Source organism: Malus domestica, chromosome 12 (genome assembly GCF_042453785.1).
Source record: "Malus domestica chromosome 12, GDT2T_hap1".
Classification (NCBI taxonomy): Eukaryota; Viridiplantae; Streptophyta; class Magnoliopsida; order Rosales; family Rosaceae; genus Malus; species Malus domestica.
The window spans coordinates 15,959,862-16,031,950 of NC_091672.1; the positions used below are offsets into that span (position 1 = coordinate 15,959,862).

General features: G+C 38.5%; 1 protein-coding gene and 2 long non-coding RNA genes across 4 annotated transcripts; 2 read left to right on the forward strand and 1 right to left on the reverse strand.

The window, feature by feature from the left end:
- Window positions 1-555: 555 nt before the first annotated feature.
- Window positions 556-3,499, reverse strand: LOC139190248 (uncharacterized). The gene is made up of 2 exons (XR_011574340.1): window positions 2,699-3,499; window positions 556-1,882 (listed from the first exon to the last, which is right to left on the reverse strand). It is a non-coding gene; the product is annotated as an uncharacterized lncRNA (long non-coding RNA).
- A 26,290-nt stretch (window positions 3,500-29,789) lies between these two features.
- LOC103449979 (expansin-A9-like) lies at window positions 29,790-31,937 on the forward strand. Its single transcript, XM_008389299.4, has 2 exons — window positions 29,790-30,259; window positions 31,232-31,937. The coding sequence occupies exons 1-2, from the start codon at window positions 30,016-30,018 to the stop codon at window positions 31,858-31,860; spliced, it is 873 nt and encodes a 290-aa protein (XP_008387521.1). The 5' UTR covers window positions 29,790-30,015; the 3' UTR covers window positions 31,861-31,937.
- A 512-nt stretch (window positions 31,938-32,449) lies between these two features.
- Window positions 32,450-52,657, forward strand: LOC108174845 (uncharacterized). Of its 2 annotated transcripts, XR_011574140.1 has the most exons (3): window positions 32,450-32,873; window positions 37,557-37,997; window positions 52,191-52,657. It is a non-coding gene; the product is annotated as an uncharacterized lncRNA (long non-coding RNA). The 2 variants fall into 2 exon arrangements; XR_011574141.1 differs by lacking the exon at window positions 37,557-37,997.
- The last annotated feature ends 19,432 nt before the right edge of the window (window positions 52,658-72,089 follow it).

Here is a 72,089-nt window from a genome sequence, read left to right on the forward strand (position 1 = left end):
ACAGAAACTTTAAAACAAAACAGATTGTAAAACGTTTTTGGATGAAAAGGATGGATAAAAGGCTAGTTAGGAGGTTCTTCTCCACACATGACACACTTGCAAAGAAAATGATTTTCAGTTGTTCTTTCAATAAATTATGAAACTCAACACCCCAAGTTAATTAGATACGCTTAAATTAACCTTCAAGTTCTCCTTAAGTTAATGAATTGGATGGAAAAGCGCATACAACAATTCAAAGCATTCCTCAAAGGTTCCTTACGTGATGAGCACAATAAAGATACAATCAAGAATCATGAAGCACAATGAGAACTATAAGTGTTGACGAGGCATTCGTTACTATGATTAGCATGAAACTAGTGCCAAGAATTCATTCAACGCGATCGTTTTCAAGCGACCTTCACTACTTGTGATTATAAGATTGTAACTATTAGGTGAAACTCCCTCATAATCTAGCATCATATTCATGCATGAAAACTAAGCGTGCACTCTCAATCAACATACACAAATAAGTTATCAATCAAGTAGATGAACGAATTGAATCCGCAACTTATGAAATAACAACTGAATGTAATCAAATCATATTGCAAGCATGTACATGGTTTCGAATCACCCCCCAACTAAGGGGGTTTAGTTCCTCATTCTTGCAATACAAAGATACATAAAATTAGACATTAAAATCAAAGGAAAGAAAACACCTAAAATGCTCCAACTTGGAAAGCAAGTGCATCAATGGATCTCCCTTCCTCCTTGTTGCGGCATGAAGCTTGTGGACAGATTTTTGGGTGGATTTATGGTGTAGAATGGATGGGGAATGATATGGAGGGGTTTAGGGTGAGTGTGGAAGAGTGTTTGATGGTTGTAAGGTGGTGGAGAACTAGGCAAAGAGGGTGGAAGAAGGTGGAGTGGCTGTTATGTTTTCTAGGCACTAGAATGGTGTTTTTGGGGTGTTTTGCTTCCTAGGGTATGGACGAATTTCTGTGATAAAATGATGAATATGGGGGATTGTTCTTTGGCCAAGGGGTGTAAACATGTATTTATAGGCCCCAAAAACCTTAGAAAATCAGGTTAGGCTAGGGATGAAATGCATGGCAAGTTGGTGTGTGTGGTGTGCAATGGTCCAAGGGTGAAAATGAAGTGATGATGCAAAGTGTGAAGGGTAAAATGGAGTGGTGTTGCAGCTAGGGAGCATGAATGATTGTGTACATTGCATAGAGATGGAAAGGGAGGTGAAATGTGTCAACAAATGGGTCAAAGGTGCAACAACATGTGTGACACATGCCCTTGGATTCCAAATGTGAATGATGGAGCATCAATTGGTGCATGTAATGGATGTAAAGGTTGCCTAAAATCTAATGGGTGAAGGGAACAAGAGGTATCAAGCAATTGAGTGAAATAATTAAATGAATTAAAGCATGAAATCAGAAATTATGTAGGGGACAAGAGTGATCAAGCATGGCATGGGAATCCAAAGGGAATTCTATGTGTTTTGCATGGCAAGGAGTGTGCAACTTGGAGTGACAAATTTTTGGGCTGAATTCTTTATCTTTTGGACACTAATTCTTCACATTCTTGGCCTCTTTAGTTCTCAAATTCGTCCATCCACTTTGGCCCATGCATTTGCTATCCATTCCAAGCCCGAAACATGCTCCAAAGGCCTCCAAAATGCATCTTCTTGCATACTTTGTACTTAGAGTCTTTCACTTTGCATGTGGGCTTCTTTGCATGTGTATGATTTGTCATTGTTTATCCTTGCAATTACACACACACACTTGCACACACATATGCCCAAAACGTCCATCCTCATGCATGCAATCCATTTGAGCCCAATATTGATCCAACATGCACCAAAATGCACTTTTCTTGCCAAGGTTGTTATTAAGACCTACAAACAAATGAAAATGGCTTTAAACACTAAAATAACTAAAGAAACACAACGTAAACGCACAAGAACAAGCCAATTAAGTCGCATAAATATGCTCCTATCATAAAGCATCTGCATACACTCAATTCCCACATAGAAGTTCATATTTTCAAAATCCACAACAACAATAAATCTGCCAACTATTTAAAATTAACTAACAACTTCCAACGTCACTTGACAAAAATCACAGCCAAGGTAAATAATTCTTAAAATTAACGGGTTTAGGGTTTTTCTCCGATTTTTATCTCAACGTCTCCAATCCACACTACACCTTAGCTGCTCTAGCCTGCGACTTCCTCTGCGTTTTCACTATGAACAAAGGTCTCTCACATACAAATCAAAATCCGAATTAAAAGGCTTGACTCTCAATCTTTTCAAAAAATTGGAAACTTGGAATTTGGAATATCCACTTAGATATTCTAGAAGCCCATCAAGAGAGGAGTAATTTTCCCTCTTGAGTCGAGACCCAAATTCGGAGAGATTGGCCGGAATAGGCAAAAAATAGCCGGGAACCATCGAATTTCAAGGCTCCAATCTCTGCGTACGCTTTATTTCAACGTGTAGGTATGATGTCAAATCTAAGAGGGCTCCGATATGAATCAGAGAGCCTCTGATGTTGCGTTATTTCATTGTATAGCCTAAACCCCAATCCCTCTATCTAAAACACACCAAAAAGAAGTGATGTCTGCCAGGAAAATAAAAGGATAACCAGGAAATAAAAAAATTAAAATTAAAATTAAAAACCAAGGATTAGAAAAAAGATAGGGAGTTACAAACCGTTTCCGATAAGAACAACTCCTACAAATTTGGTTCCCTTATAGGTTAATTATTGTATAGCCTAATCCAACACATCCTCTTCTCCTTCTCAAAATTCAAAAATCAAAACCCATAAATAGATGCACCCTAGTCAATTGATCATTAATCAAAGATATAAAATGGCTACACGAGTCTGTTCTCGACTCAAACAGTGCCGAAAAGTTGACATCATAGCTATCATCGTCTGTATCCCTATCTGGGTGCTGGGAATCCTGTTTTTCCACGACCAATATAAGTTGACTCCCGTAGAGCCCTATTTACGGCTCGACTCTTCCACCGTGTGCAAACTCAAGTCGAGTGGCTCCGAGTTAACCGCCACGTGGGACATGACGGTCGTCGCGGTGAACCCTAATCGCGTGCTTGCCATCTCCTTCGACAGCCTGCAAGTCACCATCTCGTACAAAACGGACACCGGCGACAAAGGCAGAGACGTCTTGCTCACAACGAAGCCGGTGCCTCCTCCTCCTTCGCCTTTAAATACAGAAACCTCGACCGCTCACAGCTTCAAGATGGAAACGGTGTCCGCTTATGTAGGCGATAACGTGGCCAATCAAATCTCCGAAGGGAGAGCTCGTGGATCGGTGAAATTCGTGTTCGGCATGCTAGGTTATTATAGGTACGTCAACACTACGCGGTGGTATTTGACTAGGCGTAGCTTAGAGTTTGGGGTGTTCTGTAGCTGGGTCGAGTTCGGGTTTTCACCGGGTAATTGGACCGGGACATTGACAACGATGGATCAGTCGGGGGCATGCGTGGATGATCCGATATCAGTCCATTTCAAGTAGAGATGTGGTTATAACTTATGTTGGTTGCCGTACGTTTAGTTAATTAGGGTGATTTTTCTTTCTTTGTTTCCCTTGTTTATTTATTTTTAAAAAATATGCAGTTAATCCTTGCTTGATTCGTAATGAAAATCATGGCGAAATTGTTCGTGTTTATCTACCTATGCCACATTTTTTTCTTTAATGTACCTCTATATTAAGCCGTTACCAATGGTTTCGCCGTTCATTACCGATCGTTTCGTCATCCTTTACCGATTGTTTTCGTTTCACCGTGACCGATCATTTTTGTTTTGCCATTAACGATCGTTTTCGTTTCGCCCACCAAGAGTGTATGCAACACTTATTTTTTGTTATGCTCCTTGAAACTCGATTTAATCTCATTTTCCCGTTTACACCTTGTAACTCATCCTTTGGAGAATATAAAACTTCCTCGACAAGTTCAAGGTTGGTTATATACATCCAATCCTCACATGCATTTTCTCTAACCAAGAGAAAGAAAAGTGAGAGAATGAGAGCACTCTTCTTTATAGTGAAGAGTACTCATCCTTAGAGTGAAGAGATTGAGTTTTAGTTTTCAATGAGAGAAGACTAAACACCACCACCACCACCAAAACTCGCCAACAGCCCTCTTGAGCAAGAGTGCTCTAGCTTATCACTCTTACTCATCATCGATCCATACCTTAATTTTAAGATGGATTACAACGGTTTGATCCTCATGAAGATGTGTGCGTGGGCAATCTACTCATCCAATTGTTAGATGCGGCCAAAAAATATTCAAAGGGTGTTTGAGACACCCTAACCCGATTCGCCGTCAAACTAGATGTGCCAGCCATCACAAAAGTAGTGATGAAGCCATAGGTAAAGATTAAAAACTGTGTGACAATTAGAACCAACGAGCTCAATTTATTAAAATAACTAAAATTATCTTGCAAGGAAAGTCAAACTACAAATAACCTCCCCCAGGAGACTCTGTAAGGTTTTTCTCTTTTATTACTTGTCATATTAGTTGCGCATATAGCAGCAGTAAATCGAACAGTATTCGCAATAGTGATGTTTAACTATAACCGTAAGTTTGGTTATTTATTAGTACAATTAGATAAACATTTATCTGGTGAAGTGTAAGTGGATAATAAACATTTTTCAAGTAAAAAAAATTCAATTGACTAACCCCCATTTTTGAAAACTCATAGTTTAAAACTACATAATTGTTTCAACCATAATATAGAAAATACAGTCGGTCATAAATAAAAAATCATGCCCGATAATAGTGGCAAATCCAGGATTGAACCTTGGGAGCCTCAGTGTTAAATACAAGTGTTCTCTATAAGAACAGAGCGTGAGCACACAAAAAAAAAAAAAAAATTAGTTTATTCGTTGAGGCATTTCGTCAAACACTTGATTGACTTGTTGTCGTCAGCTAAACTATGTTGTGCACATGTCAACATATATTGGCATATGCCAAAGTAATCTAATAAGTGATATAAAGAGAATTTATCAAGTGCTACTGAAGCAACCTATCAAAATATGCCTAACATGCATTACATTAAACATTTAGTAAGAAAAAAAGAGATATGTACCAAACATTTGGTCCCTATTTCCATCCACCCTTGTCTGAGGAACTGCAATACATTACTAGCATCTACTAGTGCAAATACATGCACATGTCTGTACAAGGTGTCTACTTGTGTATCTAGCATTTACTAGATATATTAAAAATTTAATTATCCTGCGTCGTAGATAGATCTATACTCAATAAATGACAACCATGTGGTGAAAATAAATCACAATATAAATATAAATCAATTAAGTGTCATGTACTCATCACGATTTCAAATCCAGTATGGTTCAAGACCTTACCAAAAACATGTAAGTTTAACAAAATATGTTCATCAAAACATTTGGAAAGGGATCCAGTCACAGAAACTTGGATCGTTCTTCCACAACATGTGGCTTCCTTTTGTTATGATTAGTTGAGCTTGCACCTTTAATAACACCTTTAGTCAATTTACTAAACAAATAAGGTTTTTTCTAAGTGTAAACTCGTTTATTTCCTCCGATTTGTGAGAATGTAGTACATCACATGATTCGGGACATGGAAAAACATTAGGGTAGGTCTTGAGTCCCCACACACCGACGTACGGATGTCATGCACAGTCACACGCCACCTTGTTGCCAGTGAACGCATCGCCAATGTCGTCGCTGTCGCTTGGGAATGTGCCATTAGGTTTCAATGTGATACATTTTTATTTTTCTATTTTCCTTGTTATGCGGGAAGGATGATCAGCACATGAACATCTTAATATGGCTTCCCCTTACTATTTCTTTTGCATGACCAACACACCTCTTTAAATTGTCAGAGAAAAGGGAACATTTGGCTTTTGGTTTTCATCAACTGTCATGGCACTGGTAGAAAAAATTATTTGCGCAATAGAATTTTATGCGACGAAGCAAAATTTGTCGCTATAAATAGTCAAGCGCGAAGAATGCGAGACACCATCGCGCAATATTATCAAACATTGTGCGACGACAATTTTCATCTCAAAAAAGATCTTTGCACGACGAAAAAACATCGTCGCGCAAACTGCGGGAAAAAACGCAGGGAAGTCTTTTTTTCTTCTTCTTCTTTTTTCTTTTTGCGGAAAAAACAATGCAGCAACGAAACATTTCCCGCTGAAGTGTGGCACAACAAAGTGTTCGTCGCGCAAGTTTTTTACTTTAGACGGTCAGTTATCTGAGTCAAAGGATTCAATGCCATTGAATCAAAGAAATCAATGCGGCATTTATTGAGGGATTTTGCACGGCGAATTGTTCGCTGGGCAAAGTGGCCAAGCTTTCTATAAATAACCAGTTTCACTGTCAATATTTCTCAAACCTTTTCCCGGATTACAATTGTAGTTGTTATTTAAATTTAAGCACGATGGAGGACTCATGTGATTGTTCGTCAATAATAATGGAGGGCGAAAGTTTCGGAAAAGGTAATACCCAGTAAATTATGTGTTTTGTATATAGTTTATATTTTGCATTATTATTTTTTATATTTTTTTAGTAGGCAAGAAAAAAAAAGAGCTGCCCTTGTGGTCTGATACAGTTTTGGTGGGAGCCGCTGGCCCTCCTCCTACATGGGGTACTCAGTATTCCCGATTCCATCTAAACCCTATTCCCTTCTTCCAGTTATTGGTTATCCACATGCGTCCCCTTAGTTCTCGACGTCCACTGCCACACTCCACCCTCTCTTCCTATCGTTTCAACCCCACCAACAGCCCCTTACCCTTCCTATGGAACCGCCCACCTTCAATGCTCCTAAATACATGGTGGTACAATATTACCTTTCATTCGGTCACCCAAATGACTCCCTTTGAAGCTGTCTATTGTTACCCTCCACTGCGAGTCACGTCTTATTTACATGGTTCACCAGTTCACCTTGTGAATGTTGTGCCGAAAATTGGTATGTTTTAAATTTATACTCGCAAGCGCACGAATCTATTGAAATATAAAGGAGTTTAAGTACGTGGTCGAATCCACAAAAGATTTATTAAAATGATGGAAAACCTAATCAAACCCGAATTAACTTAATACTAACTTAGTTGTAGAAAAGTAGTTGTGTTGAGCAAGCTAATCATGTGAACATGAAATTAGTGAAGAAAATAAATGAGAAAATTAACCAAGGTATCGGCCACTCCCATTAATCCATAAATTCCTAATTATTTATCTAACAATTCCTAGCTCACAAAGTAGCATTAATCATATTAAATTCTTCTTCGCTTAAAGATATAAATTCGAAGCATCACATGTAAACTAATCATTGAACTGCATAAGATCAAAGCATGCTAAGCATCCTATGTGAAGAATAATATTTGAATGATACATGATCCAAGTTTGATAAGAATTACAAAACCAAGCATGGTTCAACGAAGTTTGGCTTCAAAACTATCAAGAATGCATGACATTAAAAATGAAAAGAACAAAAACTTCCTTTAACCATTTGAAGCAAGAATCATAGGCATTAATAAGATCATCAAGGGAATTGAAGAGATAACGGAAAAACTTGTTTCATAATGGTTGTTTCCTCCTTAACTAAGGTTAAGGATAAGGAGTTTAGCCACTTATAGTAACAAAATACATAAACTAGAGTGTTTGTAAGACATGGAAAAAGAGATAAAACAAAGGACAAACTGAAATAGAATGGCTCTCCTCTCCCCCGTTTTCTGCAGCTCCTCTCCGTTATAAGAGAGCTGGAGCCTGGAAGTCCAAGTATTGCAATTATTTGGCAGCTACAACTTGCTTGTAGCGGGTGAATTTTTTCCTCCGTTTCTTTTACTTCCATCACTTCTTGTCTTCACGCATGATGAATTCCACCTCCTTTAACCATTTAGTGAACAACCACTGCAGGTTTATTACTCCCTCTCGTTGCTCCCAACTCTTCTTTCATCCATAGAGGCTAGAAGTCCAACTTATGCATTTATTGGGCAGCTGCTACAGTTTCCTTAGAACAAGCTTCAGTATTTTGAGCACACAGAACGCTACAGTGAATAGATTATCCCCACATTTGGATATGTTACATTAGACACAATTTGGAGAAACTTTCATGACAAAGTCGTTTTCATTTGAGCATTTTAAGTTGACATTTTGAGCCCCTGCGAATCTGAGCATCTGTCGGCGTGGGATGCACTGGGAATGCTACAGAGCTTAGATTGGCGCCAATTTTGAATATGTTGGAGTAGACATAATCTGAACCAACTTCCATGGATAAGTCATCTATATCCGAGCGATCTACATTGATGGTTTGAGGCCTGGGAGTTGACTGATGAACAGGAGCTGCTAATTCCAGCTTGCTGCCACAACTTGCATGCAGCCATGCATGTATCAATTACCTAAAATGAAAAGCACCTTCTATGAATTTGATATCGGAGCTTACAAGTGTGAATGAGAAGAAAGAGAAGTTTATTTATACTTGACATAAAATAAGACAAACTATCTTAAATTAACTGAACAGAGGACTAAAAATTCTAAACTTAGCTGAAGATGTGACATAAAATGTGCTCATCAGGGGACACCACCCTTCGTGACCGTGATGCCTTGCTCCGTCACCTTCGTGAGAACCTGCAGATGGCTCAAGACAGAATGCGCCACTATGCTAGAAATTTTTTTTGAGCGAGAATTCACGGTTGGCGATTGGGTCTTCCTCCTCTTACAACTATCGCCAATCCTCTAGCAGTCACACCAACTGCCCCAAACTGGCACCCACGTATTATGGTCCTTACAAGTTTATGCTTCTCTGTTATATTTGTCAATATTCCAACATTTCTGGATAAAGAGAGCATAACATGATCCATCAGGTTGAAGAGTTATATATATATATATATACACACACACACACACACAGAGCTTAAGAGGAGGGATCCCCATTTTTTGAAAAAAATGGGGATTAGGTGTGGGGCCCACTTCACATCTAATTTCAACGATCCGAACCATTTATTTTGTTAGTCTCGATTCATAGATCATCATTGCAAAAATTCAATTCAATCCGAAACCATTTGCCTATTTAATTATCAATATCAAATTTCATATTTTCTTATATAACAAAGTATTCGTTCATTTCCTTGAACCCAATTAGATGTCTTAAACATTTCCAATTTAGCTAATATTTTGCAAGGATGATTTATGAATCGAGACTAACAAAATAGACGGTTCGGATCATTGAAATTAAATGTGAAGTGGGCCCCACACCTAATCCCCATTTTTTTCAAAAAATAGGGATCCCTCCCCTTAAGCTCTTTGTGTGTATATATATATATATATGTATGTATGTATGTATGTATGTGTGTGTATATATATATATATATATATATATGTATGTATGTATGTATGTATATCAAATATTCTTCTAAGCAGCCTGTAATAATTAATTAAAATGAGAATCATAGAGCCAATGCTCTGAAAATCGAAAAAGATTTTTGTATCTAACAAAACTTAGAAGTAAATCTTGGATCTAGATCAGAAATAATATTCACTGGAACTCCATGATACTTCACAATCTTCGGGATGAACAACTTAGCCAATTTATTCAGAGGATACTTTTCCCTCACTGGGATGAAGTGTGCTGACTTGGTAAGCCGATCTACAATCACCCAAACGCCATCAAACCCATTCTGAGTACGTGGAAGCGTATTCACAAAATCCATAGTTATATTTTCCCATTTCCACTGAGGAACAAGAAGTGGTTGTATTCGTCCAAAAGGCTTCTTTCTTTCTACTTTGACTTGCTGGCAAACAATACACCTACTTACATATTCTGCAATTTCCCTCTTCATACTCGGCCAATAATAAAATGGTCGAATGGTATGGTACATTTTAGTCTCTTCTGGATGCATCGCATAAGCCGAACAATGTGCTTCATCCAAAATTTCCTTCTTTAATTCCTCATTATTCGGCACATACATTTTGTTCTCCTGCATAAGCCTGCCATCTAATTCTTGAATCCTGAGGTCTTTCTTTTTCCCTTCAATTCTCAGTTGGATCATTTCCTGGATCTCTTCATCAACCATCTGAGCTTCAAGTACACGATCGACTAAAACTGGCTTGACTTGGAAACTAGCAAGAAAAGCTTCTCTTCGTTCTTCTAACTCCAACTTTACTCCAGTAGCTCTCAAATCTGTAAGAAGAGGAACACGAGAAGCATACAAAGCATTAAGTCGACCTTGAGGTTTCCTACTCAGTGCATCAGCTACCACATTTGCACGACCCGGATGATACTCAATAGTGCAGTCATAATCACTAAATAACTCCATCCACCTTCGCTGACGAAGATTAAGATCATGCTGAGTAAAGAGATACTGAAAACTCTTATGATCTGTGAAGATCTTACACTTCGCACCATAGAGATAATGCCTCCAAATCTTCAAAGCAAAGACAATGGCTGCCAACTCAAGATCACGAGTAGGATAATTCCTTTCATGAATTTTCAATTGTCGAGAAGCATAGGCAATCACTTTATTATGCTGCATCAAAACACATCCCAAACCATTCAAGGATACATCACTGTAGACCCCATAATTACCGTTATCATCTGGGAGTGCTAAAACAGGGGTGTGAGTGAGATAATACTTCAGTTGCTGAAACTTTGCTCACAATTCTCGTCCCACTCGAACTTAACATCCTTCCTGGTTAACTTCGTTAGTGGCAAAGCAATCATAGAAAAATCTTGAACAAATCGTCGATAGTAACTTGCTAGACCAAGAAAACTCCGCACCTCAGTGACGATTCGTGGCTGTTCCCAATTCTCCATTGCTGCAATCTTTTGAGGATCTACTTGAATTCTTTGAGCGAATATAACATGTCCCAGAAATGTCACTTGATTTGTCCATGATGTGAAAATTAACTAGCACTCAAATTAAACCCTCTTTTTATCAATTGTAGCAAGTATGTAAGTAAGGATCGTTCTAGGCCGGGGATTAGGAGGGATTGCCAAATCACTTGAAAACTGACTCAAAAACTTAAAAACAAAGTTTAAAACACTAAACTAGACTCAAAGAACACAAATCTAAACTTTAAAACACGAAAACAAACCAAAAGACTCAAAACAGCAAACAAACACTCAAAACTGCCTTAAAACCACTTTCTGGGCAGTTTTGAGCACTAGGGAAGAATTTGGACGAAAATTGATTTTAACTTGACTCAAGACACCTAAAAACACAAACTAAATGGATTTCTAACTAATTTGACACTTGAAACTAAAGGGGGATTGATTTTGGACGAATTTTGAAAACAAAACAAAACTTTGTAAATTGAAAAGACTCTAAAACGAATTTGGTTTAAATGGATGGATGGAAGGCTAGCTAAGGGGTTCATCTCCACACATGTCACACTTGCATATAAAACGATTTCCAATTGCTTTTCAATAAACCATGAATTCCCAACGCCCCAAGTTAATTAGGTCCGCTTAAATTAACCTTCAGATTTTCCTAATGTTATTGAATTGGATGATTGCATACGACAACCCAAAGCATTCCCCACAAGTCCCCTACATGATTGCATAATAGAGATACAAGCAAGAATCATTAAGTTCTATGAAAATCATAAGCATTGACGAAGCACTTGTTACTATGATTGCATGAAACTTATGCCAAGAATTTACTTAAAGCGATTGAGATCATCAACCTTTACTACTTGTGAATATAAGTTCATAACAATTAGGTGAAACTCCCTTATATCCTAGCATCAAATTCATGCATGCAAATTAAGTGTCGACCCTCAACCAACATACACAAATCAGTTTTAATTCTTGTAGATAAGTAAATTGAATTCACAACTTATGAAACGCAATTAGAAGTAATCAAATCATATCGCAAGCATAAACATGTATTTCGAATCCCCCCCTAGCCAAGGGGGGGTTTAGTTCCTCATGCGTACAAAACAAAGATAAATAAGTTTAAACATTAAAATCCAAAGAAAGAAAACACCTAGAATGCTCCAACTTGACAGCAAGTGCATCCAAGAATCCTCCTTCCTCCTTGCTGCGCAGAGAACTTGTGGACAGGTTTTTGGGGTTATTTGTGATGTAGAATGGATGGGGGATGTGTGGTGGTGTCTAGGGTTGATGGGTGGTGCGGCTAGGATGGTTTTTGGGCAGAAATTATGGAATATGGTGGTGCAAGGGTGCGGCAAAAGGTGAGTGTATGTTTCTGGCGTGAATGATGAATTGTGAGGGATGGTGTGTATGAATGGGTGCGACAAATCCTTTATATAGGCTCTAAAAACCCTAGGGGAATCAGATATGGACTTCTAGAATCCAAATCCACAAGGAAAAAGGCCTAGAAATCAGAAATTCAATGGGAAAAAGGATAAAAGGTGCGGCACTAAAGGATAGGGTAAGATAAGGCTTCTAGAAAGCCTTGCAAGGCAAGGAAATAGGGCATCTAGAAGGGATATGTGCGGCACCCTCTTAGGAATGTGGATAGGGCTTCTAGAAAGCCTCTAATGCAAGGATAAGGTGTCCTAAAGTGTTTGGGATTCCTCATTCTTCTTGGAAACCTTTTCCTTCTTCAACTTGGAATACTTCTTTCTTCTTGAAACTTGATGCCATTTGGATTTAACTTTCCTACTTCAAGTAGGAAACCTTGTTTGAGTAGGAAACTTCATTCGTCTAGGAATCCATCTTCAATTAGGAATCCATCATTGATTAGGAATCCTTCTTCAACTAGAACTCCTACTTTGACTTGGATTACATCTTCAATTAAGCACTTTCCTACTTCAACTAGGAAACCTTGCTCAAGTAGGAAACATCATCTTCAAATCTTTAATTTCGTCCATTCTCTTGGCTCCAAGCATATGTTGTCCATTCCAAGCTCTAAATTGCTCCAAAAGGCTCCAAAATACATCATTTTGCATACTTTGCCCTTAGAACCTGAAAACACATAAAACTAGCTTAAAAGACTACTTTACTAAGGAAAAACACTATAAATGCACAAGAACAAGCTAAACTAAGGCGCATAAATATGCTCCTATCAGTCCAAAATTGACATTTGTCAAACTTTGCATACTACCAATGTTCCCTTAAACATTGCAACACCAACCCAAAATGACTAGCATACTTTACTTTCAACTTAAGAGTATACCAGACCTCAACTTTTTCCTTGAAACATATAAGCACCTCTAAGCTGATCAAACAGTCATCAATGCGCGGTAATGGATAACGGTTCTTACTTGTTACCGGATTCAATTACCTAATATCCATACATATTCTTAAGGTCCTGTCTTTCTTCCTTATAAACAAAGTTGGGGTTTTCCAAGGTAACTTACTGGGTTGATTGAAACCTTTATCAACTAATTCCTGTGACTGAATTTTCAATTCTTTTAACTCTGTAGGAACCAATCTATAACATAAAATCTGTACTTGGAGACAATTCAATAATGAACACCACATCTCTGTCTGGTGGCAATCCATGTAAATCATTCTGGAAACACATTAGGAAAATGTCTACCACTCGTACGTCATCCACAAATCTAGGAGTACGATCCTGCAACACCATATGAGCTAGGTATCCTTGGCAACCTTTTGATAACAATCTCTTTGCTCTCACAACAAAAATAACGGCATGCATCACTCCACTTTGCTTACTCACAAAAGTAACCTCTGATAATCCAAGACAATGGAAAGTAACTGATTTCCTGTAGCAATCCATATTGGCACGATTATAATGCAACCAATATGTGCCTAAAATCACATCAAAATCCACATTGTCTAACAGGATAAGATTCGCTGGCATAACTACTTCTTCCACCATCACTGGACACCTTGAATAATCATAACCGACATAGAATGACTTACCTGTTTACTTGCTTAACGAATCCAACAAATAAGTTATGGATATTACGGTCTGCAGCCCGCAATAACAATAACTCACTGTTGTCTCGATAAGTAAGCAACAATTCTTAAGGGTGCAATATTATCATCTTGCTCTTCATTAGAAATACATATACACTCCTTGATCGTGCTTATTCACTACTTTCTTTGGCAACATCGTCAATAACATAAAATTTCTACATCACAATAAATTAAAACTCTAGCAAAGTAACCAAGAATGTTTCACGTGCCCATGATCAAGTCCGAAAGATTTTGAGTATCTTGTAGCTCTATGTCCCATTTGTCCACATGTAAAGCATCATCTGCTTTCCCGCCTACACTCTCCAAAGTGTATGCTATTGTACTTACGGCACAAAGGTACATTTCCTCTACCAGAGTCACCTCGCCTCTGTAATCTAGGATCTCCAGTAAATCTACCACCTCGCATCTGACTAATGGTACAAAAATCTCTGCTGACAAAACTAGAATTAACTCCACTTCTTTTGAAGTTCTAAGTCTTGCGAGGTTCTTGAGACACATGACCTTTACCTTGGTCATTTTTCCTTTGATTCTCATTCTTTTCCTTGTCTCAAATTGTAAACTCTTGTTTCTTACCGTCCATATATGCTGGAGGAATAAACCTTTTCTTAAACAACTTTTTAAACAATTCTCATTCAGCTGTTTCCTCCGGTGACATCGTATAAGACTCATATCTCCACCAGGATGCAATTTCAATACTCAGAAACCAGATAGTCATCTCGACCTACCTTTCAAAAGAAAGATTCCCTTAACTTGCAGAATTTGAAACGCCCTTTCCAATGATTAAGCCATCGATCTACTCCCTCCGGTCTTTCATATCCATAAAGTGATTCAGATTCAACTTATAACCATTCTCAAAATGAGTCCTTTGGGAAGGACGGATAACAGACTGAATCACATTAGTAATAGTTTCCCATAACTAAGTTAAATCGGGGAAACTTAGCTCATCTGAACAAAGTGGCTATCTACAAGGCGGTAAAGTTCTGACAGAAGACACTAGGGAATTCTCAAGATGTCCAGGACTACAACTTAGGCTCTGATACCAACTGACACATCCCGTCCCGAAGAAGGGCATACTGGCCGTCACGTGAGAGTGATGTAACCATTTACACAGTTCGGAAGCTTTAAAGATACAATTACTAAGATATAACACCCGAGGGTGAATCCTACTTTTGTGAATTCTGTCAGAACACCGATGGATTCCTCGTGGCCACCAAAGCTCTGCTATCTTGAACCTAGAGGGGCGCAAAACAAAGTTGAGTGGGTCAGTAAAACAAAGTTTTTTCGAAAACATTTCATTTAACAACATTTCTAACCCTTCACTGTAAAACCTATATACTTTCCCAGAAAATAGTATATATATAACCATATATAATCTCAAAACTCAAATCACAAGTCTTTAACACTTTTCAAGAAAATATGCCATGCTATGCATCAAAACATAATAAAGATGCATCAATAACTAGGGGTGGGTTCGGTTTAAATCGGTTCGGTTTTTTGCCAAAACCGAAACCAAACCGAAATTTCGGTTCGGTTCGGTTCGGTTCAATTTTTTTTCGGTTCGGTTTTTTCCAGTTCGGTTTCGGTTCGGTTTCGGTTTTTTGTTTTTATTTTTTTTCAAAAAATGAAAAACATTGAAATTTTAAATTTTAACATATCCAACACAATCATAACATAAACATTCTAACTAGAATCAAAGACAATGAAAATAAACATTTAAAGTTGAACTAAAATCATCAATCAAGTCTTTCAAAGTCCAAACTAACAACCTCACAACACAAAAATCACACAAAAATCGTACAAATGACTTAGAAAAGTTAAATTGTATGATGTTGTTCAAAGATCAGTGTTGTTTGCTTGTAACTGCATGTTGACAACTTGATTAGTAAAGGTAATGCGTGGGTGGATTTATTGAGTGTGTGTTGGATTCTTTTCCATCACAAATTACCCAAGTAATCTACCCGAAATAAATGTTTATGGATTATGTTACATGTTATATGAGAGTAGATTTGGAAAAGAAAGCTGGCGCAGAAGTAGACAGTGCTATGGAGATGGATGTAGGTACTTCGGGAAGAGGTTTGGTTCCGGAACCTTATATGGGGGAGAAATAATAGGTTAGGGTTTAGAGTTTTTATAAGCCTTTTTTTAATATTTTGAGCTTAAAGTTTGGCAACACATTGGGTTAGCACATTTTAACTTACAAATTGGGTTTAGAAAATAATACCCAAAACAAATAATTAAATAAAAAAATTAATTTAATTAATTCGGTTCGGTTCGGTTTGGTTCGGTTTCTAGATCACTAAAACCGAACCGAACCAAAAGAATTCGGTTCGGTTCGGTTTTTTTCAATTCGGTTCGGTTTTTTCGTTCGGTTCGGTTTTTTCGGTTTCGGTTCGGTTTGGTTTTCGGTTTTTTTCGGTTTTCGGTTTTTTGAACCCACCCCTATCAATAACAGGTGAAATAAGGAATCAATCGGAGACCCTGCAGTTGGTCCTGTACGGTTAATTTTATAGCTCAATATCCAGTCCAACCGGAGTCACCACTATGACCTGTATGGCACTACTCTGCACATAAATCGGAACTACCTAAAGTAGTCTGTACGACAAGAATGGTGTAAGAATACGCTCTAGTGCTTCTCTCATCAACAACTGTATAATAATCTAAAGTCACCTACAGGTCAGAACCACCTCTAGTGGTCTGTACGACATGTCGGAATCACCAATGTGATCTGTACGACATGCACCTACTTGGATCCAAGGTGAGCGTGTGGTGCAGGGTGAATAATATAAGCACTAACACCATGGGTGCAGGTTATGAGCTCTCAACATAATTCACATCATCATTAAATCACATGAACAACATAAAACTCACCTGATACTCACCTGTGCGTCCACAGCATCATTTAACATATATGCATCAATTACTAACTCACATATTTCATATCTATGTATGCATGGCATTTTAAAACATACTTTCATTTAAATTCAATTTCTGGGAAAAATCAATAGTATATAGGTATATATAGAAAATAACTGCCCACTCACATGGAGTTCGCCCTACAACTCCCTAGCACAACACATCGAGGCGTCATGACGATCGACGACTAGAACAAACATCAAATCAAACCTCAGAAGTCATATCGCTAGAATATATAACTTATATAAAACACGTCACTATGCAGTTTGATCCGAAAGATCTACAACTCAGATTTCCAATCCATAACTTCCAGAGCTCCACAATATATCCCTAGAACAACATCCTAAAATTTCCTTACCATCCAACGGTCGGATCTCCGTCAATTGTCAAAACCAAGTGACGGTTAACATTCTATTTTATGAACTTACAACTCCAATTCCGGAAGATCCGTAAATCGGATTCCCAATCCGTAAGTTCCTATAATCCTCAAATATTACGTATTACAACGTATCAAAGTTTGGTGACGATCCAACGGTCGGATCGTCAATTCACATTTTCACCTAACCACGAATCGTAACGAACTTAGGTTCAATTATTCAATTTACGTCAATCAATTATCAAACTGAACCTAGAACATTAAACAAATGCTAAGAATGACATTGGCGGGCCACTGACCACATGCCGCCGCGGGTGGCGGTTGGCCGCCCCGGCTCGCCAGAAAATCCAATCATCTCCAAAAATTACCAAAATTTACAAAAATGAAGATCTCAATGAGTAGAGTAAACTTTATACCTGAGGTCAAGGCCAATTTGGCTTGGAAACACTTCAATTTTGCCAAAACCGTGAAGAACCTTAGAAATGGATGTGTTTCAATTCGACCTCCAAACGTGTTCCGACGCCTCCACCACTGATTGGGCTTTGTTCGTGGGTTCTAGGGGAGTCTAGTGGTGGTAGCAATTTGCTGGATTACCTTCACGATTGTCGGATTTTGCCATAGCACCCTCGGAACCCATATTTTCATTCTACTCGAATTCAAGCTCAAATCCCATAAAATTAGGTTGGGAATGGAAGAGGAAAGTACTAGGGGATGATTGGGAATGGTTTCTTAGTCCAATTTCGAAAGAAATCCGGTGGAAAACCACCGGAAAATATGAAGGAAAGGGAATGGGTGCACACGGGTCGCGGGTTGGGAGAACCCATTTTCTTCCTTCTCTTCTCTGCTTCTTGCCCTCTCTCCTTTCCTCCTTTCTTTATTCCGATTGGCCGGTCTCCTCTCTCTCTTCTCCCCATTCGCTGGACTCCCTCTTAGACCCTCCTGTTCCTTTCCTTTCTCTTTTACCGATTGGGCATTCCTGCCCAGTCTCTTTTCTCTGTTACTTCTTCCTCTCACGCACACACACACACACATAAAACCTTCTTTCTTCTCATCCCAGCCATCCATTTATTTCTTCATTAAATTTGGCCCGTCCACTTTCATAAATGAAATTCCAGATTTTACTAAAATTATAATTCCTAAAATGCCCAAATTTCAAATGTTAAAATCTTTATCGTTGTAACTCCAAATCACGAACCGTCTGCGCCCACGCGTCCGTAGCGACTAGTACTACGAGGATATGTCAAGAAAACAATTCTTAGATGGCACGACACAACGATTAACCTCGAATAATGCGCGTGCCTAGAAGGGCATTTTTGTAAAATCCTTTATTAAAACTTTAAAAACTCTTAAAATCAGGGACGGGCTGTCACAAGTAGGCCATAAGTGACAAAAGTTTCCACACATTAAAATTACCAAAGCGCATTAACAATTTCATAATAATTAATTTACAAGTGTGAAAAACGTGAAAAAATAAGCAAACACTCGTAATTGCATACTATACGCTTATATAATGGGTACATCCAGTGGCGGATCTAGAATTTGAACCTTGGGGTTTCAAATGCTAAATACAAGTTTTTTTAGATAGGAACAAAGAACGAAGTGCATAAAAAAATCAATTTATTCAATTGGTGGGTTTATTGTGCACATGTCCACAAATATCGACATATGCTGAAGCAATCTTAAGAGTAATGTAGAGAGAATTTGTCAAGTGTTGTTAATGCAACATGTCAAAATATGCCTAGTATGCATTACATCAAATATTTACTAGGCACAAGAAGGACCCATACCAAACATTCGGAAGGTCCTTGAAAGACCTTCACATGTATATTTTTCATATTCGGGTAGTCTTGGGACCACATTGGTCCCTATTTCCATGTGCCTCTGGGTACATCGTCTTTTGGATTTTTTAAACCCTACAAATGCTCGTGAAAAGTGTTTTTAGGGGGGATTCAAAATTACAAATGTGCGTGGTTGCATCATCTACGCTTAGATTATAGTTATACCGTCGTTTAGATTTTTAAAACCCTCCAAACCTTGATGAATGGTGTTTTTTTTTATTTGAGTATAAAATTCATAATAATTAATGCAAAAGTGTGAAAAATGTAAAAAACATAAAAATAAAAATAATACAATCACTCGTAATGACAAAGCTTTGCAATTTTCATGAAGGGGTCAATTCCAAGATTTGACACCATAATCCATAAACCCTAGATACCGTCGATTGGCTTTTACGCTGTATTCTTCTTACTGGATTGCATTTTCATATTTTATTTTTTGAAAACATGATATTTTAGCAAATGCAGAAAAATAAATAGTTCGGATCGTTGATATCACGTTTCCATGTTTACAGTTAACTGCAATATTAGTTGAATTTTTTTTGGTTTAGAGACTTTATAAACTCTAAGCAATATTTTCACTAATCGTAAAAGCCTAAACGTGATACCAACAAACCGAACCATTTATCTTTCTGCACCTGCTAAAAGATCATATTTTCAAACAAAAAAAAAAGCAAAATTCGATGAGACGAATGGAGTGTATTGTAAAAAAAACGACAATCAACAGTTATATTTAAAGGAAATGAACACAAATATGCCATTTTTTTGTTCTTGTGACCAAAATAGAACAAACCGTGTAACATCCCACATCACCTAGGGGAGTGGATCTTTTAAGCCTTATATGTATATTCCAACCTCTTCCTAGCATGAGGCCTTTTAGGAGCTCACTGGCTTCGGGTTCCGTAGGAACTCCGAAGTTAAGCGAGTTTGGGCGAGAGCATTCCCATAATGGGTGACCCACTAGGAATTTCTCGTGTGAGTTCTCAAAAACAAAACCATGAGGGCGTGGTCGAGGCCCAAAGCGGACAATATCGTGCTACGGCGAAGTCGAGCTTGGGATGTGGTGGGGGCCTGGGCCGGGATGTGACAATTTGGTATTAGAGCCAATCCCTGGCCAGAAGTGTGCCGACAAGAACATCGGGCCCTTAAGGGGGGTCGATTGTAACATCCCACATCGTCTAGGGGAGTGGATTCTCTAAGCCTTATACATATATTCTCACCTCTTCCTAGCATGAGGCCTTTATAGAGCTTAATGCATTCCAGATTTTTTAACAAGAGAATTTCTGCAGGGGAAGAATGTCAGGTAAAAACAGCAATAGCGAGAGAAGGCTTCTAGCCACTTTTCCACCTCCACCACCAGTAAAACAGGAATCTATTCTTGATTCCTCATCATCGGCCCTAGCCATTACCAACATATTTGTTTCCTTAGGATCTCCTTTAAGATCAACCGTTGGGGAATTCCGACCAAATTACCAAATGGCATTAGCCAGCCCATATGATCCATATTCATCAATGCCCTCACCTTCAACCCCAAAAACACCTAGCTTTGCTAAGACATCTCCATATGTTAAGAAACATCATATGGAACAACTTTTCTGCATCCCTCACCACATTAATAAAAGGCAATTGCCAAACAAAATAGCCAAAACCATACTACCCCCCAATTTCCATTATGTCCTAACTGAATCTTTCAAATCCTTACAATATTACCAAGCCATTCTTAGTGAGATCGAAGGTGTTTCCATTAAACCTATCTATAACACCACTCACCAAAACAAACTTCTTTACCATTCACTCCACATTGGCAAATTTCTTACCAAACAAGAATGGGGAATCCCCTTTTATCATACCAAACAACTTCACACCAAACATGGTTAATTCCCAACAACAAATACAGTTATTTTGACTACATTCAAGCATGGACCAATATATTTTTACACCAAACATTCGACTTTAGTCATTCTTGGTTCATCACATTTGATAAAAGTTTTAGGTTAAACTTCCCAGCTTGGTTTCCAAATTGGTGGTTAGCTCACGGCCCAATAACCAGTTTACTACCAGAAGATCTCATGCAATTCCTTTCATCTGGTTTCCAGAAGCATTTTGACAAAAGCCGTTTCGATGACAGAATCACTCTTCTTTCCTTGTTCATGGAAAAATACAAAGTCCCTTGGATTTATAAGTGGAATTATGAGTATGAAACAGGTGAAATTTACAGAGCCAGGTGGGTCAAATGGTGGGACAAATTCGACTATGGAAAAATTGTCAGTTTAGTCTCATCGGAATTTCCAACTACACTTGTTCTAACGATATCTCCACCAACAACATCAACACAGGCATTGCCAGAAATCCCAGAAAATACCCAGTCACTATCAGACATTAGTCTTTTATCATCCCTCAAAGGAAAATCCAAATCATCAAAAACTTCAAGTTCGAAGAAGAAAAGGAAATCCTCACAATTATTAAAAATGGCAGCTAAGCTTATAGCAAAAGCAGCATTGCTAAACAGTGAAGATGAAGATTCAAGTTCAAACTCATCAGATGCATCATCACAACATCCGACCAATCCAGCTAGCCAGAAGACCTCATGGGCGGATTATCAGGATTCCCAAGACCCATTTGATTTGTAATCAACATGTGAATAAATAGTTTTTACCATGTAATAATTGACAGAAAAAGACATCAAAAGCAGTAACAGTCAGCATCGAAAGCAGTAGCCATCAGCAACAATAATTCCAGACAGTTTACTATTCATGAATAGTAAAATCACATTTTTTCACTATTTATCAACAGTAGCCATCATTTCAGAAAAGAGGACGCGTGATTCCACAGTAATCTGACAACATCACTAGTCTCCACAACCTCGAGCACGATGGTTGGCTTGTTATGACGACCCTTGAATTGGCTAGCCCAAGTAGTAGGAAAATTCTTCCACTCCTAATGCATACAATCAAGACTTTCTATCAAGCTAGGGAAGCCTCTTTTGTCTGCCTTGCGTAGAAGCCTCTTCAAATCTTCATGATTTTGTGTGCGAAGGTGTTGGAAATGTGCCCTAAAACCAACCATATGATGATACTTTATGGACATTTCACATGTTAAACTAATCTAGTTTAATATCAAGGGAAAAGATTATTGTTTTAAGCCGTCTCATATAAATGTTATATGCTTAAACGATAAGTCCATGAAATATGTAATTAGGAGAATGTAATTTAAAGAAGTTAGATTCATGAGACAATTCTCTTTCGTATACATATCCTAAACGTTCCTGATCATAGGATTGCCAATTGGGCATTGACAGTCCGTCAAGATCAGTACGTGATATGTCTTCTCTCAGAGAGAGTGACTAGTCTCGAGTCATTGGTGTGATTGACACCAAGACAAGCATGTAGGTGCTCAATAGAGAATGAGTCCACTGAACATGATCAACGAGGAGTTCTCATACTCATGTCACATGAGAACTCATGGTTGGGATAATGCAAAGTAGTCATTTAACCTGAGGCATCATAGTTGTCTTGTGGTTAGGTCCTTGATCTTTGACTATGTCAAAGTCACTCTGTCAGAGGGTGTCCACGACATAGTTGGGGTTAAGCCACTTAGCCATGGAGGCAAGTGAATGCGCAACAAGGGATCTCTAACCTTCAAACCGTTTGAGGGTGAATACTCTATGATATGATTAAGAATCTATGGCCAGAGTATGAATAAGATTTAGGAAGTCGTTCCAAATCACATTCAAGGTAATCATATAAGTAAATGAATCACATTGGATAGTAGACATGATTAAACTATCAAACCAAACAATGTGGTCAAGAGTATTGTATTAGAGAAAGACCGTATTGCATTGTAATTCTAAACTGAATAGGTTCTCCACCTCTTCTGATTAGCTTGGGTAACCATGACATACTGCTAGGTGTCACTCATGGTTTGTTGAAGCCCTAAACGTGTATAATCACTAAAGGGAGAATTGAAAGTAAGTTTCAATTCACAATCGATCGTTAAGAGTAACAATCGCCCACTGCCTCGCTAAAAGGAACCTAATGGATCGTACACCGTGTAAGGTAGAGATTGAAGAAACAATGGAAATGAGTAAGAATAATTAAATGGTTTAATTATTTATGGCTAGGATTAATTAATATGTTAATTAATCAAACGAATAAGTACGTTATAGACCTAGGGTTAGTTTTGGGCCGCAAGGCCCAATGGGATTTGAATGTCAAGCCCATTAACTCAAGTTGTATGACAACTTGAATAAACAAAAGGCGTGAAAGCCCAATAAACCCTTAAGGTTGGCCAAATAGAGGACGGTAGTGAACTTGCTTTAATTGTAAGTTTGCCACTCCATTGTGAGGTGGTATAAAGGCAACTTTATAGCCATTTCATCCTTAGGGTTTTTTTTAGGGAAAGGATGAGAACACAATGCTCTCTTTTTCTCTCTAAGAGGCCGGCCCCCTTGGAGGAGATTAGCTAGCAATGTTTCATCCTCCAAGGTCACTCATCTCTTCTTCAAGTCCCTAGAGGTTCTCAATTTTTGGAACTTGGAGAATCCTTTCTAGCATCCTCCTCCAAGAAATCGATGGAACTAAGAAGCAAGGAATGAAGGCCCTCTCCTTGGGTGATTAGCCTTTGCTTATGCAAAGAGGAATCAACAAAGGTATAAAATATCTCAACTCACTATGTTCTTGAGTTGAGTCTTGGTTCACCTTTCTACTAGGCTTTGAATTTCATGGGTAATGTTTTGTTTTGAGTGCATACAAGCATGATTCCGCCTTTAAATGTTAATTGCATGCCATAGATGTTGCTCAAATGAACATGTTTTCCACAAAATTTCTTTCAGAAGGTAATTGGCTCCATATATGGCTTCAATTACCTTACAGAAGCACTTGAGGTTCTCAATAACAGTACTCTCCGCATGTCAACAATATTTGTCAGTTGAGTCTGTAGAGCACCCATTTGCTAGCATCTGAAATGTAGATGTGAGCTTCTGATGAGGTAATACACTTTGCCGGCCTACGACATCTATGTTCCTTGCAAATTCAGCTTTTTCGTTGTTCATTTCTGCATCTGCAGTTGCAAGGCTTGCTTAGTATTGTGCCATCTACATTGCCAAGCTACGCATTCTTCTATCACCCATTAATGAGATGTTGATGATTTTGAGGAAACAAAAACACTTTGAAAGGTTGAAGATTGGTGAATATGTTGTGTGATGGTTAGATATTCAACCTATACTTATATAGAGGATGATTGAAGGTTTGCGTGTTTCATGTGTGTAGGTTTGTGTTTCATGCGTTTCATGTGTTTTGTATGTATTTGGTATGTGTTTCATGTGTGTCATGTGTTTTACATGTTTGGTGTGTCATACATCTCTATCATGTGTTTTGTATGTGCTTTATATGTGTTCTGTGTGTCTTGTGTATTTCACGTATTTTGTGTTTATACATCTCTATTATGATTTTCATATTCTTCCATAGTGTTTCATGAGTTTCATGTATTGATTTAGTGATTTTTCAATATTTATCGGAATTTAAATATTTTTAGGTTAAATTGTTCATAAAATTAATTTAGAATAGTTCTACATAATTTTTTAAAAGTTAATTTTTAAAAAATTAGCCTAAATTCATTATTTAATAATCTGGGGCTAAAATTTTAGGCCAGGAGAGTTGGAGCAGTTAGGTTAAAACTTCAATCTTCTGGGTTAAAAATTTTAGGTTTTAGGCCAAGGGTTGGAGATGGCCTAACTTGGCTGTGAAGTTGTTGTTAAAAACAAAAAAAATATATGTTTATGTAATTACTAAATTGCTCATATTTATTTTATTTTATTTTGGTACAATTTTGATGAGGGGGTTAAAATAGTAATTACATAAAGTTTTAGTTGACAACCATGGTTCTATTAATAGGTAGTTTTTTATTTTTTTATTTTTTATTTTTTTATTTTTTATTTTTTATTTTTTATTAGTACAACAATATTTTTTACACTAAAAGGAGATGGAGTTCGGCTAAGCCATACAATGAGTAATTGAATTTGGTAACGAATTCACCATTTACGAGATTCGAACCTAAAATCTTTCACTTATAAGTGAATAGAATTATCATGAGACCGTAATACTGAGTGACATTAATAGGTAGTTTAGATTTACAAAAGGCGGCCAAATGAACTTATCGTCATTTTCAGTAAGATGCATGTTAAATTATTAATTGAAACCAATGGAATTAAAATTATTGCGAGGAACAACTTGTTGCACTTTTTCCTTATTCGAAGAACCATCAATGTTAAATATTCGATCAACAACTGTTTCACCAAGATTTCGAATATTTTGTAAATAAATTATTTTAGTTTAAGGAAGATGATAAATTCAGGACCGGTTTTGAGTTTTTTGGTGCTCAGAGCAAATGCTCAAAATGTACATGTTTTAATATATGAAAATATATTTAAGGAGGGCTGGAAGTGGAACCTAGTCGAAGTTAGGGGAGGGGCCTCAACCCTCATGCCCATATTATATTAATGGGTAAACTGTCGGTTTACCCCCTGAACTTTCACCTCACTTTCGATTTCCCCCCTGAACTTTTCTATTGGAAAATTAAGGACTCAAACTAATTTTTTTAGCCAATTTGCCCCCTACCGTTAGTTTTTCATATATTCCATCCATATTTCCGTTAAGTGAGACCATGTGCATAACATGTGAGGATAGTTAAGTCATTTCAATTTAAAAATGATTAAAAACTGAAAATAAATAATAATAATAATTTTCCCTCTATTTTTTCCCGCTAATTCCTATCCTCAATTTTAATTTTCCCTCTCATTCCTATGCATGAGAAATAACATATGGTGTTATTGTCTTCATACGTAGCTAAGTTAATCTTTTTTTTGAAGCATGTACTACCATTTTTATTTTCTCTAACAAATTAATAATTTGACAAATGCTCATGGTGTTATTGTCTCCAAAGCAGTGCATTAATATAAGAAACATGTCCATAAAAAAGACTAGGGTTTCTTATATTAATGCACTGCTTTGGAGACAATAGCACCATTAACATTTGTCAAATTATTAATTTGTTAGAGAAAATAAAAATGGTAGACAATAACACCATATGTCATTTCTCATGCATAGGAATGAGAGGGAAAAATAAAATCGAGGATAGGAATTAGCGGGAAAAAATAGAGGGAAAGTTTTGCTTTTTTTTTATTATTTTCAGTTTTTTAATCATTTTTAAGAGTGAAATAACTTAACTACCCTCACATGTTGTGCACATGGTCTCACTTAACGGAAATATGGATGGAATATATGAAAAACTAACGGTAGGGGACAAATTGGCTAAAAAAATTAGTTTGAGTCCTTAATTTTCCAATGGAAAAGTTCAGGGGGGAAATCGAAAGTGAGGTGAAAGTTCAGGGGGTAAACCGACAGTTTACTCTATATTAATTGAAGAAAAACATATGGAGGGAGCATAAAACCTAAGCCCCGACTCATTATTTTTAGAAAAAAAATTATTTTATTATTAATTTTTTTAACAAATGATATTATCTACATTAGGGGTGGGGGGTGAGTCAAACCTCACAATGGGACATCCATAATAATGTGGTTTAAATTCACTTTTAGCGAGAATCGAACCTAAGATCACTCACTTATAAATGAAGAGGATTACCACTAAACCGTAGCACTAAGTAGCTAGAATTTTTTTATTAAGAGATCCTTTTAAACTTCCGCAATTTCTTTATCCTGAGCATTTTTTTTTCTTTTCATATTACTAGAGAGTTGTTTTTTTTTAAAAAAAAAAAATTACCTACATGTTGTATAATAAAAAATTTCAATTTGTTGTAGATCTAATTTACTAAACAATTACAATGGCACAGAGAGAGTAGAGAGAAATGTGTAATTGTGAGGGGTGTGTTATTCCAACCTATTGTGCATTTATTTATAGTAGTAGGAAGATAAATTATTTACTCCAATAGGATTACAACTCTAATAGTCTAAGAGATATGACATAATTTATGTTGGATATTCTATATATGATATGATTTTGTTGACCCTAAAAACTACCAAGCCTACCTGGCGCGCAGGCCAGAGTAACTAATGAGCTAACTACGTCCTTCGGTTGATGCGGGGCGTGCCAACTCATCGACCGAAGAGTAAAAATATGTTGATGTTGTGTTGAGCGAACGGCTGACTTCTTGATCTTGCGACTGCGACCGACGAAGGAACACTCTCGGCCTTTGGGCTCTAGAGCCTGAAGACAAGACTGCTGGTTCTGCAAAGTTCACAAATCGTCAGCGCCGGATTTGGTCACAGTGATTATATTCGTAAGAGTATAAGCACGCCAAATCGACACTAGAGTATAGGGGCACAGATACTCAAAACAGATATATGTCTTGACAGTAAATGTGGTTCGGCTATCAGAATGTCAAACTTTAAAGCTTACCTGTGAGTATCCAATCATAAAACAACTTGGTGTTCAATGTGCCGAGCCCTAGTAAACTGTAACACCTCACCTTGCCGAAAAGGCTAATGAGATGACCTCTGCCAATAAAGACCCGAAAATCTTTCTCAACCGAGACTTGGATAGATAACCAGTCGACCTCGACGCAGTACTGTTTATCTAAACTGAAGGTATCCCATGGTTGGCCGGTTCTATGGCGATAATGCTGTTTATCCAAACTGAAGGTATCACTGGTTGCCTTCACAGTGCTGTTTATCCAAACTGAAGATGTGTTGGCGAAAAAGAAAATAAAAATCTCAAGGTTGTTGAGAGGTTTAGCGTGGAGCGAGAATTTGCGCAGGGCAGTTTGTGTGTTGAATTGGAGGGGCTTGAATGATGTCCTCATCCCTCTATTTATAGTAGCCAACCTGCTTCTGATTGAATCACAGCCATTCTCGAATTATAACTCATTTCCCCGATCCAACCTTATCTCGGCCAGTCCTACTCCTACTAGGACTTCGAACTCAACCCCTTATTAGGCCACATTCAATCCCAAACTTCAACATTCTTATCCTGTTGAAACTCCTTCTCGTAATGGGACTCACCCACATCCCATGGATTCCTAATGGGACACGGCAAGCTTTAACTATGCGGCCCATGAGCTGGATGACCCCCAACAACTCCTAAGCACGGCCTCTGGGCCGAGAATAATTCTAAACTCGGCCCAAACTAGTATGATATGTCATAAACAGGAAATAAACACGTTAATCAACATTTAATAATAATTTAATCATTAACAACTACATTATTTGATTTGAAAATTTGATCTCCGTACCATTACCCTCTTTGAAATTACTGGAGTCAGCCCATTAATTTTTTTTTATAATTTTATAAGGGTTTTTTGTTTTTTGGTAACATAATGGAGTGAATCACATTAAAAACTAGCTTAAAGGGTTATTACAGATAATTCGAATTGTAAGGACTCCCACCATAGTACACAGGACAACGCCCTACAGTGAAAACAGATATGCAGCAGCCCTATGTTAACGGTTAACTATGTTGTTGGGTGGCAAGTGTATATTTTGAATGCATAAAATTATTATTTTTCAATAACAATAGAGAAGAATTAGACGAGATTAGTTATTTGTCAACAACTTAAATCATTGTAGTCAGGGGAAGATTGAAATGTCTCTCTGAGTCTTCCTGGCACCCGAAAGAAGTGGATAACCGTGGTTTGCCACCAGTTGTCTTTTTTTTTTTAAATAAAAAAAAACAACTTAATCATTGTCATAGACAAGTATAATATTTTTAAACTAATATAACAAATTAAATAATATGTTACATTAGGTCGGATCCGCCTATAAAACGTATTCTATTTATTAGATTGGAAGTCTCAAATCCATATTTTATTAATTACCTTGACTTAAGATACCGTAAGGTACGTGTCTCAGAATTGCAACTTTCTTGATATTCCTTGGACTCACCCTAATTGATAACAAACCTCCCTAATGATCTATTAGTTCACATGCTCCTTCGACATATGTTCTCACTTATCCTTGTGGTCAATTACTCGTTCTTAGGTTGCCAGGAATACAGAATCATGTGTTACCAGACGTTAATTGATTTTTTGGCGTACAAGAGTCTTTTCGTGGTTAAGAAATTATATTATATTTCTAATGAGTTTGAAATGCAGAGTTGTATGTGTTATTTCTAATTAGGATGCCAGGAATACAGAATCATGTGTTACCAGACGTTAATTGATTTTTTGGCGTACAAGAGTCTTTTCGTGGTTAAGAAATTATATTATATTTCTAATGAGTTTGAAATGCAGAGTTGTATGTGTTATTTCTAATTAGGATGCCAGGAATACAGAATCATGTGTTACCAGACGTTAATTGATTTTTTGGCGTACAAGAGTCTTTCCGTGGTTAAGAAATTATATTATATTTCTAATGAGTTTGAAATGCAGAGTTGTATGTGTTATTGCTTTTGGGATATGTGGCTTCTTTTTCTTGCTCTAGATATTTCCCACATGGTTTTCTCCGAGTAAGGTTTGTTCTGATGATCACGTTTGGTATGTCTGCTCTATATAAGTTTTTTTTTATCGTTTTTGATCCAATTTGAATTGATCTATAAAAGGATTGTCTTGAAGACCACTTGCCTACGAATTATCTTGGAAGAGTTTAGTGCCAAATTTGCTTGCTAGAATTAACTATACCAATTTAAGCACAAAATGGTATTGGTTACAAACTGTTATCGGTCATTTAAATCAAGTGTGCTTTGCCATTTTAGTTTACCTATTCAGTTTGTTGACCCTTATTTGCTATAGAAAGGAAGGCACATTTAATGGGACCTAAACAGATGAAGATTTTGGTCCTAGTCTACTTCCTCCTATATAGCTATGGCATGCACGAATCAATTAACATCCTAAATACGATCACCCAACTAATTTAACCGAAATAAACGCTACAAAAAGAAATGGTCAAACTACAAAAATAACCTGCATCTTGTAATATACATACTCAACTGACGCCGAAAATTAATATCTAAAAAATAAAACGAAGGAGAGAAAGATAGCAATGGCCATGCCAATGTCCTCACCGAGTGCCAACGCCATGACAATGAAGGCATTGCCTTTGCGAGCCCTCCTGGGGCCAATCCTGCTATGTCTTCTTCTTCTCCCTGACCATGTTCATGTCTCTGCTGCCGACCGTGTGCTTCTTAAAGCCGAGCAGGATCACGATAGGGTTGGGCCAAAGTTCAAGCCTGGCCCTTGGAAGCATGCTCATGCCACATGCTACGAAGGAGGCTCTGGAACCTTTGGTATGAACCCTATCAACAAGGACGGAGCCATGAAGGGACCATAATGGTCCCGGGCCTACCTAACATTTTTTACACACAGAAAAAATTAGAGTTATTTTTCTGATTTCTAAAGACTTTTCAAGGTTTTAGAGTCTCAACTAGAATCTTTTCTTTATTTTCTTAACTAAGTTTTATTCGAGGCTGGTGGCTCTTATGCAGTTAACCAGCATCACTGTGAGTTTTGAGGGACTCAGGGGATTAGAAGAGGGATAGAGAGAGGAAGTAGGCGAGAGAGCTGGTTTTATTTTTTTTTATTTTTGCTTTATTTTTTTATTTTATTCTTTGAAGTCTTTTAATACTATTACTTTTGCTTTTTCTTTTTTCTCAAAGGGATTTTTTTTGAATTTGAGTCATGATACTGGGCATGAGGTTGAGTTGAGAAAGAGGATGACAAGAACGACATCATACTACTTAACAACTCACCCATTCCCATGTATTATGAACCATCCTCTTACCCAGCCAATTTCTTACAAGGGAATCTATTGCTCACATGATGTAGCAAATTTATATGGAAATTGCTTGCCAAAGATTTTTCTCTATTAGCCGTTAGGAATGTTTGATAATGTTTTTGGAATGCTTAGCAATATTTTTGGAAGTGAGGATCCTCGCCAGATCCTCAAATCAAATCTGTTCGTCGTATATTATGTGGTCATAAATTATTGCAATTTTTTTAATTTAAAATTATATAAATAGTATATGACGAAAACTGTCTGCACGATGTACGATGAACAGATATGATTGGAGGATCTTGCAATCCTCACAAAGAGTATCCAGTGAGGGTCCTCTCTCTATTTTTGGACACCTAAAAGCTCTTTTTATAAGAGCAAAACGTGATTTTCAATTAAACACTTGCATTTTTAATAGAAATTTTGGCATGCTTCTAATAAAAAAACTAGCACTAATTAATTCATGAATTTTTTTTGAACCTACTAGGTGGAGCTTGTGGTTACCATGATGTTGTTAAAGAAGGTTATGGCCTCAAAACTGTAGCACTAAGCGATGCACTGTTCAACAAAGGGCAGTCGTGTGGTGCATGCTTCGAAATCAGATGTGTAGACTCACCCCAATGGTGCAAGCCCGGGCAGCCAGTTGTGTCAGTCACAGCAACAAACCACTGCCCTCCAAACTACAACCTCCCAAGTGACAATGGAGGATGGTGCAATTCGCCACGCGAGCATTTCGATATAGCCAAGCCCATCTTCCTCCAGATTGCTGAGTACAAGGCTGGCATTGTCCCAGTTGAATATCGAAGAGTGCCATGCAAAAAACAAGGAGGCATTCGGTTCACAATAACTGGGAATCCTTATTTCAATGAAGTGATGGTTTGGAATGTCGGAGGCTCTGGGGATGTAACAAGTGTCGAAGTGAAGGGTGACGGCAAGCTTCCATGGACGCCGTTGAAGCGAATGTGGGGTCAGAGGTGGACCACCGATGCTAAGCTTGTTGGGGAGTCATTGACATTTAGGGTTGGTGAGAGTGATGGAAGAACCATTACTTCAGTGAATATTGCCCCTAAGAATTGGCAGTTTGGTCAGACCTACGAGGGCAAGAACTTCGATTAGAGTAGAAACATGTTGGAAGCTTCATTTTGATGCTTTCGACTAGGAAATTAATGAACAAGCTCTAATGTTTCTTTCAATTCTTTACCTTTTGTTGATTGAATTAGTTTTGCTTGTTATGTTATATGTATAAGTTGCAATGAAATGGTTAAGCAAAGGGGTTGCCATGTTAGGTGGATAGAACATGGATATAGTTCTAGATGTACCATTAATTAGGTTAAATTTTAATTTGACGAAAAGTAATTTAGTTGTGAAATCCTGTCTTTAGATTTCACTATTTAATTTTACATATTTTGTATTTATGCTAATTTATTTTATTTTTGTTAATTTTAGATTCGTTACTTAGTTACAAAGTTGGAATTTTTGTAACGAGTCATTAAAAATCTATAGACTTTTTGGGTTAGTCTTAGAATTTTTGGGTAGATTCTAGGAATGCGTAAGCAAAAACTATTTGCAAAACAGAGTAGTAACGAAGGAGAAATATGCAAGTAAAGGCAAGGGCGAAATGGTCTTTTGGACCCTATGCTTCTGGAAGGCTCCAGGAAAACGGGAGAAAGGATCCCGTTGAGGAACCCACATGGACTGGAGGGGATTGGTTCGCCCTTCCCCCCTAATAACCCTTCTCCCTTTGACCTGTTTCCGGACCCATTTATGGGCAACGATTCCAACGCTGATTTTGGCGTTCTTTGATCGATTCACTCGACGCCACCACCTGGAAACGACTCACCGCCATCCCACGACCATTTTCCACCTAAGGTTTCCGTTTTTTGGCCGCCGTTCCCGACAGGACGAGTTCGTCGGTCTCCTGAATTCCTCGCTGGCAATCTTGCGATTCAGTTGACTCTGATGTCAACCACCACATCCAGTTCAAAGCCCACGACCCTAGGAGGTGATTTGTGGGCCCCAATGGTCTGATGGTGCAGTGGCGGTAGCAAAGTGGCGTCGAATCACTTTGGCCACCCACCACTTTCTTGACAATTTACGCCATCTTCTATCCCTATTAGACTTCGTCACAGGTATGAAAATCATTCCTTATACTGAGTTTTATTTGCTTGTAAAATTTGGTAGAAATCTTAATTGGTCGGAAACAAAGTTTATGAACTGCCAACCTAAGTGGGGACTTTGGCAGAATGGAATTTTGGACAGCGAGATGTCTTCAATGTCTTGGTTTGGTTCCAAGGTCCGTTTGTTGAAATATACGATGGTTCGATAATTTGATTTATAGAAAGTCGAACCGCTGTTTGACTTTCAAAATTGATGTCGATCTGGCCGTTGGATCGCTATGATACTTTACTATGTTGTTGTGGTTATTATTTGAGGACTTTAGAAATTTACATATTGGAAATCTGATGTAGATATCTTCTGGATTGAAGAATCTTAGATTATTGACATTTATATTTGACATTAATCCAACCGTTAGAGAGTTACAAAATTATAATATGTCGTTGGGTGTAATATTTGAGAATATTAGAAATTTATGGATTGGGAATCCAAAGTACGAGTCTTCCCGGATTGAATTTCTAAATTTGTAGGACCGATTCTTGATAACCACTTAAAATTGTGATTAACTAAAGATCTGACATTCAAATCGTCACAAATTTTTAATATGTTGTCCTAGAAATACATAGAGACTTTTACAAAGTTACGAATCAAAGATCCGGTGGGTGAATCTACCGGATTGGATTACTAGGGTTGTTGATCGTTCCGTTGATCACGTTGACCAATGGTTGATTTTTGGTCCACATTTCCTGAATTGTTCTTTAATACAAAAATTAGTATTATTAAAGGCTAGGTAGAGCCTAGTGGGCCCATCTTGTCCATCGAGTTATACCAGTTAATGTATATCTTAGGTTGTGTGCCACTTATTGAACTACTAGAAGATATAAATGATATGTGTGATTGGTAGTACGAAAATATGAGCTAGAACCATGTTAGAATTATTTCGTAGAACTTGTATGTATGTGTGAGTAGATATTTGTTTGTGTTGTGGAATTGATAGTGTGTATGCTAATAATTATAATTCATGTCGACTTGATATGTGATGTGTGATGATATGACTGCACCATGTAGCAATGATACATGGATGGTCCTACCTGGTTAATTCGCATTGGGGGACGATACGCATTCTAGAGGTGACTCTGCCTGATTAATCCGCATTGGGAATTCACTCCTACCTTGTTACACTATTCCCATGGGTTGTTTCACCTAGTTCATCTGTATTGGGGAACCAACTATTGAAGGCATGTCCATGGTCCCACCTGGTTAATGTTGGGGGACCATGCGCACCCTAAGGGTGGTTCTGCCTGGTTAATCCACATAGGAGGATCACGTGCACCCTAATGGTGACTCTGCCTGGTTAATCCACGTTGGGGGTCACTGCCTAATTGGTTTACTTCTATAGGAGGTTCCGCATAGTTATCTGCATTGGGGAACCATACGCATTCGAGGGGCGACTTCGCCTAGTTAATTTGCATTAGGGAACCATATGCATTTGAGGGGGTGACTCTGTCTGGTTAATCAGCATTGGAGGGTTACTGCCTTCTTGGTCACGTTATATCTCTAGGTGGTGATGCCTGGTTATTCTACATTAGGGAACCATACACATTCTTGAGTGGTGTTTCGTTGAGTGATTCGGAATCCCTCTTTCCATTCAGCTCCATTGATTTGTTCTATAACTAGATCTTTAGAAATCTTTTACAGTTCCTCTGTATCACTTTAGCTTTAATTTTCAGCATGTTTATGAACAAAAGAATTGAGAATCTGAATCAATAGGAAGATGGCCGTCTGGGTGATTACTTCGAGATTTTCAATTAGTTTATTTATAATTTTATAAAACATGGTTTTATAATGATGTTGATTGGTTGGTTGATTAATATAGTTAAAGATTAATATTATGCATCAAATTTTCAAGGAAATATTATACGATGTTGATTGTGGTTTGTTGATGGATAATGTGGTGATGTGTAAGGTCAATTAGATGACCATCCTGGTTGTCATATGATTCCTTGTGTGGTTTAGAATTGAGCGATTTATGCTCTTCGAGTTCCATCAAGTTATTTGAGATTTTTATGTTCTTTGCTAAGAAGTAGCATGTAAAATGTCAAAGTTTAACAAATGGTGAATTACCAATGGCTTGATCCCGTGTTAGGGTATGTAGGTAGTCTAGCATAAAGGTTAAATGCAGCCATATAAAGTAAACGAAAAGCTATTCTACAATTGGACCTTGAATGGTGTCTTGTTCATGTCTCGAAGACGAGGCACAATAGATGTACATGTACGAGATGACATCATGTATCGATCATGAATATATCTCGAAATTGGGGCGTGACATTAGTACTTCATTTTGTAGGATATATAAGTTATATATGAAAATTAATATTTAAAGGTTGAGATAACTTATTGTAAAACTTAAACACACGAGGTAGAAGCCAAGACGTCTCAGGTTAGCTCACATGTATGGTGATGGTCTCAAGTTAGCTTACATGTATGGTGATGATGTATTATATAATTTAATATTTGTGTTGATTTTGATACTTATTTCTTAATCCCCTTTCAAAATAGATGTATAAAAAAAGAACATGACGTAGGAGTTAGGAGTTTCCAACCCCAATTTGAGAGAGATCAATCTTTTGGTGGGACTAAAATAGGAAAACTAAAAGTTTTAACGATAAGGACAAAATAAAGGGTAAAGTAAATAGTACCAGGATTGATTTTTTAGTGTAAAAATGTGATTTTTTGTTAAAGTAAACAGTACCAGAAACTTTTCGTTAAAATTCCCGACTAAAATATGGTCAAATGCTTTAATTACCAAAGTGCCCAAATATATACACCGAATTTGAAAGAAAACTTTTGTAGGGTTTGACTTGGACATGACATTATCATCCACTTAAAACTTGCAACATAGTAAGCTTCAAGTATGACTTATGCTATAAATTTACATTTAAAGTTCCCATAAATAATTTCCTCCTAATTAATAAACACCATTAATTTATGATTCTTTTTCTTCTGTTCTTTCCTCACCCTTCACATCTCTGATTTTTCCTTCACCGTGTATAGAAGTATTTTCTCTCCCAATGCACTACAAGAAAGTGGGTAATGATCACCATTGCCCCCAATACGAAAAAGCTACTAAAGCGGGGTGCGTTGTTGTCATAGGCATGACAATGTCTCCATTGTCACCATGTTTTGTGTTGGTGAGAACAGAATATGTGCCATTGCCCCAACATATATACAATTCCTAGCCGTAAACCAAGGCAGAAAATTGGTGCCGGCTGTTGGGGATGTAAACTTTTTTCTTGGGTGGGGGAGATATAAAAGCTTTTAAAATTATATGAGATTCTCATGATTTCTAAGATGCAACTTACAAATTACCGTTGTCCACAATAATTGTGTGGATATAGGTGATAAATAAAACGTACAACACGCTAATGAGTATTAGGGAATCTTACATATAGAGACAAAAACATACAACATATTTCAAGTAACTTCACTAATTTTTAAATATTTCAAGGAGATATATGAACACAAAAACAATTAAAACCCATCACAAAAGCATGAAAACAATTTTCTAAAATATTAGTCATACTCCTCGCAGTTCTGTTTATTAACAAAGCCCAGCCCACACAACTACAACAAAAATAATGTGTCATCAGTTCAACTCTTCTCGACTATTATTTTTTGGAGAATCAGTTTTAAATATATGTAGAATCAGTTTTGTATACTTTTTAGTATAACCAATTTGTATAGTTTTAGTAGAGTTGATTTGTATTTTTTTAACAAAACTACATACATGCCATCAGTCCAACTCATTCTCAGCTATTTTTACAAAATTAGTTTCAAATATATCTAGAATAAGTTTTGTTTACTTTTTAGTAACTGGCTTTTAGTATAGTCAGTTTGTATACCTTAAATAAAATTACATACATGTCATTATCTCAACTCATTCTCGGGCATTTTTGCATAATCAGTTTCAAATATATGTAGAATCAGTTTTGTATACTTTTTAATAGATCTAGATTGTATAGTTTAGTAGAATCACTTAGTATATTGTCAACAAAACTATATACCTGCCATCAGTCCAACTCCTCTTCGACCATTTTTGCAGAAGCAATTCAATTATAGAATCAATTTTGTATATTTTTAGTAGAACCAGTTTGTATAGTTTTTAATTAATCAGTTTCAACTATATGCACGGTTGTGTGTGTGTGTGTTTGCAGAAGCAATTCAATTATAGAATCAATTTTGTATATTTTTAGTAGAACCAGTTTGTATAGTTTTTAATTAATCAGTTTCAACTATATGCACGTGTGTGTGTGTGTGTGTATTAGTAAAATCAATTAATATACGTTTTAGTAGATCGGTTTGTAATACTTTCTAATCAATTAATGTACTTTTTAGTAGATCGGTTTGTAATACTTTTCAGTACAACCAATTTTGTATACTTTTTAGGTCCCATTTGGTATTGCTTTTTTTCACTAAAAACTACTTACCTTTAAAGTTAAGCAGTAAAAAAGTGTTTAGTTAAAGTAAAATACCTACTTATTTTAAAAGCAATGGGTTCCAAACATCAACTTTTAAAAGCAGTGTGCATGCTGCTTTTAAAAGTTGCTTTAATAAAAAGCAGAGTTGGGTATTTAATAATTATTTTCAATTGTTGGAATACCTTCATTAATTTTTTTTTTTTAAATGACATTGTTTAGGCCACACACATTCTATTTCTTAGAGAATAAAGTAAACGCTACCACTACAAATACTAACCTTACACCATCATCCCCATTACAACCACCATTTTTGTCACCACCACCGCCATAACCACAACCTCCACCACTATCATCATTACCATCATTGTTACCACCGTCACCACCGCCACTGCCACCATTGCCACCGTCACTACTACCACCATTGCTACCACCATCGATGCCGCCATCGCCACCATCACCATTACCATCATAACCACAACTGCCATTACCACCATCATTGCCGCCACTGCCGATGTGGAGCAAAAAATAATCAAGAAAATTATGGAGGCGACATGTGGACTTGTGGGTAAAAAGACAAAATTACCCTTGAGGCACACCAGGATTCTCATGTGCATGCAACAGACAATAACGGCTCAATCAAGGTCAAAGGTGATCAAAATGGTATTTATTCAAAACCTTCTCATCACTTCTCATCAAATCTTCACCCACAAGATAACTCCCAATTATTCTTTTCAAATTGGGAGTAATTACCAAATTAATTGCACGATATTATTTGACATAATATCTTGCAAATTATATTCAAAATTCCACTATAAGTGACCGGTCCCTAATTCTCTAAATAAGGTTGGCCACACCCCTATATATAGCCCCACTTTTCTCCAAAAAGCTAAGTTCATTCTCTCCCTAAAATTCTTTAAACACTTTTTTCTCTCAAATTCTAACTTTGGCATCGGAGATTCTTCGGCAAAAGCCTCCCCCCCCCATTCATTGTGGGTGTGTGAGGCTCTTGGCCTTGATCTTACGTGTTATTATTTTGCAAGTGCATTTTCGTCAAATGAGAAGAAGGCGGAAATTTGCATCCACAAATTGGTGCTTTCATTGAGAGTCTTGATTCACACGCTCGAAGAAGACTCGTATTCAAGGTTTTTCGTTTTCTTATTCATTTGTAGATTTTTCGTACGTTCTTATTCTTGAAATTTTTGTTTATAAAAATTCGTTGATAAGGAGTAAAAGAAAAGTGCAATGACTAGAAATTCGAAAATCACAACAAACGAAACTTCCAACATTCAAGAATTTGGACCACGACGATCTACGAGGCTTAACACAATGATAAGTGGAGCGGCATCATCCACACAGGGCACCACCATGGTAGCAGCCACGACAGCAACTCTCGGTGAACCCACTACCCCCGATAAGCATGCTATCTCACAGCAGCAGGCCCAAACCCGTGCCACAAGGCAGCTAGCCCATATTCAAGCCCACGGTGCTGCACTGCCAGCTGAGGCTTAGGAACCTGGAGCAATTGGAGCAGCCCAACACTCGCGAGCCCAAAGCCAGTACGAGCCTAGAATGTTTCAAAGCTGAGCCCAGGCCCAAGCCACGCCGAGGAGAGCCCAGCGCCCATGCGCTCCGACGGCCCAGCCCATGCCTGCAATCTAACCCGTTCTCACAACCCAATTGGAGATCCAACTTACTCTTGTGGCTTCCCAAGTGATCCATACCAGTCCAAGACCAGTTCAACTATTTTGGCTTCAGATTTCTGGACAGACGATTGAATTGGGGTTATTTTCACCCTATTTCACCCCATTGCAATGTGCCCCAAACGAGGTGTCCTGAAGTAGGACAAAGGAAGATCAAGAACCTCTCTAGTAACGTCCCGGTAAGCAACTGATAAGCTCATATTTATATATATTTTACATAAAATTCACTTGTCTTTTCTTAGTTAGTTCCTTATATTTTTGAGCTATTTACTATGTTTTTGTGTTTTGTGTGATTTATCAAGCAAAGAAAAGAAAAGTAGCACAAGTGAATTATTAAGTAACAAATTCGTCAAAACTGCCTGTGCAGATTATCTGACTTTGGAAGCATGTTACAAACAGCTCAGAATGAATGGGAGAATGAGCCTTATATGCGTGGAAAGCTACGGATGTCTATTTTCTGGAGCAATTTACGGATTGTTAATCTCATTTTTCTAGAAGAAGTTATGGGCATTGTAACACTAAAATGTCAGAAAAGGGCTAAGCAGATTTGGCTAATAAAAAGAGAAAGGCAACACATGGGCAAAGGAAACACACACACATGGGTAGAAAATGGGTGGATTGTTGGCTGAAATAATGAAGAACATGTGTCTGCAAATGCAAAGGAAAAACACACACACATGGGCAAAGGAAACACACACACATGGGAAAAGGAAACACACACACATGGGTAGGAATTGTGGGTGTTTGGTGGTTGAAATGATGAAGCATGTGTGTGTAAATGTAAAGGAAAACATGGCAGAAAATGTGTGTGTTTGGTGGTTGAAATGATGAAGCATGTGTGTGTAAATGTAAAGGGGAAACATGACAACTCACACCCACACAAGATGCACATGCAAAGGAAATGGAGTGGTCATCTCTCAAGCCTATAAATACCATTTCCCATATTCATCAACACAACAGATTTTGATCCATCTTAGCCGAAACTTCCCACCACCATTCTCTCTAATTTCAGCCAAAAACCACCCCTAGCCACACCACCCATCAATCCTAAACCTTTCCATACCATTCCCCATCCATTCTACACCATAAAAACCACCCAAAACCGTCCAAAACCTCTAGTGCCGCTGCTTGCAAGGAAGGAAAGAGAAGGAACATCTTGTGCCGTGCCTATGCCCAAGCCTTGGGAGTGTTGGAGCGTTTCTAGGTGTTTTCTATCTTTGTTTTTAATGTCTAAATTTATGCATCTTTGCTTTGTAAGTATGAGGAACTAAACCCCTCTTAGTTAGGGGGTGATTCGAAACTATGTTCATGCTTGCAATATGATTTGATTACATCCAGTTGTGATTCATAAGTTGTGAATTCAATTTACTTATCCGTTCGTATAAAAACTGATTTGTGTATGTTGGTTGAGAGTGCACGCTTAATTTTCATGCATGAATTTGACGCTAGAATATAAGGGAGTTTCACCTAATCGTTAGAACTTATATTCACAAGTAGTGAAGGTTGCTAGTCACAATCACGTTAAGTAAATTCTTGGCATAAGTTTCATGCAAATCATAGTCACGAGTGCCTCGTCAATGCTTATGTTTTTCATAGAACTTAATGATTCTTGCTTGTATCTCTATTATGCAATTCATGTAGGGAACTTGTAGGGAATATTTTGGGTTGTTGTATGCAATCATCAAACCTAATAACTTGTGGAAAAACTGAGGGTTAATTAGTGCAATTCACGGTTAATTTGGGGCGTTTAGTATTCATAGTTTATCGAAAAGCAACTGGAGAAGGAGGAGGCAACAGAGGTTGATCTTTTGGAGCTTCAGTACGCGGTGCAGCCCCAGAAGACGAAGGCAAATGCTGTTGGAACAAGCCCACAAACCTCTGATGATCAAGTAAGATCTGACCATCAGATTCCTGCATCTGGTCAATTTTCCTCTTCATGTTTATGGCATAGTTGTGTGCGAGCTTATGCAATTGTTTATTTTCATGCTTAAGCCCTCTAATCTCCTTCTTGAGACTCATCACTTCAGCCGCCAATGATTCAACTTGACGGGTTCGGGCAAATAGGCGTTGGGCCATATTGGACACAGAACCTGCGCACTGCACACTGAGAGCTAGAGATTCCTTAACAGCCAACTCATCAGACTGTTTGGCAAGTAGTCTGTTATCTTTGGGAGTGACAAGGTTCCTGGCCACCACCGCAGCTGTCATATCATTCTTCATCACCGAACCCCCAACGGTAAGGGGACCAGTAGGGGATATGAATGATGGGCGCCATATGTTGTCTGGAGAAGGCGGGGCTGCCTCTTCACCAAGGTTCAAGTCAAAACGACGGTCGGAAGGGCCAGACATTTTTCAGAGGTGTTAAAGAAAGAGGAGATCGGACAAGTCAAGATCGTAGAAGTGCAACACGGGAGTTTTTACAGGCAGAAATTCAAGTGTGCTTTGAACGTCCTGCATACCTCTATAAAAATAAGCACGCGATGGGATTTTAGAGATCGAAGAGGTGAGCTCAGAAATCGAAGAAGCACCGATTCTAGATATCGAAGAGCGCCAGCTTTCTTAAAAGTTGGGCTTGCTCACAAAGCACCGATTCCAGATATCGAAGAGCGCCAGCTTTCTCAAAAGTTGGGCTTGCTCACAAACCACCGATTCCAGATATCGAAGAGTGTCAGCTTTCTCAGCCTCGTCAGCACCCGTCACACACAAACTCAGCTTTGCGAAAATCACAGGCAGTTTGTCGAAGCGCCGATTCCAACCATTTGTCTCTCTCAGCCTCGTCAGCACTTGTCACATGCAGAGAAAGCTTTGCGGAAATCACAGGCAGTTTGTCGAAGCGCCGATTCCAACCATCTGTCTTTCTCAGCCTCGTCAGCTTTGAGGAAATCACGGGCAATCTGTCGACGATTTCTGTTGAAGTAGAAAACACGTGAAGTTTACTGTTCAATCATCAAACGGTTGCCGATAGGAGTGAAAAGACAGTACCGGTTATTATTTCCTATAAATGTCGACCTTTACCCTCCATGGCAAGGCAGACATACATAACCTTCCTTCATCTCCGAGAATGCCTTTCCAACAAACCCTCTCGAGTCACTCAGTGTTCCTTATTCCTTGGGGTACCTCTGCAAACAACCTATCCAAAGCAAAAGTATTTCATATCATGAAGGTTGAAAGCAAGAGTATCTCATATCATGCATTCTCCATGTCCTTTCCCTTGTCTTTGTTCTAACCTGCAGGACATGGAGAAATTGCTCTCGAGTACTCGTCTTCCACTGCTGATGTACTTCCAAAGAAGCTGCCACATCTACCTGAAGAACAGATAAGGCAAGCGAAAATGATACCAGCAGCATGTGGAGACAACGTGCAGAAGAAACAAGCAGAGAAGAATGCAGCTTGCATAATCAACCCAGCATAAGGAGTCTGAGTTAAAGAACTAGAGAAGCTGCCACATCTGCTTGGAGAACAAATAAGGAATTGAGCCTGCACAATCAACTCGAGAGCAGAAGGAGTCTGAGTTGAAGAACTCAAGAAGCTTCAACAACATCGCCAAAGAGCAAAGCTTTGCCGTACAATTCCAATCCAGTTCAAGATCAAAGCTGTGGAAAGGCAACAAGATCATCTACCTCCATAACCAGATTTGCGTTCCTAAACTCTACTCTTCTTGTTTTTACCTTGCTATACTTGTCATGTTTGATTAGTTGTGTTGTTTATTTGTTTAAGTATAAATCTATGTTTGAAACATTGAGGACAATGTTTGGTTTAAGTGTGGGGGGGTAAACGGGTTTTATTCACCTATCACTTACAATGTTGTTTTTCACTGTTTTTAAGTGTTTTTAAGCTGTTTTGAAGTGTTTTAGTTTGTTTTGATATAAAAATCCGAAAATCTCATAAAAATTTGAAAAACCTAAAAAGAGTTGTTTTTGTATGATTATTTGTGTCTTAGGGTACCTTCCAACACAATGATGAGGATTTGGTTTTTAAGTGCATGGCTGTTAAAGAAAGTTACAAACATGGATGGAAGTTTGATATGCTCTTTGGTGTATGCTTGGTTGTGGTTATAATTTATGAATTCACATGCAATCATAAAAGAAAAATCAGTTTTGTAACATGCTTGAAGGAAGGAACTCAAATTAACGCTACAACCTTGTGAGATTTGAGCCTAAAACGTTATTTGGAGAGTTAAAATCTGTGCATTATTGTTTTCTAAAGTCGTTGCATGATCTCATTTTTCTTTGCTTGGTTACTACTTAGAAGGCGTTTCATCATTTAGTTCCAAATGCTAGAACTCATGCCCATTTCATTCAAAGCATGATATTGATTTGCATAACACATATTCAAGATGAAGTTATGTAGTTACCACCACCAAAGCCAAATTGCCATGTATCCTACTTCATTATATGTTTAAGTTAACCCCATTGAGCCTTGTTAGCCTACGTTCTTTGTTAACCCACGTTATCCTCACCTAGCCTAGATTAGGACCATCCATACCTTTGTTCTTAATGCATAGTAAAGCATGATTCAAATTGAATTCCTTTTGATTATGTATGGCAGAAAATAAGTGTGGGGGAATTTGTTTCTCATGTAAGTAGTGTGCCATAGGCACGGGTGGAAAGAAAGAAAAAAAAAGAAAAGTGTGAAAAGTATGAAAAAAAAAAGAGTTGAAAAGATGTGAAAAAGAGTCCTAAAGTATTGTTTGTTGAAGAAGGGGTCCAAAACTTTGAATTCGGCCCTAATTATTGCTTGAATCTTCCCGTCGTGTTTAAAAGTTGATTTCTGCAATCTAAGTGAATTCTAAGTTTCAAGTTCATTACTCTGCTTGCTATTGCTTTAAGAACGTTTGTTATCCCTATCCTTCATTTGTTAGCCAACACCCCAAGCATGTTACAACCTTTGACTTCAATCTTGAGTGTTATGTGTTTCAATTTGTGGAGTTTGAATTTGGTATGAGTATATGGTGTCACTGGTTCTCGCATCTAAGTAGTAGCATTCCATTCATGAGATCATATCTAAACATGCTTATTAACTCTAGAAATTGCTTTCTTTGTGATACATATATGTGAGCGTTTGTTTTCATATCTACATCAATCTTCTCACATATAACTAATATAGGGTGTGTAGTTAGAAAATCTGAGTGAAAATTGAGTGAATATCTTGTAAGGACTTGAGCAAATTCTCTAAGGCATGTTACTACATTCAAAATCATATTTTAATTGGTTAAATGTGAACTAGTACGTGGTGACTATGATTAAGTATGTGCTTAAGTGTGAAGATGACTTAAATCTGTGGGGATAATGATTTTTAACATGTCATGTGCGTTGGAAATCCCTAAGGCAAACGTTGGAAGGTTTAGGTTGTGTTTTGTTTTCTTTATTTTGCTCGAGGACTAGCAAAAGCTAAGTGTGGGGGTATTTGATAAGCTCATATTTATATATATTTTACATAAAATTCACTTGTCTTTTCTTAGTTAGTTCCTTATATTTTTGAGCTATTTACTATGTTTTTGAGTTTTGTGTGATTTATCAAGCAAAGAAAAGAAAAGTAGCACAAGTGAATTATTAAGTAACAAATTCGTCAAAACTGCCTGTGCAGATTATCTGACTTTGGAAGCATGTTACAAACAGCTCAGAATGAATAGGAGAATGAGCCTTATATGCGTGGAAAGCTACGGATGTCTATTTTCTGGAGCAATTTATGGATTGTTAATCTCATTTTTCTAGAAGAAGTTATGGGCATTGTAACACTGAAATGTCAGAAAAGGGCTAAGCAGATTTGGCTAATAAAAAGAGAAAGGCAACACATGGGCAAAGGAAACACACACACATGGGAAAAGGAAACACACACACATGGGTAGGAATTGTGGGTGTTTGGTGGTTGAAATGATGAAGCATGTGTGTGTAAATGTAAAGGAAAACATGGCAGAAAATGTGTGTGTTTGGTGGTTGAAATGATGAAGCATGTGTGTGTAAATGTAAAGGGGAAACATGACAACTCACACCCACACAAGATGCACATGCAAAGGAAATGGAGTGGTCATCTCTCAAGCCTATAAATACCATTTCCCATATTCATCAACACAACAGATTTTGATCCATCTTAGCCGAAACTTCCCACCACCATTCTCTCTAATTTCAGCCAAAAACCACCCCTAGCCACACCACCCATCAATCCTAAACCTTTCCATACCATTCCCCATCCATTCTACACCATAAAAACCACCCAAAACCGTCCAAAACCTCTAGTTCCGCTGCTTGCAAGGAAGGAAAGAGAAGGAACATCTTGTGCCGTGCCTATGCCCAAGCCTTGGGAGTGTTGGAGCGTTTCTAGGTGTTTTCTATCTTTGTTTTTAATGTCTAAATTTATGCATCTTTGCTTTGTAAGTATGAGGAACTAAACCCCTCTTAGTTAGGGGGTGATTTGAAACTATGTTCATGCTTGCAATATGATTTGATTACATCCAGTTGTGATTCATAAGTTGTGAATTCAATTTACTTATCCGTTCGTATAAAAACTTATTTGTGTATGTTGGTTGAGAGTGCACGCTTAATTTTCATGCATGAATTTGACTCTAGAATATAAGGGAGTTTCACCTAATCGTTAGAACGTATATTCACAAGTAGTGAAGGTTGCTAGTCACAATCACGTTAAGTAAATTCTTGGCATAAGTTTCATGCAAATCATAGTCACGAGTGCCTCGTCAATGCTTATATTTTTCATAGAACTTAATGATTCTTGCTTGTATCTCTATTATGCAATTCATGTAGGGAACTTGTAGGGAATGTTTTGGGTTGTCGTATGCAATCATCCAACCTAATAACTTGTGGAAAAACTGAGGGGTAATTAGTGCAATTCACGGTTAATTTGGGGCGTTGAGTATTCATAGTTTATCGAAAAGCAACTGGAAATCGTTTTGTATGCAAGTGTGACATGTGTGGAGAAGAACCTCCTAGCTAGCCTTCCATCCATAAGTTTCATTCAAATTCATTTACAATCTGTTTTGATTCACCCAAATTTGTCTAAGAATCTGTTTACTTTGTTCTTGTCTTAATTTAATTATTTTCGTCCAAAATCAACCCCATCTTATTTCTTTGAGTCATATTAATTAGAACTTGTCTTAGATTATGTTTTTAAGTGTTTTAGTCCATTAGAAAACCCAATTTCGTCCAATTTAGTGTTAGGTGTTCAAAACTGCCCATAAAGTGTTTTTAAGGCAGTTTTGAGTGTTTATTTGCTGTTTTGAATCTTTTTGTTTATCTTAGTATTTTAAAGTATAGTTTTGCATTCTTTGAGTCTAGTTTAGTGTTTTAAACTTTGTTTTTACGTTTTCAAGTCAGTTTCCAAGTGATTTAGCAATCCCTCCTAATCCCCGGCCTAGAACGATCCCTACTTACATTGTTTACTACAATTGACAAAAAGAGGGTTTAATTTGTGTGCTTATATATTTCGCACCAGCAACTACTTGACCAGGCACAAATTTAGCGTTCTGGTAGTGTACATTCTTAACTGGGCTTCCGAGATAGTATATACTTTGGTCTTAGCGCATGGATGAGCGTGCATTTTTGGCTAGCACATAGATGAGCATACACTCACAATTGGGACCACACTCCGATAATCAACATAAGCAATCTTCTAGGTGAATTGTTCATTCGTGACTAGGCCCGTAAGGAGCATCATCCACCTCATATCGGAGTAGGCAACACGACAGACGGAGAGAAACAGTCATTCAATCTGACTCAAGTTCAACTGGTAGCCTGCGAGGAATTCACTCGTCTGCTAATAACGTACCATATGCATCGTAACTGTGACATAGACGAGCCGAACACATAGAAGAGTAGCCTAGACCAGTAAGTCACGTCCAGGGACAACCGAGAGCTCGGTTACCCCAACAAAGGCAAATTCAGGAAGAAGTAGAGAGGTTCTTGATCGAGCGATTGCGTAATTTCCAATGCAACAAGGTCATTGACGAGGCATTACGATGAGACATGACTAGCATAAGTAGGTTACCCTTCACGGACATCGAGCACTAAGCCTTCACACAAATTCAACAGGCCACATTTCACATCCTTCAAAGGGGATAGAGACCCGGAAAGACACCTACAAGGCAAGGCGCAAGATTGGTTTCTCACCTTGCCGCCACAATCCATCCAGAGTGTCGATGAGCTTTATTTGGTTTTCACCAAGGAATATTCATCCTATTGCTTGATCAAGAAAAAGTTAGACAACTTGTTCAATGTCAAGAAGAACCTAAATGAGTCGCTTCACGACTATGTGAAAAGGTTCAAAGCAGAGAAGGCAAAGATAATCGGATGCAATGACTCGATAGCTAGTGCAGCCTTCCAAAAAATACTCCTAGCAGACCACCCGATGATCGGAGAATTGACCAAGAAAGAAGATCTAACTATGGCAAACTCTTTTGCTCTAGTGGAGAAGCATGCACTTTGGGGACAAGGTTCGCCGATGCACATTCAAGGCAAGTCTGAGCGATCTTGAATAAGAAGTCCCCTATTATTCTGAAGGAGATTCAAGGTCTGACCAGAAGAAGACCTATTCACATGTTTGACGGTATCGGAAACAGTAATAAGCTCTATCCTCATATGAGAAGAACTGGGTTCAAAAGCTTTCCTCGATGAGGAAACCAGTTACCATAAATTCAAAAGCTAACTCTGGCAACAATTTTTGCAACCCAGAAGCTCAAGTTATACATTCAGATGCATGTAGTCATCCTTATGATGCATTATTCCGCCCAATCCAGAGGCACGATGATAAAGGCGCAGACACTGGCGGATGTAAAGTTTTCTGGCGAACGCAACAACTCAACCCAAAATGCGCACCAAGGGCAGACGAACACTAGAAGAACACATTCAGAAGCAAGTTTTGTCCTTATTGCCCCAGAATATTCTACATAGAAGCAACATGTACCAGCAGTTGAGCACCACCTCTTGTTGTGCGTCACATGACCCCAACCGACCCTTGCTCTATAATTCAGCTCAAAATTTGCCCAATACCGGCAGTTGAGCATCTCTGTTACATGTAACATGGCCTCAGCCCCACGGTTCCCTACTGCGCCTTCATGCCTAGCCGAGGTGATGCAATAGAGTGACCCAACGACCCCTCAGAGGCAATCGAGTACGCCTTAGCCACATCTGCTTCACTCGATAGAGACTTCTGGCATTTGCACGTCGACGACGCATCCAACTACAAGGGCTCGGGAGTATGCGTGGTCCTTGTCACCTCAGACAGTTCGATGCTCGAACATGCAATGACTTTAGGCTTCAAAGCATCCAACAACGAAGCAGAGTATGAAACCCTACTAGCAAGCCTCTGAATGGTAAAAGACTTGATGGTGAAAAAGCTTACAATTCATTCTGATTCCCAGCTAATCACTAACCAGACTACTGGGGAATACATGGCAAAACATCCGAAGATGACACAGTCCCTAAAGAAGGTATGAAATCAACTTGAGCTGTTTCAGACTTGCACCTTCACTTAAGTTCCTCGCGTAGACAATGCCTACGAGGACACACTAGCTGGCCTAGGCTCTACCCTCGGCCACCAACTCAAACACTTTATTCTGGTGGAATATCTAGACAAGCCAAGCATAAAGGTGGAACCAGCAACCGAGGTGTCACAGGTTAGTACAACTCCAAACTGGCAAGTTCCATTATAGACTACTTGGTCAATGGAACACTCCCCATGGAAAGATTGAAGTCTAGAAAGCTTCAAATGAAGGTAATACACTACTACATGTAGAACGACATTCTCGTCCGAAGATCCTACACTGGACCATATCTTCGCTGCCTAGCATTTCCCAACAACCTAAAGGTTCTAAGCTCATCCCATGAAGACATTTGTGGAAATCATTCCGGAGGCCGATCCTTAACACAGAAGGCTCTTAACGCATACTACTATTGGCCTATTATGCATCAAGACACTAAGGAGTTAGTACAGAAGTACGACTGCTGCCAACGCTATAAGCCGGTACTAGCATTGTCTGCCAGCGAACTACACCCACAGACAAGTCCTTGGCCATTCATGCAGTAGGCAATTAACTTGGTAAGGCCATTGCCGCCCGCTAATGGGGGCAGAGTTGTGATGATCGTGGCAATTAACTACTTCACCAAATGGGTAGAAGCAGAGCGCATGACAACCACAACTCAGACGGACATATAGCGCTTCATATAGAGGAACATCATTTGCCGATTTGGCATCCCTTAATCCATCGTCACAGACAGTGGCCTGTAATTCGTAGGCAAAGATTTGGCAAAATTCTTCCAAAAATATGGCATCAAGCAGCACATGTCCACGTCAAGGTATCTCCAAGCCAATAGGCAGGCCGAAGCATCTAACAAGATGATTCTCGACTGCCTCAAGAAATCCTTCTCTGACAAAAAGGGAAAATGACTGGACAGACTCCCTGAATGTCTATGGGTGTATTGCATAACCAAACGACGAGCAACTGGTGAGATTCCTTTCTCTTTGGCATTTGGTTCAGAAGCAATCATTTCTCCCAATGTCATCATGCCAAGTATCAATACTCTATTGCCAAGCATCGAGCAAAATCGAAAGAAGATGGCAAAAAACTTAGATTTGGTAGAGCAAGAACGCTAGAAGGTCATCACCTGCATCGTAGCCTACCAGCAGTAGCTCATCTCTAGCCACAACAAAAAGGCCAAGATCCGAAAGTTCTAGCCCGGAGATCTAGTGTTTAGAAAAGCCTCATCATTGCCTACAGAGAAGGTTCTAAAAAGATGGATCCTATATGGAAAGGTCCGTACATGATCAGCAGAGTAGGCTGCAAGGGTAGTTATACCTTCACCACCATGAACGACAAAGAGATCGAAAAACAATGGAATGCCTACAATTTGAGGAAGCACCATGTGTGACATTCTGCTACATTAAACCCCAAATACTCAAGTAACTCGATGGGCACCACCTTGCAAGCTAAGGACTATCCAGTTGTTATGCAGTTCCTACCTTACAACTAAGTTTTCGTTCATTTCACTCATTTTTCAATGTGGAATTCAGAAGTAATTTACAACTTGGCTCGGCTACATGCTTACAACAACTGATCACTCCAGCACTTCAAAAGAAGACTGCACCCTTGTAAAGGACTCATCACAGGAATTGCACCCCCTAGGGACCAACCATGCTCTCTAGTGCGAGAGGGTAAACCAATTCCCCGATACCTATATGGGTTTGCTCTTCAATGCGGGAGGATAAAGTTTACACTTCGAATATCGAGACATGGATGAGTCGTGCTGCCTTGGTGTAATTAGGCGCACGATAGCTTGTGCTGGGATTCCTAGAAGTAGCCGCAATGATCTTCTTCAAGGCTTAGCTAACTGAAAGATTTTGGGTTTCTTGCCCAATCCGCGAGGAAACGGGCTTTAGAGACAGAGGAGGCACATTACGTAGTACGCCTTATGGACGGTTTCCTTGGAACACTAAAGTTGCTACCAAATGTACTAAGGTAGCTTACGGTTTCCAGAAGACTGCCTACGGCTTGCCCTTCGAGCAGTAAGCCGCACTAAACTTATATAACCGCACGTTTTTATGAAAGGGTAAACAAGTTAGCGCGCATATACAAAGTTTCATCCATTGTCGACATGCTATACAGTCGATAAGCTTCACTTATGCCAAAGTGCGGAATGATCTACACTAATTCATAAAGTGTGATACTTGCTATGCAACCCACGAAATTGGTTACATAAAGGCAAGGAGTTCTGTCTGATATTTGTTTACGAAATTCCATACAACCGCGTACTTTTGATATGAGTGATTAGCGAATTTCATAACCCAAAAATCTTTAGTATGTTGTGATGCAGGCCACACAACTCAAAGGATTGAAGAAAGCCAAGGTTAACAGCCAAGTAGTCTCGCGGACTCGTCTGCTTCTTTAAGTAAGGTGTCCGGCTGCCGACCTTATGGCTAACAACTATGTAAAAGTTATATACCAACACCTGCGGCAACATAGGCTACGTGGGTTTGTTTGCTTATAGAAAAGCAACACGTCTGCCGCTAGTTTAAAGGTCAAAAGTTGGGCATAAATAAAAGAAGCGAAGATAAAGAAAAGTGAAGGAAGCAAGTTTATTAAATTTTTTAGCAAAATTGATAAACAAACAGCAAAGGTCGAAGGAGTTCAAGCAAAGCAAAAAGCAACAAGGAAAACAAAGAAAATCCTAAAGGTTACCTAGAAGACTACTTTTTAACAGCTTGGACATCCCACGACTACTCGGTCGCTGCACCTTCAGTAGCCGCGACGTTCTTAGTAGCAACATCATCCAATGCTTCACCCCCGACTTCCTCAGCCTGGGCACCAACTTCTCCGACTACTTCACCGATGGAAGCCTAAAAAATAAAGGCAAGCAAGTCTTCTGGAGAAATAGAAAAGGTCTCGAAGTCTTTCCCAGCCAACTCAAAGTCAGACGGCTTACTAAAGAGATTACCTACATAACCTAGCTTGTAGAAATCAGCCCGACTCTGAACTAGCAAAGCCTCGAGTCCAGCCTTCTCACTTTTCAACTACTCGTTCTCCTCGGGCAGACCAACACGGACACGTTGCAGCTCATCCACTTCATTCTTCAGACTTTCATTGATCTTCAGTGCACTTTGAAGTTCCAACACTTGAGGTTCAAGCCCATCGATGACCTTATTGAAGTGGATCGCTTGATTATAAGCAGCATTCAACTCTTCATCCTTTGCGTAAGCAGTAGAACAAAGCTAAAAAACGGCACCCTCAATATTTTGAATTTGAGGTATGTAACATTGCTGAGTACCAATTGCCCACCAAATTGGAATCAACCTAGTGATAATGGAGGATGGTGCAATCCGCCACGCGAGCATTTTGATAAAGCCAAACCTGTGTTCCTTAACATTGCTGAGTGTAAGGCGGGCATTATTCCAGTCACGTACCGCAAGTGATTAAATGCACATGCATGTATTGAATAGATTGAATGTTTGATGATCAATACATAAAAATGGATTTATCACGAATACTAATGTTGTGAGACTAGCCATCTAAATCACACATTACTAACATATAAATTTCGATTGTCCATATTGAAAAGCATGATAACATAACATGTACGTATATTAATTGCATAACGAGAATATTTCCCGTTGTAAAAGATTTTAACGATTGCTAGAAATTGTTTTGTAGGGTTCCATGTCAAAAGAAAGGAGGCATGCGATTCACAATAATTGGGAACCCTTATTTCAATGAAGTGTTGGTATGGAACGTGGGAGGAGTTGGGGACATCATCAGCGTGCAGGTGCAGGGCTCCGACAAGCTCAAATGGACAACAATGAGTCGGATGTGGGGTCAGCGATGGATTACTGGTGCCAAGATGGTCTGTGAGTCACTGACCTTCCGAGTTGAAGCAACTGATAGGAGACACTCAACTTTGTGGCATGTTGCCCCAAAGACTAGGCAGTTTGGCTAGACTTTTGAAGGGAAGAACTTCCGATTGATCAAAAGCACATCATAAGCTTCGATGCTTCATACATGTTGAACTCCTCCACGCCATAAACTAGGTTGGCTTGTCATTACAAATGTATATATATACCGGCCATGGAATTCTTGCCCCACTATGTAATAATAAAAGCAAGGCACTCGTATATACACAATTTCGTAAATTTTCCTTCTTCGATATTTTTCTTGAGTGGTACTACTCTCACCCGCCTCTCATATTTCTTGACCCACCGTGTATTCATTTGTCAAGAACATTTTCACTAGTAGGTGTTGGCAGTAAAATAAAACATGTGGTTAGAATCACTCTTTTATCTTTTTATTTTTTTGGTCAGACATGTTGTTAAATCAATTGAAGATGATTATTTCTCAATATACTTTTCTCCCATGCTTTTCTTCATTCATGGTTCAATATTTTGGTGTCCTAGGCATAGAGGAACCACACCAGTCTATCATGATTCCTCACATTTGTTCCTTGTGATATAGCGGAACCATGGCAATTACACTATCAAAAAAATACCATTTACTCGACCACATTGAGCACCTATATAAAGGGGTTTGAACCTCCTGTTTTGGGGTTGGACAATTGAAAGGAGAGAGTGTTCATGTAATAAGGGGTGGCGAACCCCAGCAAGCAACACGGGTTTGCTGCAGGCAGGCCTGTGGCATAGGACAAAGACTAACAGCATAAGGTTGTTGCCAGGTTAGGCTAGGGACACGTAGACAGGTCCAAGAAGAGCTGCAAGCCTTCTCAGTTTAGGTTGGGGGCTTTAGGCCCGAGTAACCCCAATGGCGAAGTCAGGAATTATTCGCAAGAAGGGCGAAATTTAGAAAGGGGTAAAAGGCTCCAAAAGAATTTAGACAATATTTCATTCAATTGAGTTAGCTTATTTTGTTGAGAATATTTGGACTATTCGGAATATTCAAATGAGGATTTGTGCACTAGCCGTATTATTTGAAGGAGGATATAAGTATCGCTTCTTATAAGATTGTTCCATTGCGTAAATGTATAATGAGAAAGGTCCTAAAAGGAGTTAGGCTTTAGTCAGGAGGCGGGCTGGAGCCTAATGCCTAGTGCCTCAGCAGAACCTTGATTTATTATATTCATATAAATAAATGCCTATTTATAATAATAATAATAATATATAAAAATATTGAAAATTCTCCTTAGTACTTTGGTAAATCTAATAGTATGAGATAAAAATTCAAGTGATTACGAGTTCGTGGTGTTTTACGAAATATTTTTTGAATCTCGTATGAATTTATTTTATATTTTATATGTGTGACTTGAAAATTATATAAAACAAAAGAATATAGTGAGTATATTTATATTATAGTGTGTACCATAAAAATAAAAAGAAATATAATTACAAAATGGGTAATGTTAGAGAGATTAATTTTTTTAAACCAAATTTGCAAACCAAATGATGTGGTTGAAGATGATTGGATTATTAACTAAGTATCGATTAATGTGCTTATTTCTTATTGATGACATATCATTTGATTTGCAAATTTGATTTATAAATTTACTCTCCCTAGCATTATCCTTACAAAATACAGTAATATAGTCTTTCTTTCTTTCTATTTTGTCGATTAGTATATCATTTTCTTTCAATTAGAGTGTTATCAAGATTCTATGTGATGTTCTCCTGGTTATGGCAAAATGAATGGCAGTAGCGACTACCACATGTAAAATGTAAACAAAACTCAAAGCACTCAAACAGTGTCGTGTAATTAAATTATAAAAAATAGGGTTTTAACTTTTTGTCTTCTTCTCGATGGTGGGTATGCAGACTTTGCAATATGTTACAGCACCAAGCTTTGCAACTGCAAACATGGCTGTCTTATTGAAGCCGAGATTCACATCAAACCGAAAACAAAAAGCCGCCGCGCGCAAGGCCTGCATAGCAGCAACAGAAAACAGGGCTGCTACCTGCAAGTTTTTCGACAGACCAGAGGGGCAGAAAACAGAGCTCGCTCCTAGGCTTCATTTCCGGCGAGAAGAGCGGCGGTCGCCCCTCCTTGCCCCTATGTAGCTTCGCCAGTATGTAACCGTACCAGGTCGAAGGTCTGTGTGTCCGTGTAGACACAACAAAACCCATAGGGTTGTTACCATGGTCCAGACGTTGCAACGATGTCGTCTTCGTGGTGTGGTCGACACGGCTGGGCTGCAGGCCAGCGCAGTGGTGCAGTGGCTATGCTGCATTATATTCCCAAATTTTGTTTTTTTTTTCCCGACATGTGTAAGGTTTGAAAACCCCTAAATTGCTTCTCATTTATTTATATGATTTGAAACACAAATTCCACATAACAATATACTTGCACAATGCATGAAACATATATATAAATATATATATATATATATATATATATATATATATATATATATATATATATATCGGAAGGAAAATATAAATATAGGGGGTTCATGCATCATGGGGAATGTTTTCATGCTTCGTGGACGTTTCAAAAATCTTACTTTATTTTAAGCGTACCTGATTGGCAGAAAACAAATAAAAGCCTTTGAATGTTGTAGAAGAAAACCTCCTTCTACGATCCTTCAATTCCTTAACTTATGGCAATAGCGTGTGGATAATGTGTTGTAAACCTATTTAACTGAACTATTCTAAGGGAATAGAGAGGGGGAGGTCGGCGGCAATAAGAGAGATAAGAGAGAGATTTAATTGTGAGGTGTGTGTTGTATCATCCCATTGTGCCTTTATTTATAGTAGTAGGATAGGTTAAATCCTTACCCTTTTAGGATTACAACTCCAATAGGATATTAACTGACACACCCCGACCAAAGTCAAGGCATGCTGGCCATCACATGAGAGTGATGTAGCCATGTGCACAGTGCGGAAGCGGTAAAGCTAGCAATTATACGAATAATTAAAAACCAGATTACTAGTGTGCACTACTAAACAGAAAGTGATCGGAGTTACACAGTAAACACTCCTAATCAGAGCATAAAGTTTAGGTGTAGTCCAGAAGGACAAGTACTAGTTACACAGTACCAGGAAAGTCATACTATTAATCAAATAGGTCAGAATTGTCGAAGATCCCGAGCCACCAACAACAATCTTACTTAGAACCCGGAGGGGCGCAAAACAGAAAACGTGAGTGGGCAAAACAAATGTTTCACAAAATCATTTCATTTATCAACATATCTAGCCCCTCGCTGTAAAACATGTAAAATTTTCCCAGAATCAAGATACAAATATATACATAAATGAATATAAACATATATCAAATCAAATCATGCTTTACGTAATCATATTCACATGTATGTAAGCCATGCCAAGACATAACAGAGTAAGCAATTCAGGTAAGAATAAATTCATAGAAATATGATATGATAGCCGGAACCACTAAGGTAGTATGTACAGCTGAATTCATAGCTCAAACTCAATCTAGCCGGAGTCACTTCTATGACTTATATGGCAATATACTGCACATAAGTTGGAACCACTGAAATGGTCTATACGACAAGGTTGGGTGTGATATAGTTATGCTCAATGCCACAACCTCATGCTAGCTGTGCGATAAATAGTTAGTCACCAAGGAGTCGGAACCACCTATATTGGTCTGTACGACAAGACTGTGCACCTAAATTAGATCCAATGTGAGCATATGGTGCGGGAGATGACATAATATACAGGCATGTGCCAACTCTCTCCGGCTAAATCGCAATCACCCGGGGTGCAGGTTTATGAGCTCATCGTTTCTCAATCATATCTCATATAGACAATCAACATGTTAATCTCATTTATTGAATGGCTGCATCTAACCTCTCATTAGACTGCCTACGTACCCTAAACAGGGATCAAGCCGTTCGTAGTTCACCTAGACCAAACATAACTTACCTGCACTTACATGTGCCTCCATAGCACCACAATTACATATATATGCAACCATGAAATGCATATTCAGAATATAAAGGCATTTGGCATATTATTTCAAAGCATACTTTCATTTAAAACACATTTTTGGGAAATATATGCGAATTAACTATAAAAACGTTATTTTAAAGCACATTTACAAAACTAGCTAATAACTTCTCATACATTGCTCAATTTTGGTATTTAAATATACCAACGTGACCTACATAACCTCACGAACATCGTGATATTTTTAGAAAAATTTTCCTATAGCTCACATGCATTATCTTCAACCTCCAGACGCCGGAATAGTGTCACCGACGTCGGATTCTGGGCAGACCTATAACTGCCCATTTCTCTCTCGTTTTTGCACCATTTTCTATGAAATCTTCACCCAAATGTCACAAATTTCAAGAGGAAGAATGTTATACCTCTTTGAAGCCTAAAATCCTTCGAAAACACGTAGGAAAAATATCACCAAAATCAGCCACTTTCGAACCTCGTGATCCCGACGTCCAAAACCTTCAAACAAAGCACTTCGAGCTTCCTTGGGACCTCACTAAGCTCGCTATAAGCTTGGATTGTCCTAAAATACAACCATTCGAAAGTTCATGAATAGTGCTTAACTCGGAGCTTGAGTTTTCAACGTGAAATCGAACGAGTTCTTACCTGAAATTGGTACCTTTGTACTTGTATGGTCCGCACGAACACAATGGTACCAATTTCTTCTTCGATCTGTGATGATTTGGCTTGGTTCGACCTTGTCCGTACAGAGGAGAGGGAAGAGAAAGAGAGACTGTGAGTCTGAGAGAGAGTACGGGAGAGAGGAAAAAGAAAAGGGTATGGGTATGAGTGTGTGGTTCCAAAGTGTACACCAATCACAACCAAAAATTTTCTTACTTCCAATTGGGCCAATATTAGTAGGGACTTAATACATTGGTCCTCAACCATAACCACACCTAATCCCATGATGCCGCAAACGCTCGAGGGCATTTTAGTATTTTCATATCAATGATAACAAAATAATGTACATTTTCGGGACGGGTTGTGACAATCTCCCCAACTTATAAAATTTCATCCTCGAAATTACATACAACCAATACATCCACTAATAATCATAAAACAAGCGTGGATACATCTCTCTCATCCGTTCCTCTGTCTCCCAAGTAGCTTATTCCATTGAATGATTTCTCCATAACACTTTAACTAGACGAACTGTCTTGTTTCTCAGTTCTTTATCCTTCCAATCCAATAGAGTCACTGGTTCTTCATCATAAGTCAAATCTGGATTAATTTCCAAAGGTTGGGGAGGAATCACATGTGAAGGATCTGAAACGTAATGTCGAAGCATTGAAACATGAAATAAATTATGCACCTTGGATAACTCTGGAGGCAACTCAAGCCTGTAAGCAACCTCACGGACTCGCTCGGTGATCATATATGGTCCAATGTACCTAGGACTCAACTTTCCTTTCTTTCCAAATCGTACAACACCTTTCCAGGGTGATAGCTTCAGAAATACCCAATCACCTACATCATACTTCTGATTAGTGGCATGCTTGTCTACTAAGCTCTTTTGTCGATCTTGGGCCGTTTTCAGGTTAGACTTAATTACCTGAACATTTTGAGTAGTCACATCCACAATCTCAGGGCCCACTAAAACACTTTCGCCAACCTCTGACCAACATAGAGGTGTACGACAAGATTTCCCATAAAGTGCCTCAAATGGTGCCATACCAATGCTCGAATGATAGCTGTTGTTGTAGGTGAACTCCATCAGATCCAAACAATCATGCCAACTATCTCCAAACTGCAGCACTGAAGATCTCAACATATCCTCTAATGTTTGAATGGTCCTCTTAGATTGTCCATCTGTCTGAGGATGATATGTCGTACTATAAAGCAATCTCGTACCAAGAGCTTCCTGGAATGTTATCCAGAACTTGGAAGTAAATCTGGGATCTCGATCCGAGATAATATTAACTGGTACACCATGGTACTTCACAATCTGTGTAATAAATAACTTAGCTAATCGGCTTAACGAATACTTCTCGCTCGTTGGAATAAAATGTGCTGACTTTGTAAGCCGATCAACTACTACCCAAATGCCGTCATAACCATTCTGTGTGCGAGGAAGCTTGTATACAAAATCCATAGTAATATTTTCCCATTTCCACTATGGAATGGGAAGTGGCTGCATCAACCCAAACAGTTTGTTTCTTTCAGCTTTAACCTGTTAGCAAATGGCACACCTACTCACATATTCGGCAATTTCTCTTTTCATACCTGGCCAATAGTAAAATGGCCTAATGGTATGATACATCTTAGTGCCTTCTGGATGCATTGCATATGCCGAAATATGTGCTTCATCCAAAATTTCTTTCTTTAATTCTGCATTATTCGGCACATACATTCTGCTTTCTTGCATAAGCATGCCATCAGTTTCTCGAATCTCAAAATCTTTCTTTTTGCCTTGATTCCTTGCTTGAATTATTTCCTAGGTCTCTTCATCAATCATTTGGGCCTCAAGCACACGATCAATTAAAACTAGCCTAACCTGGAAATTAGCAAGCAAGGCTTCTCCTTGATCTTCCACTCCTAACTCCACTCCAGTGGACCTCAAATCTGCTAAAAGAGGAACATGACAATCATAGATGGCATTAAGTCTGGCTGGAGTCTTCCTGCTAAGTGCATCAGCCACTGCATTTGCATGACCAGGATGGTACTCAATCATGCAATCATAGTTACTAAGTAACTCAATCCATCTCTGCAAGATCTCTCTGAGTAAATAGATACTGAAGACTCTTATGATCTTTGAAGATCTTACATTTCTCACCGTAAAGATAATGTCTCCAAATCTTCAAGGCAAAGATGATAGCGGCTAACTCCAAATCGTGCGTAGGGTAATTCTTCTTATGAGGTTTCAACTGTCTCGAAGCATTAGCAATTACCCTACCATGTTGCATCAATACACAACCCAAACCATTCAGAGAAGCATCACTATAGACCTCATAATTACCGTTATCATCTAGAAGTGCTAGAACAGGTGCATGGGTGAGATAGTACTTTAGCTGCTGGAAACATCGCTAACATTTACTATCCCACTCAAACTTAACATCTTTTCGAGTCAACCTCGTCAGTGGCAAGGAAATCACTGAAAAATCCTTAACGAACCGTCTATAACAGCCTGCTAAGCCAAGAAAACTCCGTACCTCGATAACGGTTCGAGGTTGCTCCCAATTCTCCACAACTGCCACTTTCTGAGAATCCACTTGAATGCCTTGAGCAGAAACGACATGTCCCAAGAATGTCACTTGATCCAACCAAAATTCACATTTGCTAAACTTAGCATATAGTTGGTGTTCCCTCAAACTGCTCAACACCAACTTCAGATGTCTAGCATGCTCAGCCTTAGACTTAGAGTATACCAGGATATCATCAATGAAGACAATAACAAACATGTCCAAATATGGCTGGAATACTTGATTCATCAAATCCATAAAAGCTGCAGGTGCATTAGTTAACCCGAATGGCATCACAAGAAACTCATAATGACCATATCGAGTCCTAAATGCGGTTTTAAGGACATCTTCATTTTTAATTTTCAACCAGTAGTATCCCGACCTCAAGTCAATCTTAGAAAATACGCAGGCACTTCTGAGTTGATCAAATAAATCATATATACAAGGCAATGGATAATGGTTTTTAATGGTTACCCTATTCAATTGCCTGTAATCGATGCACAACCTCAAAGTTCCATCGTTCTTCCTCACAAATAAAACTGGAGCTCCCCAAGGTGAAGTACTAAGCTGAATAAAACCTTTATCCACTAACTCTTGCAACTGCACTTTTAATTCTCTTAATTCAGCAGGAGCCATTCTGTAAGGAGTCAAGGATATAGGATTCGTACCTGGAAGCAGATTAATAACAAACTCCATCTCTCTATCTGACGGCAATCCAGGCAAATCCTGAGGGAATATATCCAAAAAATATCTGACCACACGAACATCCTCCACACTGCTAGGAGCATCATCTTTCAACACTACATGAGCCAAATATCCCTGACAACCTTTCGACAACAATCTCTTTGCTTTCATGGCTAAAATAATACCATGCCTCACCCCACTAGGCTCTCTTACAAATGTAACTTCAGGTAATCCAGGACAATGAAATGTGACTGTCTTCCCATAACAATCTATCTTGGCACGATTATAATGCAACCAATCAGTGCCCAAAATCACATCAAAATCCATAATATCCAACGGCATAAGATTAGCCGGCATAATAATACCCTTTACTATCACTGGACATCCTGGATATACCCAATCCACAAAACAGCTATCCTCTCTAGGCATAGAAAATTCTAAATTATATCATATGGGTGTAGGATGAGGTTGTGTCACTTGAGCAAATGTATGAGAAATAACAGAATGCGTAGCATCACAATCAATCAACACTCTAGCAAAATGACCAAGAATATTTAACATACCCATGATTAAATCTAGATTATTCTGGGCATCTTGCAGTGACATGTTGTGGATACGCCCTTGACTCTGCTGTCGTCCACTGCGACCTCTATTGACATGAATACCACGTCCCTGCCTCTGCTGACCTGACTGCCTCGAAGATCCTACATTACTAGCAGCAATCTCTCCCTGCTGGGGCTGTCTCCCTTGATACCTCTAAGATCATCTGGCTGAATGAAGCTAATAAGACATAGATCTTCCCTGGTACTGAGGGTATCCACTCTGATACTGAAGATCTCGAGAATACTGCTGCTGTCTTGAGGTGTAGGGAGCGGCATCGCCCTGGTAGTGGTAGCCACCTCCTCGTCCTGTCTGAGTATAACCAACAGATCCTGAATCGTGCTGGGTAGGTGCAGGTGGTGGGAAGGAAGGCTGCTGGGGTCTCTGCTGACTTTGAGGGCATTGAGCAGCCCTATGACCCATCTGTCCATAAGTAAAACATCCGTTGCTGCCTCTCCTACATTCCCCAAAATGCCGATTATTACACCTGCAGCATAAAGGAGCACCAGATCCACCTGAACCACCAAAATCTCTCTATCTCTGGAACTTCAGACCTCCAGTGAATCTACCACCTCTCCTCTGCATATTAGTACTCAATCCCCCGCTAAAAGAGCTGGAACAGCCACCACTCCTCTTAAAGTTCTGAGTCTTGCGGGGTCCTTGAAAAGCTTGCCCTTTTCCTTTGTCATCTCGTCTCTGGCCCCCATTCTTTCCTTCCTCATCCTCACTTTCACTAGGCATGTTCTTTGAGGCCTTAATCCTCAGTAGAATCTCATAAAACTCTTGGTAAGAGGCACAGTGAGTTGATGTTGCTATGGAACGCCATTTCTTCTTAGTACACAAACTAAAACGACGAAGCATCTATACCGGATTAGCAGTAACCTCCAGATCATATCTCGACAGATCAGTAAACATCCTGTAATACTCATTAGCAGACATCTTCCCTTGCCTTAGATGAGTAAACTCCTGTTTCTTAAGATCAATATACGCAGGAGGAATGAACCTTTTCCGAAACCGTTCCTTAAACACTCCCCAGTCCACAATCTCTTCTGGGGTCATCTCGTAAGACTCCAGTCTCCACCAGGATGCAGGCTATTCTCCCAAAAACCAGGTAGTCGTCTCGACCCACCTATCAGAAGGAAGATTCCCCTGACTTTGCATCACCTAGAAGGTCTTTTCCACATGATTCAACCATTTTTCTGCCCCCTCATGACCTTCATTACCCATAAAGTGAGTCAACTCAGATTATAGACTGTCTCAAGAGGTGTCCTCTGGGGAGTACGGAATGCTGTCTGAATGGCAAAAACTATAGCTTCCCTTAATTGAGCAATATTAGGGAAACTAGATTCAGCTGGTTGACGGGGCTCTCTACGAGACGACATAGTTCTGACATAAGACATCACAAGGATTAGAACATTTAAGAATTATACATGACTGCTAAACTTAAGCTCTGATACCAAGTTGACACACCCTGACCGAGGTCAAGGCATGTTGGCCGTCACGTGAGAGTGACGTAGCCATGTGCACAGTGTGGAAGCGATAAAGATAGCAATTATACGAATAATTAAAAACCAGATTACTAGTGTGCACTACTAAACAGAAAGTGATCGGAGTTACACAGTAAACACTCCTAATCAGAGCATAAAGTTTAGGTGTAGTCCAGAAGGATAAGTACTAGTTACACAGTACCAGGAATGTCCTATTATTATTTAAATAGGTCAGAACTGCTGAAGATCCCGAGCCACCAATAGCAATCTTACTTAGAACATGGAGAGGCGCAAAACAGAAAACGTGAGTGGGCAAAAACAAATGTTTTACAAAATCATTTCATTTATCAACATATCTAGCCCCTCGCTGTAAAACATGTATAATTTTTCCAGAATCAAGATACAAATATATATATAAACGAATATGAACATATATCAAATCAAATCATGCTTTACGTAATCATATTCACATGTATGTAAGCCATGCCAAGACATAACAGAGTAAGCAATTCAGGTAAGAATAAATTCATAGAAATATGATATGATAGCTGAAACCCTTGAGGTAGTATGTACGGCTGAATTCATAGCTCAAACTCAATCTAGTCGGAGTCACTTCTATAACCTATACGGCAATATACTGCACATAAGTCGGAGCCACTGAAATGGTCTGTATGACAAGGTTGGGTGTGATATAGTTATGCTCAATACTACGCCCTCATGCTAGCTGTGCGATAAATAGTTAGTCACCTATGAGTCGGAACCACCTATAGTGGTATGTACGACAAGACTGTGCACCTAAATTGGATCCAATGTGAGCATATGGTGCGGGAGATGACATAATATACAAGCATGTGCCAACTCTCTCTGGCTAAATCGCAATCACCCGGGGTGCAGGTTTATGAGCTCATCATTTCTCAATCATATCTCATATAGACAATCAACATGTTCATCTCATTTATTGAATGGTTGCACCTAACCTCTCGTTAGACTGCCTACGTACCATAAACAGGGATCAAGCCGTTCGTAGTTCACCTAGACCAAACATAACTTACCTGCACTTACCTGTACCTCCACAGCACCACAATTACATATATATGCAACCATGAAATGCATATTCAGAATATAAAGGCATTTGGATATTTTCAAAGCATACTTTCATTTAAAACACATTTCTGGGAAATATATCAAGTATATACATATATACAAAAAACAAAAGCCCACTCACTGATATGTCAACAGGTCGTAACCCCCGAGTCGCCCGTGGATACGCTCGTCCTCGGGATAAGCCTCACCTATATGCGAATTAACTATAAAAACGTTATTTTAAAGCACATATACAAAACTAGCTAATAACTTCTCATACATTGCTCAATTTTGGTATTTAAATATACCAACGTGACCAACACAACCTCACGAACATGGTGATATTTTTAGAAAAAATTTCCTATAGCTCACACGCCCTCACGTGGCTGGGAGGGCATGGCATCACGTGCCCTCACGCACATCACCTTCAACCTCCAGACGCCGAAATAGTGTCATCGGCGCCGGATTCTGGGCAGACCTGCAACTGCCCATTTCTCTCTCGTTTTTCCACCATTTTCTACGAAATCTTTACCCAAATGTCACAAATTTCAAGAGGAAGAAGGTTATACCTCTTTGAAGCCTCAAATCCTTCGAAAACACGTCGGAAAAATCTCACCAAAACCGGCCACCTTCGAACCTCGTGATCTCGACGTCCAAAACCTTCAAACGAAGCACTCCGAGCTTCCTTGGGACCTCACTAAGCTCGCTATGAGCTTGGATTGTCCTAAAATACAACCATTTGAAAGTTCATGAATAGTGCTTAACTCGGAGCTTGAGTTTTCAATGTGAAATCGAACGAGTTCTTACCTGAAATGGGTACCTTTGTACTCGTATGGTCCTCATGAACACAATGATACCAATTTCTTCTTCGATCAGTGATGATTTGGCTTGGTTTGACCTTGTTCGTATGGAGGAGAGGGAAAAGAGAGATAGAGAGATAATGAGTCTGAGAGAGAGAGTACGGGAGAGAGGAGAAAGAAAAGGGTATGGGTGTTAGTGTGTGGTTCCAAAGTGTACACCAATCACAACCAAAAATTTTCTTACTTCCAATTGGGCCCAAATCAGTAGGGACTTAATACATTGGTCCTCAACCACAACCACACCTAGTCCCACAATGCCACAAACGCTCGAGGGCATTTTAGTATTTTCACATCAACGATAACAAAATAATGTACATTTCCGGGACGGGTTGTGACATTAACTACTAAAGGGAATATTCAAATATATCCCTAGATATATTAGGATTTACAAAATCACATTTCTATTCTAAATATGACTGCAACAATATATTATATATATATATATATATATATATATATATTACATTTTTACACTTCTACATTAATTATTATGAATTATTATTAATTTTGCACTCAAGCAATAAACAATATTCATGAAGGTTTAGAGGGCTTTAAAAATCTAAACGACGATTTAACCACTGTCTAAGCGTAAAGGATGCAATCACAAGTGTTTGTATATTTTTTTCACATTTTCATACTTTTACATTAATTATTTTGAAATTTTATTTATTTTGAACTCTCCTAAAAACAATGTTCACGAAGGTTTGTAGGGTTTTTAAAAGTCCAGACAACGACGTACCCATCGCCAAAGCGTAAAGGATGCAATTATGAGCGTTTTGCATATTTTTTCACACTTGTAAGTTAATTATTATGAAAATTTTAATGTGCTTTAGTATTTTTAAATGGCTTTGGTATTTTTACTATGCTTTGGCTAACCATGCTCGGTCGCGAGTTGGCACATCCGTATTGACCAAAAGAACGTAGTTAGCTCTTAGTTACTCGGTTTGCGCATTACGTAGACTTGGTATTTTTAGGGTTTACAACATCAATTAAGAAACGGCTGATAGTTGTCTCTGGGCATGGAACAAAACTTAAATGTTATCAGCAGATGTCCTTAATATTTCTCACTCACTCTTCGCACGCCTCATTACATGAGGAATGAGATAGAAATGTTGAGAGCATATACCCATAATAGTTACGTTTTTGTTGCTCGTACATCACTACTACAATATTAACTTTAGGTGGCGGATGATGCTGGTGGATATTAGAAAAATCCTGTCAGATAAAATATATCCGACACATCATTTAATTAGTTGCGGATATTAGAAAAATCATGTCGGTTAAATCTGACATAAAGTACTGGCGGATATTTAATGGCAGATATCAAAAAAATCTTGTCGGTTATAACCGACATTATTTTTTAATCCTTTTTTTTTTAATATTTTTGAAGATTCTGGCGGTTTTTAGGTTAATGGTGGCGGTTATAACCGACATAAATTGACTATTTTATTATTTTACTTTCTGGCTGTCACAGCCCGTCCCGGAATTTTTAATTCCGAGGACGTGAAGTTACGAAAATGTCCCTAAACGGGACTAAAGTGCGTAATTTGGACACTTGTTTTTACTTAAGGTTCTTAAACTTTGGTGAATTAGAATATTAATTGGTTTTAGAAACCTAAACCAAGACTTTATGTTAAAGATTGGTTCATGATGAGTTAAGGGAATTGGAAATTCAGTTGAAAGAATTGGTTGATAAAAGTTTCATTCAACCTAGTACAACACTTTTGAGGAGCACCAGTTTGTTGGTGAGAAAGAAAATGGACTTGGAGATTGTTCATTGATTATAGACAATGGAATTGGTAACGATCGAGAACCGTTATCCATGATAGTGTACTGATGTTTAGTTGATAAGCTCAGAGATGTTTGTGTAATTTCAAAGATTGATTGAGGTCTGGTTATTACCAATTGAAGATTTTGAGCGACATTGATCATAAGATGGTTTTCTGGATTTGTTATGATCTTTTATGAGCTTTGGTGATGCTATAAGAAAACTCATGCTGTTTTATGAGTTGATGGATGAAGTATTCCAATAATGCCTTGATAAATTGATATCATTTTCATTGACGATATTCTGGTATACTCTAAGCCTAGAGCAGAGCATGTTAGATATTTTAAGTTGATGTTACAAAGTTTGAGAGAACGTTGGTTGTATGCTAAGTAGCAAATGCTAAAGTTAGATGAATCAGGTGGCATTCTGAGATTTGTTATATATTCTTAAGGTATTCAAGTGAATCCTTAAAAGATAGCAGAAATTGAGAATTTGGAACAACCACGAGTCGTAATTGAGATTTGGAATTTCTTAGCTTACCAGGCTATCTTGGATGGTTGTGAAAGATTTTTCAGTCATTGCTTTGTCATTGACGAGACTGTTGAGAAAAGAGGTTATGTATGAGTGGGAAGGAATTGTAAGCAAAGGATTCAACAACTGAAGTATTTCCTCACTCATGCACGTATTTTAATATTCCCAGAAGATAGCGATAATTATCGGTATATGGTGATGTTACATTAAATGTTCTTGGATATGTATTAATGCAAATGTTAGGGTGATTGCATACGTTTCACGACAAATGGAATCTCATGAGATGAATTACCCTACTAGTGATTTGGAAGTCACGATTACCATCCTTGCTGTGAAGTTATGGAGACATTCTATGTTGATAAGAATGCAAGATTTTACAAATCAAAAGAGTCTCCAATATCTGTTTGCTCTGAAGGATTTTAATATAAGGCAGCGAAGGTGAATTGTATTGCTTAATGAACATGATTGTACGATCAGGGCGATCGTAAAGTTTATTCTAGCTGAAGTAACCATTTGCACAGTACGGAAGCTTTAATTATACAATTTATAAGTTGATACACCCGAAGGTGCGTCCTAATTTGGTCCATTCTGTCAGAACCCCGCTGAATTCCTCGTAGTCACCACACCTTTGTGATTCCTGAACCTGGAGGGGCGCAAAACCAAAATTGAGTGGGTCAGTAAAACAATTCTTTTCCAAATCCAAACATTTCTCAAAACGTTGTAACCCCTCTCCGTAAAACTTGTATACTTTCCCAGAAATGTAAAATATAAATATACATATATATTCTCAAAACTTCATTTTTACTATCTCAACATTTTTCTTTATCAATCATGCCATGCCATGTCTAATTCAACAGTTAAGTATGGATGCATCAACAATAATCATATCAGGTGCAAGAAAGTAATCAACCGGAGGCCCTCTAATAGCCCTGTACGGTTGAACCTAGAGCTCAAAATCTATCACTCTCACTCTGCCGGAGTCACCTCTGTGACCTGTCCGGCCTTCTGCACACAAGTTACGCTCTAGTGCTTTCTCATCAATCATCTGTGCACATAATCTAAGGTCACCCACCAGTCGAAATCTCACTAACACTCTACGACTGGCCCGTCACACCCACTCCGCGTGGACTGTGCGACCAGCATCTACTTGGATCCAAGGCGAGCGTGCGATGCGGTGAATACTATAAGCACTAAACCATGGTGCAGGATTTGAGCTCAATATATATCAACATCATCATAACAGTATTTAAATACTCACCTGATACTCACCTGTGCGTCCGCCGCACCAATTCATACATATGCATCATATATCAATTCATACTTTCCATATCATTTCATGCATGGCAATTCGATTCACATTTCTATCTACTTTTCACATACTTTCATGCATGGCATTTCAACTAATATATCTCATATACTTTTATACATTTTCATTAAAAGCATAATTTCATGCATTTTCAATTTCTGGGAAACGGCAAGTATATATGTATACGGAAAACAAAACTGCCCACTCACCTGGAGTTCGCCCTACAACTCCCTAGCACAATACGCCAAGGCGTCATGACGATCGGCGCCTAAAACAATAATCAATTCCAACCTCAGAATTCATATCGATAGAATATATAACTTATATAAAATACGTCACTACGTAGATTGATCCGGAAGATCCACCACTCAGATTTTAAATCCATAACTTCCAGAGGTCCACATAATACCTCTAGGACAACATCCTAAAATTTCATTACCATCCAACGGTCGGATCTCCGTCAATTTCCAAAACTAAGTGACGGTTACATTCTATTTTATGAACTTACAACTCCAATTCCGGAAGATCCGTAAATCGGATTCCCAATTCGTAAGTTCCGTCCCGGAATTTTTAATTCCGAGGACGTGAAGTTACGAAAATGTCCCTAAACGGGACTAAAGTGCGTAATTTGGACACTTGTTTTTACTTAAGGTTCTTAAACTTTGGTGAATTAGAATATTAATTGGTTTTAGAAACCTAAACCAAGACTCTATGTTAAAAGTTTGAAATTGAGATTGAGTTGGACACGGGGGATCCCCACATCCCTCAAAACCTTCCCCAATTCCCGTACCTTGTCACTCTCTCTCTCCTCCTTCACGATTTCTCACTTTCTCTGTCTCTCTCTCCTTCGAACTCACGGACCAACTTCAAAAACACCCAAAAACTTCCACCAACGTCAAGTTTGAGACCACCATTGGAATCCTGAGGACTTCACGATCACGTGGGTACTAAATTCAGGTGAGATTCATTTCAAAAACCCTAGTTTTCAAGGACCCCGTGATAGTGCACTGTTCATGCACACGTAAATCTTGATGTTTCAGGGAATTTCAAGCTCACAGTGAGCTTAAGGAAGTCCCAAGGAAGCTCGGAGTGCTTCGTTGGCATGAATTGGACGTCGGGATCACCTAGTTCGAAGGTAGGCCGATTTCTTGAATTTTTGAAAGTTTGATCTCGTAGTTTTTAGGCCCTAAAACTAGTCCAACGTGAAAGTAGATGTTTAGGGCTTCAATTTGGTGTAAAATTCGAGAAATTTGGATGAAAAAAGAAGGAGAATAGTGGATTTGAAATATTCCCCAGTTTCCGGCGACCGGAGTCCGGCGAAGGACCGTCGGAGAAGAAACTGGAATATTCCGTTAATTTTAACGGAATATCCTAACGGCAGTAACGGTATCCGGTTAAGTTTAACAGAATATTCCGGGGTTTTAACGGAATATTCCTGACAGCGTTAACTGACGCCGTCAGCATGCGTTGCACGTGGCCGCGCGTGGGGGCGCGTAGGTCCGTGCCACGTCAGGCGCGTGGGGGCGCGTGAGACCTCCAAAAATTATTTTAAAAATATGGGGATGATCCTGAGGTTGTGTAGGTCACAGTGGTATATTCATATACGCAATTTGAGCAATATATGAGGAGTTATTAGCTAAGAGTGGGATTATGCGTTAAATAACGTCAATTTGGTTACTTCTCGTATAGGCGAGGATTATACGGACATCGGGCATGGCCAAATGATGCTCAGGGACCTACGAGACGTCGATGTAATCTGTGAGTGGGCAGTTTTGTTTTCCGTATATATATATATACTTGACGCTTTCCCAGAAATTGAATTAGAATGAAATTATGTTTTAAATGAAAGGTATAGAATGATATGAAAACGTGAATTGAAAGATCATGCATAGAAGTATATGAAATATATATGGAAATGTAAATTGAATTGCCATGCATGAAATGATATGAAAAGTATGATTTGAGATATATGATGCATATGAATGAATGGTGCGGCGGACGCACAGGTGAGTATCAGGTGAGTATTTAATTACTGTTATGATGATGTTGATGTATATTGAGCTCAAATCCTGCACCTTGGTTTAGTGCTTATAGTATTCACCGCATCGCACGCTCGCCTTGGATCCAAGTAGATGCTGGTCGCACAGTCCACGCGGAGTGGGTGCGACGGGCCAGTCGAAGAGTGTTAGTGAGATTTCGACTGGTGGGTGACCTTAGATTATGTGCACAGATGATTGATGAGAAAGCACTAGAGCGTAACTTGTGTGCAGAAGGCCGGACAGGTCACAGAGGTGACTCCGGCAGAGTGAGAGTGATAGATTTTGAGCTCTAGGTTCAACCGTACAGGGCTATTAGAGGGCCTCCGGTTGATTACTTTCTTGCACCTGATATGATTATTGTTGATGCATCCATACTTAACTGTTGAATTAGACATGGCATGGCATGATTGATAAAGAAAAATGTTGAGATAGTAAAAATGAAGTTTTGAGAATATATATGTATATTTATATTTTACATTTCTGGGAAAGTATACAGGTTTTACGGAGAGGGGTTACAACGTTTTGAGAAATGTTTGGATTTGGAAAAGAATTGTTTTACTGACCCACTCAATTTTGGTTTTGCGCCCCTCCAGGTTCAGGAATCACAAAGGTGTGGTGACTACGAGGAATTCGACGGTGTTCTGACAGAATGGACAAAATTAGGACTCACCTTCGGGTGTATCAACTTATAAATTGTATCTTAAAGCTTCCGTACTGTGCAAATGGTTACGTCACTCTCACGTGACGGCCAGCATGCCCTCCTTCGGGACGGGGTGTGTCACTGGCAGTTATTATTTTAGTATTCTGGCAGTTATAACCGACATAAATGAAAATTTTATTATTTTAATATGTTATATTGATTAAAAATAAATAAATAAACACATATTAAAAAAAAAATTTCACTCATGACCCTAAAGTCTAATGAACCCAATTGCCACGAGCCATAAATTTTCTAAGAGAATAATAACAACAGACTACAATCTAAAGCTCTATGATTTTTGTAATAAGGATTATGCTCCCTCACAGGCAAGCAACAAGATACAAAGAAATTCAAACAATTTTTTTCAATGCGTCACAAAGCACATTGTCTGGCACATAAACACACATGAACATCTAGTGTACTCTATCATGTCTGATTTTATTGTTTTAAAATGTTATATTGATTAAAAATAAATAAATAAACACATGTTTTAAACATTTTTTTTTCACTCATGGCCCTGTCGGATATAACCGACATGAACAAAGCAAAATTTTGGATGGCCGCTAGAATAATCTCTGTATGTTTTTTTTTATGCATTTTTTTACACATGCTATCTCGGAGTATATACAAACATATTTGACGGTTAGATCGTTGAAACTAGTTTCGTAGAATGCATATCCTATCAAATTGATAGATTTAACAAACACTTAAGAGTTAATGTTATACTTCCAATAAGTATCCACTAGTGTAAATATTTTAAATTGAAGATCAAATTCATTCATTGCATTCTTATAGGGTCAAGGAGTATAGCTGTAAAAAATCATCAAAATCGAAGCTAAAATAACCATTAATTTGTGATTTTTCATTTATAACCGTCGAAAACTTTTGTTCTGTTACCTAATCTCTGAATGTTTATTTTTTTGTGATTTTTTAGTATGCGATCTCGGAGTGTGTACAAACAAGTTTGACGGTTAGATTATTGAAAAAAGTTTCGTAGAATGTGTATCGCGTCAAAATGGTAGATTAAATAAGCACTTAAGAGTTATGGCACGTTTACGTAAGGGGAGTGGGACAAGAGGAATGGGAATTGCACTCCTCCTCGGTTATTCAAGTGTTTACCAACACTTGAGGGAATGAAATGTATGTGGGACCCATCTAATATGGGGAATCAGACTCCCAATTTACCCGGAACCGGTCTCCTAAACAATAGGTGGTATTTGAATTCCGGGTGAAAGCCTCTATCTGGAATCCCATTTTTCTACCCAAAATACCCTTATCTCGTCTCCCTTCCATCTCCTTCTCTGCTTCTCTGTGTCTCTGCAGGCAATGACCAATATCAAAGGAGAAGAAAAATCAGGAGGTGAAAAATCAGAAGGGAAGAAGAAGAAGATGGAAAAAAAAAATGGAGAAGC

Excerpts from the sequence above, each read along its gene's own strand:
- LOC103449979 (XM_008389299.4), top strand. The coding sequence starts at position 30,016 with ATGGCCATGCCAATGTCCTCACCGAGTGCCAACGCCATGACAATGAAG. Across the intron at positions 30,260-31,231 it reads AGGAGGCTCTGGAACCTTTG|GTGGAGCTTGTGGTTACCAT; the intron begins GTATGAACCCTA and ends TGAACCTACTAG.